The sequence below is a fragment of the Gavia stellata genome, chromosome 16 (genome assembly GCF_030936135.1).
Source record: "Gavia stellata isolate bGavSte3 chromosome 16, bGavSte3.hap2, whole genome shotgun sequence".
NCBI lineage: Eukaryota > Metazoa > Chordata > Aves > Gaviiformes > Gaviidae > Gavia > Gavia stellata.
This window is the reverse complement of record NC_082609.1, coordinates 12,592,761-12,662,905: the sequence shown is the minus strand read 5'-3', so window position 1 is coordinate 12,662,905 and position 70,145 is coordinate 12,592,761. Positions and strand designations below refer to the sequence as shown.

The window sequence follows — 70,145 nt, the reverse complement described above, 5'->3', positions numbered from 1 at the left end:
CATCCAAGATGAGGAAGTGGTTTGGGTTTGGTTTCTAACCCTGGTGCTGAGGTGGGGAGAGGCTCCCCGTAGCGCTCACAGTACCTCCAGCATCCACCAGCCATCTGCTCGTGTTCCCCTTAGTGTCCACACTTTGCAGCAGAGCTACAATCTGTCCCCTTTGCAAGGTCAGGTCCAAGTCTTTGCTGCCACTGATGTTGCTTGTCACTTGGTAAAGTTTGTCTGGGCCGTGCTTGCTCACAAGGGAAAGGACCTTCCGCTCCTCGGCAGGGTTCAGAGGCTGGTGGGGAGCAAGAGACACAGGAGCACTTGATGAGACAGGCAGGAGGCTGAGGCCCTCCATGTACGTGTGCTCTCCTTTCTGCAGGATCATATCCCAGTGAGAGGCTAGAGGAGAAACTCCTTCACACTGTCTGCTCTACCTCATGGTTTGGAGATGAGTGTCCGGAATCAGAAGAGCTGAGCCTGTTTCATCCCTGGTTATTCCCAGCCAGCTGCTGTTGGGGTCTTGGGGGAAATACTGTGGCTGTGGCAAGCCCCTGTGCCACTTTCTGAGCCAACCTCCCCCCAAGGAGATGTTCTGCACTGGGAAGCCACAGTCGTACCTCTTCACCCAGCTGGCCTGAGACACCCCATTCCCAGCTCCTACCTGTGTCACAGGGCTCGGCGTGACTGTCTCAAACGTCTGGCAGAAGGTACGGAGCTGAGCGCCAGAGTGCTGCAAGGTGTCTTCCACCATCTGCCAGAAACCAGGCAGAGGCATGTGGCCATGGGGCATCTGTGAAGACAGACCCTGAGATCAGAGAGGGCCTTGGGGAAGGGAAGAGCTGTGGGTAGGGTCAAAAGAAAAAGAGCAGGAAGAAAAGAGGTGAGAAAGCAAGAGAACAGACCTTGTCACTAAAGATGCACCTTGCATCTAGGATGTGGTTCCCTTTGGAAAGGAGAGCTGCTGCTCTCTGGCTTTGAGTCACCTGCCCTGGGCAGGGCAGTCACAGGTGGAGCTCTTGGGCTGTACCCCCCACCACCACAGCAGTCCCTGGGTCCTGCTGTCCTGCCCTAAGCCCACAGTCCATCCCACATGACTAAAAAGGCAGACAGGTGGATGTAGCTCCGGGGTAGATGTCTGCAGCGTAAGCATCCCAGACTGAGCAAGGGGAATCCACCCTCTTGACTAGGTAGGTATGAGCAGGATACCTCCACGTGGCTGCATCTTGTTCTCATCCTGGTCATAGGTCAGGCCAGGGCCAGGGCTCTGGACTGGCCTGACCCACCACATTTGCAAATGTCAGGCTCAGAGAGTGCTGTGCAATGAGGAGTCCTGGGAGATATCTCCCAGGGGATGGAGGTTCGAGGGATGCTCATTCCTCAGGCCAGGAGCTGTCCTCCTCCTTGCCTTCCCAGCTCTCAGGAGCTCAGAGTTAGCAGTGATCTTTCAGGCAGCACAATAAATTACCAGTGGTGTCCTCAAAGAGAGAGCAGGACAGTTTCTGGCAGCAAAGAGACAATTTGGCTTTCCCCAGCTAAAGGGGAGGAGAAATCACTTAGAAATGCTAGACAGGGAGCTGTGTGTCTGCAAGGGCGGGCTTGGGCTACAGCAAACCTCCAGTGCCCTGACACCCAAGTGCTGTCCCAAGCCTGGCTCAGCACGTGCACTGGTTTGGGCACACACACCAGGGATCACTCTCACCTGCTCTAGCTCCTCTTCGGCCCGGTGCAGGACCTGGGCAGCCAAGTCCCGCTGCAGGGCGCTGAGGGAGCACAGTATCTGCCGCAGGAGCTGCAGAGCCGCCTGGTTGAACCGCGGGAGCTCAGCCACGAGCAGGGCATTGATGGCAAGGTAGGTGTTCATGGCTGCCTCCTCATCATATGTCACGCTGCCCATCTCGCTCTTCCGCTCCTGGATCTCCTCATAGTCCAGCAGTTTGTCCAGGCGCTTCTTGACCAGCTGTTGTGGCCCCACCAGCATGTCTGAGAGGCTGCAGAGGGGCTGGCAGACCAGCCTGTCCAGCCGTCGCTTCTGTGGGGTGAGAGAACCCAAATCTCCATGTGAGCCCCCCAGACAGGCCCAGCTGTCTGTATGGGGCTCTGTCTTACACAGGAGAAAAGGCTTAGGGACCTGTTGAAGGGCTTGTGTGGAGTGGGGAGCATCTGAGCATCCCTGAAGGCACGTAGGATGCCAACCAAGGCAAACCCTTGGTAGAGAGCAGTCATGCATGCCACGATTCAAAACTTGTGCTCCATGAAGGTGATTGGGTAGGACCCTCACGTGCAGGGTCCCACAGGCCAAGGGGGTGTGCTGCAGTGACTGTCCCATGCAGGTCAGTGACCTGGTTTGACGGAGGCCCTCAGCCCAGGGTCGGTGTGGTTATCCCATGCAGCTACCCTCCCTCCCTGTACTGGCGCTCCCTGGGGATGCTGGCATCCAGGTGTGGGGTTCAGGCTGCCCTGCCACACTCTTCACTGCTCAGAAAACCTCCCTGACTGCATTCACAGTGGCAGCCACCACCCAAGAGGGAGTCCTGGAGAACCAAGCAGGGGTGGTGGAAGGAGACAGGTGGGGGGCTCTTGGGCTGCCAAAGGCGAGGATGCGTACCCACAAGGTGTGGGTAGGTTGGACTAAGGTTTGGTGGCAAACACCTTGTGTGAGTCAAATAAACAGTACTCCTGGTTTCCCACCATCCTGTGCTCCACTGCAGCCCTGCCTGCATGGCTGGCCCTGAACATGTCAGGGCCCTGAAGGCACAAATAGTCTTTAATGTCCCAGACCAGCCTCACCTGGAGCCTCCACCCACACCCCTGCCCACAGCCCATTTAAGGGCCTTCAGCTGCTGCTTGAGCATTGCTGCGGGTGAGCTGGTTTCTGTCTCCTGGGTGGACTTTGGATCTCTGCTCTAGGTAGCTCAGCTCCTGAATGGACCCTTCCGACGGACACTGCAGCTTGTCTCCAGCCCTGTCTCTTTTTGTTTCCTCAATGGACCCTGCAGCTGCTTCTTTACTTCATGTGTCTGGGACTGCTGATGGACCCTGTTACCTGCCCCTTCGTGTTCAGGCCCCGGGAACTGTGCCTGTTGGTGAGGACACTGCCTGCTCTGGGGTCCTCAGCTTGGCTGCCCTGCCCTGGGGCCAGCACCTGCTGTACCTTGGCAGAAGGTGTGAGAGCAATGCTTGGCTGTGACCCTGAAGGAGATATACAGGGAAGCAGCACTCACAAACTCTGGGAAAACAGTGCAATGGAGGTATTCTGCAAAGCGGTGGTACTGCTGGGCAGGTCCCTCATTGATCTGCAGCTCACACTTGTGTGGGGTGGGCAACAGGAACGCCTGAAAGGGAGAAAGTCATCAGACCTGACCTGCAGAAGCTGCCCAACACTGTAACCGATCCCTGCGTTCCCAAAGACATGCCAATGTCCCAGCCTGGGTGCTGTGTGCTAATGGGACTGATGCTCTGGGCTACTCCTGTCTGCAGGCCAGGGAGCTCACTTTGTTGTTAACAAACCTCTCCCCTTAAGCAGGGGTCGTACACTGGCTTGCAAAAGCAATCCTGCCCCAGCAAGGTGGCCAAGGCTGCCCTGTGGCCCCAGGCAGCCTGCCCCAGCTTGATGTTGCCTGATGCTTTGACACTTGGGTTTGGTGCTCCAGTAGCTCCATGGAGTTTCTTGTATTTGTGTACAAATTTTTCCCCCATCTCTGCATGGAGAGTGAGACTGGTGGGAAAGGAAAGCAGCTAGGGATGGTCTGGGTGGAGACCTTCCTCTGCTTTGAGAGGCTTTGCTCTAATGTTAACTCTGTGGGCAGCAGCCTCCTTCCTGCCTGGAGGCAGATTTTGACCCACAACCTCTAGACCCAAGGAAGGGACCACTGAGGTCCCAGAGCCCCAGCCTGCTCCTGGTGCTGAGGGAAGCCTGGCCTCCTGCTTGTCCTGGGCTTGGCTTCTCTGCCCCTGGGAGCACTGTTCCTGCAGTCAGTCCTGGAGCAGCAGGAGCAGATTTGTTTGATTCTTATCAACCATGGCTGCCGTGGTCCTCTCCAAGTGCCCTGATCTCTGTCCTAAATCCTGTCTTTTTGCCTGTGGTCATGTTTAGGAGACCCTTCCTTTGTAGTCCTCCTTACTACAGGAAGGACTGGAGGCAGAAATATAAAAGGGGAAAGGGATTGACTCTTTGAGCAGAAGGCTCTGAGACCTGTATGCTTTTCCTCAACCCTAAAGGAGCTCTTACACAAGCGAAGGTGCCTGTGATGATCTCGTATGCACCAAGATTTGCTTCTCCTTGTGGTGGGGGCGCTGGTACAGACAGATGCGCGAGAGGGAACTGCCAGCCGGCACAAAGAGAGGCCAGGCTGTCTCTGCCCTATGAGAACATGTCTTCATCCGTTCCTCAGGATGTCTTTGAGAAGCTTTCAGAGGGAGAGACAGGGCATGAATGCAGCCCCACCTTCCCCCACCAGCAGCTCCTCTGAAGCTGCGTCCAAGCTCCAGCATGACTCCTAACCACAGCTTATTATCTAGGCTGCCCAGCCTATTTGCAGACACTTGGTGTCCTGGCTGAAGCCAAGAAGCTGGCTTACAGACATGCAGCTCACTGAGGGGCAGTGCCAGGCAGGTTCCCCAGGAGCACTCAATGTCCCAAGGAATGGTCATACCCTGTCCCCCTACCTGATGCCACACCTCACTGTCATACAGCTTGCCATCCTCATGTTTTCTATTCTAATCCTATTTTACCCACTCTGGGCTAGAGGGATTCTTTCCATCCCTTTTCCTCCTTCCCAATCCTATATGGGGAGCCCTTGTCAATATTTCCATGATAAGGTCTTTCTAGCCCTTGGATTGCTGCTTTCTGAACCTTCTGCCATTTCCTGAGACTTCCCTGATAATACAGTGTCAGGGGATTTCAAGTTTTGCCATCGCTCATACTTCCATTTCCCTCAGATGCTACAAGGGATTTGCATGAGAAAACCACAGCAGCTACTCAGCCGGGTCACCTCAGAAGGGAAGTTTGTTGTTTCCCTGATTTGGGAACGCTTCTGCCTTATACCTGTTATGCAGGAATTCCCAGCCTGAACAACACAGCCTCCCCAGCTATTTAACACCTTGAAATAACGATCAGTTTAAGGACTGATTATTCTCAAATGACACCCAGCTCAGACTGTGTCAATGAAGCTTTGACTTTAAGTTCTGCTGGACCTGAGTGATCCTTGGATATTGTGCAAGTCCCTGGCACAACATCTTTAGCTGAGAGGTGCAAGTCACTGAACATCCCCAACCGACACTGGTTTCCATAGGGCTTGAAAGTCTTCTGCCACCCCAAGAAACAGGTCCTGAGCCCTGGATGGGGCCTGCGAGTTATCAGGGTTTTACCTCTAAATGGCCCAGGTAGGATGCCACGTTCTCCTTCAGCACAGCCACACTGGACACCACGCACTGGAACTTCTCTTCCAGGACATCATACTCCCTGTCTTCTGTCTGAAAGGCAAGGGGCAGCTTATCCCCAGCACAGGCAGGCCAGGCGATGCCTCGGGCAGGGCTGACCCTTACTGGGTGCTAATATAAAAAGCAGCCAGGCACCCGCCTGAAGCTCACAGTGCTGGCAACAGGCAGGAGAGACTCTGAGAGGCTCCAGGAATCTGAAAAGCGCCAAGATCTAGGGTGCCTGGGATGCAGGCAGGAATAGGGCTTTTGGTGTGGCTGTGATGCTGGGGAACACCAGGGTGCCCTTCCTTTTCCTGGGGTGCCTGTGGATCCCATGGGTCCTTTGGGGGCCAAAGCACTCTCCTGCAGCGCTCTGAGGCAGGGAGCGAGGTGTGTACCTGCATCCCTCCTACCCTGCTGGTCCTTGGGATTGGGGGCCAGGAGCCACCCTTAGGCTGCTTGAAAATGGGACTGCGGCTCATGTGACAGCACAGGCCACTGGGTGTCAGCATTGGCCATGCCACCTTGGCTCCACTCTCCCCATCCCGCTGGAGAGGCATCTCAGGAGGCAGCGGAAAGCCCCAGAAACGACCCAAGGGGAGGCAGTGGGCCCACAGGCGGTGGGGTGCGGGCTGCCCACCTTGGCCACGATGCCAGCCTCATGCATGAAGAGCCGGCTCAGCCGTGTGGTCTTCTTGGCGATGGAGTGCGTGTTGAGGCGTGCGAAGCGGTCCCGCAGCGTCAGGTGCTCGGCCTTGTTGTATTTGGTTGCTGCCTCGGGTGGGGGCACACGAGGTGGGAGTTAAAAAGATCAGAAAAGGAAACTTTAGGGCAGCATCCTCAGCAGCCTGAGCAGGCATTGCAGATGAGCAGCACCAAGGCCCAGAGCTGACAAGTCGTGATCAATAGGATAAGGACAACCCACATCAAAGAAGGGCAGCCCCGGGGGAAAGTACTACGAAAACCAAAAAGAAGATGAAGCTCCTGGTTTGTGGGGAGCCTGATTTCTCCTATCCCAAGGGCAGGACTGTTCCTCCCCGTTCCCCAGCTCCAGGAATGCAGACAGACTGGTTTTGTGCTCAGCCCCTCCATGCCACCCTGCTCCTGCAGCCTTTAGGTCTTGCCCAGAGTGGCATTTGCAGGACCAGAGCAGTGCTGGGAGCTGCCTGCACAGGTCTGCGGCTCCACCGGCAGGACGGGTGGAGGGCAGCAGAGCTTTGAACTGGTGTAAGTGGGAATTAGCGCAACACCAAGGGGAGATGACTGGGGTTGGGCTGGGGCTTCCCAGATGCCGTGCCCCCTGCCTGCACCGTGCCCTCTGCCCACTCACCTACTTCTCTGCGCCGTTTGTACTCGTTGATGTTGGCGTTGACCTGGGCCATGGCGCGGACGGCTGCCTGCAAGGCCGGGTAGGCGCTGGCACTGGTAGGGGTGTTCTCCAGGATCTTCCCCAGCAGCAGCGGGTATTTGGTGACCCTCTGCACTGGCATCACCAGGAAGAAGCTGAGGTCCGATGCGCCCGTGTGAGGCCTGATGGAGAGGGGAATCACTCGAGGTCGGTGTGGAGGGCTGCCCTCCTGCCCTACCGCTCCCCCCAGCTTCTCTGCAAGCATTTTGAGGAGAAAGCAGCACCCCTCCAGCTGCAGGGGAGCTTTGTTGCCTCGGACCCACAGGCAAGCTCTGCCCAGCAGCCATCGGGGGTTTCTGGCTGTGAACCCCTGCTCTCTGCCAGCTGCAGGGCCACCCCCCGGGAGCACTGGCAGGGGGATGTTGTCCCCACCAGCCCCGAAGGCAGTGCCAGCCTCGGGCAGGCGCCCTGCCTCCCTGAACAGTGCTGCGCTTGTCTAGCTAGGAGGCACGGGATCGGCACTTGCTCCGGGGGCAATAGGGAGGCGGGGTGTGGGCAAAGTGCAGGCAGGCTGCATGCAGGACTCCGCTTCTACCCACACGCAAGGCATCGCTCATTTGCGAGTCACATCGCCTGTGCCCTGAAACAGTCCCAGCAGCTTCTCCACTGCCACTCCTGCTTCTCCTGGCTCCAATGGTGTTTGTGATCCCCCTGAGAACTCAGGAGGGGTTCGGCAGGTCCCCCAGGGCCAGCCCATCTCTCTGGTCAAGCTGGGGAACATGCCCTCTTTGGCTTGTGAGTGATGTGAGGGTGTGGAGCCGGCAGGACCTATGGGTGCCACCCCATCCCTTGTTTTGGAGTCCACCATAGAAGACCACCAACCTGCAGTGCCCCTTTGGCAAGTGGCCCCAGGATGCAGGACAGGCTGCCAGGGACTATACCAGGCAGTGCCACGAAGGTGATGGCCATGATATTACACTCAGCCTGGTGACAAATACCTATGCCGGCAGCTTGTACAGAAAGGAGAAAGGCAAGGCCATTAGGTAAAACAGGGAGAGGGAGGTGGTGGCCTTAGCAGGAGGTACGTACACTGTTGTATTCAGAGTCTCCAAAATCTCCTCCTGCAGCCTGGGGTCCTTGCGGTAGCTCTCCACCAGCAGAAGAGCATGCTCGTAGCTGGCACAGTAGATCTTGTAAACGGTCTCCATCTCCTCCTTGAAATCCTGGAACAGGGCACCTGGGGAAGGAGAGCAAGGCTGGAAAGGATGGTCCTTTCCTATGGCCTCAGAGAAAGGCGGAGGTGTCTCCCCAGACTGCTGGAAGGATGAAGCTGGCAGAGCAGTGCCAGCCAAAAGTGCCGGGGCAGTGCTCTGCACCCTGGGCATGTCCACTAAGCTGGGCCTGATGCCACCCCCCCTCACTTTCTGCAGGCTGGGAAAGTCTGCCTTGCCCTTGTGGGGTGAGCATGGATGGCTGCCTGGGGATGGCAGTGTGTAGGGAGCAGCGTTTCCCGGAGCCAAGGGAGGTGCAGGAGGTGTCAGGGTAGGTGTGTTGGAGGCACGGGTGGACGTGGGTCAGCTCTCGGCTCTGCACCACTTACTGATGCAGAGCAGCTGCTCGTCCTTCTGGGTGGCCATGGCCTCAAGACCCTTCAGGAACCGTCTGGAGACATGGAGGATGTCATCAGTGTTAGAGAAGAGTCCTTCCAGGTCAAGATCAGGCAGCTGAAGGGAACAAAGATGCCCCAGGGTAAGCCAAATACATCAGACAGAGGTGGATCATGTGTTCTGGAGGTACTCATGCCCTCCTGAACACTTGTGTCCTTCCAGCTGCCCCACACTTCCAGCTCCCTAAGGAGCTGGAGCAATGCTCTGTTTCAGGAGGCATTGGGGATGCTGAGACCTGGCTGTGCTCCCGAGCGGGGCAATGAGGCCTTTTCATGTTACACATGCAGGCTTAAAGCCTTAGGACGGCTGTACTGGGTCAGACCCAATGTCCATCCAACCTGAGACCTCGGCTGATTGGGGGAGCCTAGGAAGGTAGAAGGTGAGCATGTGGTGACTTCCCTGCAGTGATATGGGCATCTCACAGCTCTCAACAGATTCACCCTACAGTCCCCAGCCCCTGGGTGGGGTGACATACCCCCTCTCACCTGCTTCTTCTGGAGGTGTGCCCGGATTTCCAACACGCAGAGCTGGATGTTGTGGACATAGCTGGCCTCAGTGGTGATGAGCTCCTCCACGGCCAGCCGCTGACTCAGCTCCATCCTGTCGCAGGGCATCACCTCCTCGTAGATGGCATCTTCAGTCTCGGCTGTGTCCTCGGCATCGGGCTCTGCCCCGCAGGTGTTTGCCATCTTGACGTGACACTCTGCAGGGGCTGGCAGAGGGTTAGGGTTAGGTTAGCTTGCCACAGCCTGCAGCCCCAGGACCGGTGCTCTGGTGCCCAACCCAGCTCAGCACCTGCGCTCCCTCCCCTGTGCTGGGGGCACCCCGCAGCACATCCCTGGGGACAGTCAAGTCATCTGCATTTATAAGCAAGGTGTGGATGATGCTCCAAAACCATAAAACCATAAAGCACTGCAAGCCAGGAGCAGGCTGGCAGCGTAGGGCAGACACTCACGTGTGGCAGGCAGGGACTTGCCACACACACGTGCCCAAACTGCAGCAACCATGTGCAGGGCCAGGGTGCAGGCAAGGGGGGCCCCAGGTGCAGGCAGGAGCCCAGCAGCACTCACCCAGCACTGGGACTGTGCAGGGGCTGGTCCCTAAGGGCAGAGTGGGGTTTGCTGCCTCCGCTCCCGCTCTGCACTGCCAGGGCTAGCTGTTCCCTCCCTGCCTTGGCTGTCGGCGCCTGGCGCGTTGCCTCGCGTTCAAGAGTCCTATTCAAAGTACAAAGAGTGTTTTTGCAGTGCTTGAACAAGAGACGTTTCTGTGGCAGGGAGAGATGGTTTAAAAGTGACAGGGATGGGGGAGAGAAGTGGGCGAAGCTGTGGGTACCTCAGTCAGAGGCACTTGCAGCCCCTGGTGTGCAATGCCCATGCCCTGCCCAGCACAGCCCGCTCCCCTCTCTTCTCTGCTTGTGGAGAGCGTGAAAAATTGGCACTGATTCATGCCATTTCCTTCTCAGGGAACATCCTCTGCTCTAACTGATGCCGAGCAGGATGGAGCAGCTCCCAAAGCATCACAGATGGTGCTCGGTCCCAGGCAGGAGGCCTTGAAAGAGAGACAGGGCACAGCCCACGCCAGCGCAGCGCACAGCTTGGCCAAATCCAGACCCCAGCCAGGGGGAGGGATGCTGCCAGGCAGCCTGCCCGCGGAGGCTGTGGAGGAGGTGAAGAGCGAAGGTAGGGCAGAGGTGGCTTGGCAGGATAAAAGCGAGACGGCACAAGCAGTGGCACAGGGAGGGCGGCTCTGCGTCTGTCCTCCGCTGCCTGCCCAGCCAGTGCCAACCTCCGTGCCCGACCATCAGCCAGACCATGACATGCCAGGTGCCCTTTTCAGAGACTGCAGCCCCGGGCATCTGCAGTGAGAGCGGGCAGAGGGGCTGGCAGGACAGCCCAAGCCTCTGCTGGGGAAAGGTCCAGCTCCTAAGTGGGTGATGCAGTTGTGAGCACTGGGCAGGGTGAATGTCCCCTCCTGGCACATGTCCACAGCTGCGCTGGAAGAGAGCTGGGCTTGGCACAGCAACCGAATGCCAGTGAGAAGGTATGGGACCTCTGCCTGCCTTACAGGGGCACATTACCCGGCCAGCTGTCATCCCTGCCCTCTGCGGATTTGGCTGCCACCCCTGCCTGTGGCATGGCATTGGCTGCTACGGGACACGGGGAGTGGGAGACACTTTCCTGAGCCCCTTTGGGTGCTTCTGAGGCATCCAGGCAGAAGGATGCCCATCAAGGACTGTTGGACAAGCCCAGCGTCCTCTGCGTGGGGGTGACAGCAAAACCCCTGCTCAGAGGAAGGGCAAGCGAAGGCAGGTGGAAAGCCGTGATCTGAGACACCCCCTGAGCTCTGGAGAGACGCCCTGCAGCTCAGGGGCATGCAGGCGCTGGGGTGTCACTGGTCCCTGTGCATCCCCCAGAGCACGCACCTGCTTTGGGGGGTTGTCCCCCAAGCTGGGGAGACCTCTTTTCCTCCCCTCACCTCCCAGGCCTGAAACATCAGAGGAGCAAGGAAATTGTGCAGAACCAAAAAGAAGCTGCTTATTTCTGGGCAGCATTGGACCAGGTGGAGGGAGCAGGAGCAGGCTTCATTCCCCCGCTCTGCTCCCAGGCAGCTGCCTGCCTTCGACACATCACTGCCGCCTCGGTGGCTCCGAGCATCCCTGTCCGTAAAGCGGGGACCCGGCAGCGTCCCCAGCCAGCACTGGGGGACCCACACACAGGGGATGCCGCGGCCGCGGGGCCCCCGGCGTGTCGCGGCGGTGCCGGCTGCAGGCCCGCAGCTCCCCGAGGGGTGGGCTCCGGCGCGGCCGTGCCACCCCCGGCTCCCCACCCACCCCCGTGCTCCCCACGCTGCGGCACCTCCGCGCCCCGAAACCAGCTGCCCCGGCCCCGGCTCTTACCTGCGGAGGAGGCAGGGGCTGGCGGCGGGGAGCCGTGCCCGGCTGCGGCCGCTCTCCTGCTGCCTGCGGGAAGTTAATGATAAACCCGCTGCGCCGCAGCCGGGGTGGCACGGCCGGCGTGGGCAGGACGGGCCAGCCCACGGCGCGGGGTGACGGCACGCGGGCGCCTGCGGCCGCTGAGCGCGGGCCTTGCCGTCCCCCCCGCCGCGGGGCTCAGCGCGGGGACGCAGGCCGGCAGCGCCGGTCAGATGAGCAGCGACGCGCCCCCTGCGCCCGCCCGGCCGCGGCGGGGAGGCGGGCAGCCGGCCAGGCCGGCAGCCGGGCTGGCAGCGGGGCTCCACCGCCTCCGCCGGCAGCCAAACGCGGCCGGGCGGGGAGCGGGGGAGAGCGAGCCGGGGGAGTCGCTGCAGCGGCGGGGGCCGGGGGGGGGCTCTCATCTGCAAAAGCAGCTGGCCCCCGAGCGCCCTACCTGCGTCTGCATCAGCCCCCGGCATGGCCGCCGCAGGCCCCCCTTGTCCCCTTGTCCCTCCGCAAACGGCGGTGCTGCGCAGCCAGGGGCACGGCGGCCCGCGGCGTCCTGGGGGCCTGTGCCGGGCAGCGGCTCCGGCTGGAGCGCAGGGGATGCACCGGCTCGCCTCTGCCATAAATAAACAGGGACAAGTCCTCTGTGTCTTTTTATGCTTTGCTACAGCTCCAGTGTGTGGCTGCCTCAGCACTAGCTAGGGGAGCCCGGTTGGTGCCCTGGTGCTCCCACCGCCCGTCCATGAATGCACAGGCTTCCCCCTGCATCATCCCGCAGGCAGGATAATATGGCCCCCGGCTACATGCCCCTCTGCTCTGACATCACTTCCCAGCTGCTCAGCCACGAAAAAGGGTTCGGAGCAAACAGGAACGAAAATATATAACCGAGGAAGTTGTTGCACAGATTGGGCCATTGGGAGCCAATGGCTATTTGGCGTGAAGTTGTTTTTTCACTCATGATGTGTTTGCATCCTTATAAACAAGCCATTGAGAAGAGAGAGGCTGATCTGCAGCCAGCTCCCGCAGCTGGGAGCTTGTCCTCGGCCTGGCCGCAGGGAGGGGACAGCAGCACCTGGGTTTTTCCAGGCTGACCTGCAGTGTCCAAAAAGTGTCACAGCAAAAAGGACTCTGAGTCTTTCAGGGACTCAGGCAGGTCACAGGCACTGCCTGTGTCTAGAGCCACACCTCCCCAGAGGCTAGGACGAGCTCTCTGGCACAGTCCTTCCCTCTGGGTTCATTTCTGAGGGTGTGAGCCAGCCCCCCCAGCTGAGGTCCAGGGGCCAATGTGGACTGGGCAGGACAGCATGGGGGCCTGCACACATCTGCCCCACTGGTTCCCACCCAGTGCTGGAGCCAGGAAACCCAGCCTGCCCCACTGCCTTTCCTGCCTGCATCCCATCCTGCCCACGGAGAGGCTGGGTGCAGCTTGTGGGGCTGTGCTGGGGGCCCCGAGCCAAGAGCATGAAACTGCCCTCCCTTGTCCCTGCACTGGAGGGATGCTGCAGCACACAGGAGCAGTTGCAGATGGATAAGCTGGGCAGCAACACGGCAGGTGGAGCCAGGGATGGGAAGAGGCAGAAGCAGCAACGCCCAGGCAGGTCTTTGGGGGACAAGCCAACGCACAGTGGTGTCCCCTGGCTGGGTGGGTGGCTGGGGTAAAGCCACCCCACGAGAATGGTTCCCAGGCTGGCCCACGCCGTATGGGCTTAGGGAGAAACATGTGGCCACAGGAGAGACCTGCACGTGGCTAGGCAGCGAGGGCTTTACCTGTCCGTGGCCTTGGGGACACAGATCTTGTCCTTCCTCCCTTGCAGGTGGCAGCAGGGATTCAGTCCTCGCCCAGGTGCTTTCTGAAGCAGCGAAACAGCTGGCCGGGCAGCTTTTGGGCTGGCATCGCAGTGATGTCAGGAGTTCCCCGGCTCCATCCTTGGGCAGGCACTCCTACCGCTGCATCCAGCAAAGCCATCGCCCCTTGAGACGCATCACTGCTGCTTTGCTCCCATCAGCATCTTGTGGCTGATCATGCCAGGGCAGGAACCACGCTTCTGCGGCTGCCGAGGGAGTCCCGGCAGGGACCTCTCAGATGATGTCCTCGCCCCTCTGGGACCGGCACAGCGGGACGGCATCCCCGGCCACTCGCTCCGCCCTGGCCAGCTCACGCCATGGGCGTTGCTCGGGCTTATTTCCCATTCCAGTCCGGTTTTTCAGATGCTGGGTAACCTGGCTCCGGCGAGTTCCTTGCAGGACAGCCTTGCCGTCGAGCCCTGCGGGGAGTGGCTGACACCTCCTTCCCCCTGGTGCAAGCCGTTTCCTTCCTGACGTGCCACTGGCCCCACACTCCTCCTGTCCAGCCCCAGGGCTGGGTCTGCTGCCGCTCCACTCAGCTCACCTGGGTGGCTCAGAGATGGGGAGCAGTGTCACAGTGCTGTGACCACTCCAGGGCTCCCCAGGGAGACATGAGAGCAGGCTGGCTGCCCTGGTTCTCCTTACAAGGGAAAAGCAAACAGGCGCTGGCTGGTCGAGCACAATAGATTGTGTCCCAGTGAGGTGTTGTGCTCAGGTTAGGCCAAGCTAAAAGGTCCCAGCGGGGTGGGCTGTCCCCTGGCACCCTTGGCATCAGCACCCTTGTGGGCAGCCAGCCCTCCCACTCTGCCAACATGAAACCTGGCAAGCGGTGGCAGGGCATGGGACCATGAATGGGACCGTGCGTGGGACCCCACAGCCGCTGCGGAGGACGGCAGGGAGGCAGGACTGCCTTCTCCCACAACAGAGCCAGGTTTGTGTAACCTCATTGCAAAACTGTTTTTACAGAATGCTTCTCGCAGAGCAAGGGTGAGCCACCTCCACAGCACAGCACCTCTTCATACCCACTGCCACAGCAGGAGTGCTCTGCCAGCATACTCTGGCAGTATCTTAAAAAAAACCAAGCCCCAAGCTGCTGGAGGGACAAGGTTCCCCCGTGATACTCCGTGTGTGATGACCACAGGCCCAGTCCAGAGGCTGGAGAAACTTCTGCTTGATCAGCTCCAGCTCAAAATCACCATCATGGTAAAAGCGTTGGCAAAAGGGAGGCAGGTTTGCAGGGCAGGAGGCTGCCAGCTCTCTGCAGCGAGAGCCAAGCTTAGGCAAAAGCATGCAGCTGCCCAGTGTGTATGCAGCAGTGTCCAGGGAGAAGATGCCATCTCAGCCAAGAAGGTTGTTATTGTCCCCCTACATCTCACCCCAAACTTCTACTGGCTCCTGGAAACCCATTTGCTGTCGACAAGAATTTTCCCAGCTACTCAAAACCTGAAAGCACAGACTATTCGAATGAAAGCTAAAGCCATCGGGGGCTCTTTGGAAACACACCAGATAAGCTTTCAGTTAGACAGGGCTTGCTCAGAAAATAAACACAACTTCCAGCCATGCGAAGCACGACAGTTCAGGCTATGCCTAATAACAGCAGGCAGGGGTTCCTCTCCGAGCAGCAGGTTTGCCCAGGGAAGTTGCATTTCCTCTATTTAATCTTTTCCATTATTACTGTTCTTTGGATTTCTTTCCCATCTTGAAAGGACTTCATGACCACATGCCGCTATCAGCCATTCATGGTGGAAATGAAAACATGGGGAAAAAAATAGCAGCTCAAGTACGTGCTTGCAGGTGCATCCTAATCACAAAACTTCCTCCCACGCTGCAGGTCTAGGAAGTGGACTGTACCTCCAACACCACTGCTTGTGCGTGCTGTGCAAAGCAGAGGAAATCAAGCTAAGGTGCTAGGGAAAGGAGGAAAAAGCCCGTGAAATGAAAGGTCTTCAGTCTGCTGAGCTGGCCATCAGCATGAGCAGCTCCTGAAAAACAACATAGGTGTCATTCCTTTCTCTTCCTTCTTCCCTTCCCAGCTAACGTAACCTGTGTTTAAATCCTCCGTGGGAGGGAAGGAGGGCTGTGAGTACCTGCTCAGGATAATCCCATCCACATACTGGGCCAGGGCTGTGCCGAGGGCCTGCTCCTAAGCAGGTAGAAATTGTGTTAGCTCCAGCGGTCTGGAAGGAGCTGCAGGCTCCAGCCTCATGGCTGCGGGGCCCCACTGCCTGCACCACGAGGCAGAGCACAGCCTAAAAATAAGCAGATAGAATTTGATCCAAGCAGAATAAATTAAGAGTCAGCTCTTTATTTCTAAGAGGGTTATTTATGGGCCTTAGGCAGACCTCCTTTGTGGAGGAGGCTTCACCCCCTCTCGGCCTCTCTGAGGCTATAGCAGCTCAAGTCTCCGGTATCCACATTTTAGTGCTTGAAGCTTCATGTCCACCAGCCTCTGTGGTCCTTCCCTCTCCCCACCGAGTCCCTGCTGCCTTGCATTGCTTTTCCTACCCCAGGATCTCCATTTCTCTCCCAGGGCTGGTGACTCTGAGCCTTTCACCCATCTGTCCCACGTCCCTGCTCTCAGCTGAGCCAGCTGATGGTGAGGACAGCTCGAGGAGAAAGCCAGACGCTGGTTTGAGGCACTGAATGCCAAGGCATCTGCTTTCTGCCCGGACAGTGGTGCCTGCTCTCTCGGGACCAGTGTGGAGCACTGCTCTGCTGGGAGCCCTCTGCCTTCTCTTGCTCAGCGAACCAAGCAGTACTGATATTTATTCTTTTCTTCCTCCCATTAATTCAGCGATGCTGGTGGCTGCTTTTCTTGCTGGTATCTATGCTGGTGAAGGATAACAGTTTGCTGGAGAGCACAATTACCCAGTTAGCAAACAGGTTATTTTGTAAGGGCTGTGGTCCGCAGGGTCTCCCGCCCCTGCCCATCAAGGACGCATGCACCGGGCCCTTCCCGGGGGCTGGTGTCTCCAAACCTCTGAACAGGGCACGCACTTAGTCCCTGCCTCTGCCCTAGCATGGCCTGGAAAGCCATGGCATAGAAGCAGGCAGAGGGGTGCACAGTCCATGGGCATGTGGGCAGGGGCACCAGGGAGGGATGGAGGTATCTGCAGCACCTGGCAGCTCTGGGAGGAAGGACAAATGTCTCCAGGCCAGTCCAGCCCCAGCTGGGGCCACCAACACCCCATCATGGGGCAGTGTCAGTGGCAACACTCCTGGCCCAAAGCATCCCACAGGGCGGGCACGCCATCCCACCGAGCACCTTCTGCCTGGAGTGAGGAGGTAATGAGACTTGAGAAAGGTAAGAAGAGTTTAGAAAATTCTGGTGGCTTATGCTGATTTCCACTGATCAAACCAACATCTTCTCCCTGCCTGACTTTGTACAGTTTCTGCTCCAGCCGAGTCATTACAACCACCCACCCGCAGAGCTGGAGCTCCACGTAACCACCACCTCCTCCCAGCGGCACACCACGCTTTCGCCCTGGGCCACGCACATGTCGGGGCACCCAGGCACCCCTCTGCCGGCACCGCACTCCAGGGTGCAGTTGCTCTCCTGTGCAAGGTGAGGGCGCGAGAAGATAAGCAGAGGTGTGTCCCCTTGAGATTCACCTTCTCCTTTGGGATTAGGTACCTCTGGAGTCCCACCAGCACTGGCTCCTCCAGGCAAATTCCTGCAAGAGTGGTTATTCTGGAGTCACCACAGCAACTGCTGCCTGTGCGGGAAATGTTGCAGGAGCTAACTTCTCTTGCTCGAGAGAGAAATTAAGGGTGGGAGGGAGGCAAGAGCAGCCCTTTGAAGCTGCCAAGCCAGTCCGTGTGCAAGCTCTCCATCCTTTGTTCCACTGACGCAACTGGGAGTGCCTCTGCCTTGACTGGACTTGTGTCTCTGCCACAGGCAAGCGTAACAGCTGCCCCCTTGGAGGGATCATCATGTACTTGTTTCACTCTGAAGGCAGAAACCCAGCCCAGGAATCTCAGCCGATGTGCTGTGTCTCACAATAGAGTAAGGATGTCCGAAGCAAAGACCTTGCAGTAGGCCACCAGCTCCGTCCACTGCCAGGAAGGAGGGCAGGGGTGGGCAGCCCCCAAGCTTTGTGCAATGGGCTGGGGAAGCCCATGGCCAAGAGCCTTTTCAGGGGAGCAGCCTAATGCCTGGATTCCCCCTTAATTTCGTGAGCAGATAAACAACCAAGCAGGGAGAATTGGGCATCTCCACGGGAGGCTGCAGAGAGCTGGGGGTGGGCAGCTGCCTGGCATTAATGGAGGTCTGACTGCAGATCTCTGGCAGGAGAGTGCTGGTGGGGCTGAGAGGACAGAGAGATGTGGCCGAAAGAACCCAGAAGGGGTGAAAAGAGGCTGAGGTGGACAAAGAGGTCCAGGGGTCCCTGGAGCCCCAGCAGCTGCGAGTCTCCAGGACCAGCTCACAGTACTGCCCACGTGTCCTCCTCCACCTACCTCCTCTCATCTTAGCAAGGAGGATGTTTTAACTGGGGAGGAACTTGCTGTGGAAAAAAAACAGCAGCTAATACCATGGAATACAAAACAATGGCCAGGAGTCCTGTGTGCTGGTGGCACTGAGGTCTGGCAGCTGAGAGGAGAGTCCTGGTCAGACTGGGCACCACCTGCCCCAGGGCCCTGTACAGCTCAACTTCCCCCGTAGCTGCCGGGTTATCCCGGCTCCGGCAACGCGGGGCTTCCTGCCAAAGCGGCAGTGCCTGGCTGGGTGTGCTCTGCCCGTCAATCGCTTCGGCTGAAAGCAGAGCTCCCCTGTGCGTCAGCAGCCATTACTTCATCTCCTTCCCTCCAGCCACAAGATGACTGCAGCGTCAGAAGGACATCTCCATTATTAATGTGTGTAGATGAGGTGCCAGCTCCAGCTCTTCCACTCACCTTGACTCATCAGCCTACGCCCCAGCTGCAGGTCTCTTCCCCAGGCCATGTTGGTGGAGAACCACCAGCCTCGACACCTTCCAGTTAGAGACCTCTCTGTCAAGCCTTGGGTCCTGCTCTCGGCCAAGGGGGATCACAGGGCCATCCAGCAAGGATACGGGGAAGGACACCTGGTTCACGTGGTCTGCTGGGGTGTCCAGCAAGATGTCCGTCCAGGCAACCCACCACAAGCCCTCGGGGACACGGTGCTGTACGGGAGGGAGAGGAAAGACCTGCTAGGCAGATCAGTCGTTACAGGCAGGAAAGGAAGGACTGCAGTAAAGGATCTGTTTTCACAGCAGAGGGATGTTACCCATGGAGAACCACTGACTGTGTCCAGAAATGATCTGAAAAAGTGCAGGGATAGCAAAGCGACCACGTTTGCCACCAGCACTGAGCTTTTCAGAGCAGAGCAGAGAAGGGCAGGCTGCGAGGAGCTGCCGGGTCCCTCTCACCGAGCAGTGGGATGGTAAGGCGGCCAAGGGAACTCCACACAGGCAAAGGCAGAGCAAACACACAGAAACCAGTCCTAACGTTGGTAGCCCAGTGACAGGCTCTGACCAGTGCATCTCCTTCCAGGAAGGAGATCTTAGGAGTAGTGCTAAATGATGTTTGCAAAATGTCTGGAGCAGAGAAAGCAGAAAATTGAATGTTGGAAGTGAGTAGGAAAGAAACAGGACAAGAAAGGAAACACTGTCACTGTGTAAGTCAGTGACGTGCCCATGCTCAGGAGGCTGCGTGCAGGTCTGGCTCTCCCCATTGCCTCCATCTCAAGAGGGATATGGAAGAGGCTCAGAGAAGGAAAGCAGGAATGACCCAAGCTCTGGAGCAGCCTCTGGTGAGGAATGGCTCCATGGCCAGGAAAAGGATGACGGAGAGGGGTGTGATACAGATCTGCACCATCTTGGGAGGCATGTGAGGTTATGGAGGGGTGATTACTCACCATCTCTTCCAGTATGGGAGTACAAGCTCCAAACGAAACTACCTGGAGGGAAGTTTAAAACAAGGAAAAGGAAGTGGTTCTTGGTGCAACATATAGTTAAACCGTAGAGCTCCTCACCACAGGATGTGACAGATGCAAAGCATTGAAACAGGAACTGGATGAATTCATGGAAGAAAAATCCTTTGGGTTATTAAATACAAAGAACCACCATCTCTTTCTTAAGGCTGGAGCACTGGTGGGAGCTGGGGGACTATTCTCAGGAAGTCTTGCTGCGCCCTTGCTCTGTTCCTCTGTAAACATCTGCCGTGGGCCACAGCTGGAGCCAGGATGTTGGCCTAGATGAGCTGTCACATGGCTCTTACGTTTTGTCAAACCACTGCCCTGAGATGAAGCCACAGACTGGGCAGCTCCTTGGGAACATCGCACACTGCGTCCTCACCTGAGGGGAGCCTGGGCTGCTCCGGTCACAGGCTCTGCAGGCAGGGTGCCCCACATGGGCTGCTCATCCCTACCTGTGCCACATGCCAGACCAGCAGTGCCCCCACGAGATGGTCCCATTCCCTTTGGTTTTAAGAGAATAGCCGATAACTGAAGTTCACTATTTTTCTCGAAGCGCTTTTTGGAACGCCTCACCATGGGGAATATCCCTCTGCCCAGTCTCCTTTGGATTTTCAGGCAGCATACAGCCTAATGAAAGCAAATACTTTGCTGCTAACAGCCATCTGGTGATGTCCTTGAGACAGAGGGGAAAAGTGTCTGGGAATTCATGGAAAACACAATACATGTTCTGGTCACAAAAAGTCGTTTTAAAAAAGTTCTTTTGCTAGAACTCAGTCCTGCCTCTGTCACCAGCCGGCACCTCTGCATGCATGTCTCCCCTCTGCTGCTTAATGCTTGCAAGAGTTTTAATCGGCTCAGAGGTGGCAGGAGCTGGCTATTCGGACACGGCAGCTGACTCCAGTGTCTTCTGTTTGTCTGCTGCCACATCGTCTGATGATATGATCTGATCATTGTGATCCTCAGGCAGCCCTACTGAATTCAGTCTGAGTTTGGAGATTTCAGAACATCATCTCCAGTTCCCCAGGGTGATAAAGCAAACATCACGGCAAGGGCACACAGAGAGACACTGTCATGTGCCTGGTGTCCCCTGCAATGCACCAGTTCTCAGCAGCTGGGTACCAGCTGGGTACGGAGATGTGATTCCACCAGCTTTAACAGGAAGATCTGATTCTGGTCTGTCTCCTCTGTGGTTTGGGAGAGGGTCCAGCAGAGGTGAAACGAGGAGAAATTTCTATTTTTAGAAACATTTGTTTTCAGGATAATTTTTCAAAGAGGTGACTGACAGGATGTCATGTGCTCCAGAGACTGAACATACCAGTCGCAGTGTGGGCCACTCTGGCAGCTACCTGAACCTTGGGAAGTGAACAGGACACTTTGCAGGGGAATAATCATTGTAGTTCCTGCCCCAGCCTGCCATGGGAAACCATCCTGGTACAGCAGCACAGAGATGCTGGGGCTATCCAGCACCATGGCTGGCAGAGAGCTCCCAGCCAGGACCTGGTGCCTGTTTTGACTTAGTGCATTGGTGCTGCAGTTCGTGCTGCAGCATCCAAGGGATGCTCTGGATGCATTGCCCACCTTTTGGCCAGCGGTGACACAGAACAGAGGAACGCTGTCACCTGCTGCACCCCACAGATGCGGCAGGTCCACCCTTGGGTGAACGTCAAACACTCATTTCTCTCCCTTTGGTCTCGGAGCTTTCTTTTTCTCCCTGCAGAGGAAGGCAGGTCCCACACATCTGAATTTTCCTAAGAAGCTTCAGAGTGATGTAAATCGCCTGTCTCAGATGGCAGGTTGGGTGCCAGTCCTGGAAGCCTGGCTCCATCAGCCCGGGTAGCATGGACTTGCCATCGGGAGCCATGGCTCAGCCACCGCGCACCTTCCCCTCCTCCGGAGACCCTCTGTGTCCCGCTGGAACAGGATCACAAGAGACCTGGGGACAGCAGGGGAACCGCCTCACTTAAGAGAGAGGTGATGAGTCTTGAGCCTGAGTCACACGAGATTTCAATCTGCTCCCCAGGTAGTAGTGGGCTTTGGACCACGTCAGCAGCACCTGTAATCAGGGCAAGCCATCCTTGCTGTGTGACATTCCTGTGCCAGGTGTCGGTTGCCACCGCACAGACGTGTCCTCGCAGACCCAAAGGAGATGGCTGCAGAAAGGACTGTGGGTATGAGAACTCGGCACCTGGAGCCTCACGCATAAAAATGCCTGTATTTTCATTCGGTCTCAGTGCCGCCAAGACCAGGCGCACAGCAGCAATTAGCAGAGCTGTGTTCCCATCGTGAAGCCACTCTGAAGCTGAAGCTGCTTTCAGGCTGTCAGAGGTGCCCTCCTGCTCTGTAGCAGGGACCAGTCCCCGCCAGCACCCGCTCCCCCTCGGTGGAGGATGATGCAGAGGGAGCTTGTGCTGCTCATGCTGGAGCTGCAGTTGGTGCAGCGCAGAAGAGAGGTTCACCCCTAGCTGGTACTGCTCCCAAATTTGCATCATGGGTGTCAGCGAAGCGCCCTGCTCTTCAAAGCACCCAGCTGCTTCCCAGGGCACACATATAACTGGCCCTGTGCCTCTGAGCAGCAGGCAGCAATTCAGTCTACTGCCAGAAAACACGGTGGCCCAAAGCTGCCTTGCTGTGTCACAGAGCCCGGGCTAAGCTGTCCCCACAGGGTCTCGCTGCTACCCAGCTCTGGGACTGAAGCTGGTGTGTCCCCAGCTGGTTTGGAGCATGGGCATGGCAAGCTCAGGGCTGCCCGCGAGATCCCACAGAGCCATTTCTGTGGCTGCCCACGTGTTGGCTGAAGCATCTAACATGGACACCTGCTTTTGCAAATCACAGCCCCTGCTCCCCTTGAGCTGTGCTGAGCTGCTGTTCATTGGTGCTAAAATTAGCTGAAAGCCCATCAATAAAGGAGCTGTTGAAAGAGCTCGCTCTCAAGAGCATCAAAGCGGGACAGCCTGCACCCTTTTCATCTGCTCATTCTGCTCCTCAGATGATAAGGCGGGACCCACATGGCATGACTGCTGCTCTGGAAGAGATGTGGAGCAGGGCCTTGCGCATCAAGGGGCTGATTGATTTGTTAGTGATATTTCCAGTGCTGCGGCTATGATAACATGTGATGAGCCTTTCCCCTTATCTGGCACTTTCCACCCTGCACTTTTCACAAACACTAATGCACCGGAGCTCATGATGCTCTTTGGAAGAGGGGAGAGACAAAATTCAGGCATAATCAAACAACATCTCTCAGCCCATCGGGTTTTTTTATCTCAACAAGAATCAGCTTTTGAATTACATGAAAAGTTGCTCCATTGAGTAGAGAAGGCGTTCAGGCCTGCAGGTGACTGTTGGAAGGGACAAGACACAAGTGGATCCCTGGGAGGACAGGCTCACGAAGGGGCTGGAGCCCTAGGTTTCCAGCTACAATTTGTCTGGAATCAGGTGCTCCAGCCTGAGTCCAAATCCTGGGATACTTTGCCCAGTAGCGTCCCAGTGCCATGCCCTTGTGCATGGCTTCTGGGAGATGAGCCAGCACTCAGCATCCATCAGAGCTAGTCTCCTTCGAATCTCCCCCAGGATTCAGAAATCAGGAGGGTGGCCTAGGAAATACCATGTTTAAAAATCACAGAGACATTTACAAACAAGTCCCCAGAGGGATGGGGCTCCTTTCTGCTGTGCCATGCTCTCCAGGCTCTCTGGGGTGCTCTCAAACATGTTTTTCTTTCCAATCTTGGGAGGAAGCAGCTTGCTTTAAAAAAAAATGGAAGGAACTGTAATGCCCTGACTCCACAGGACTAACTCCATGACCCCTGAGGAGGTGCTGATAAAAGACACTGCATGATGTGCTGTTAGTGATAAAATCACCAGACTCAGAAGCCCTTGATTGGGCCCCTCATCTGCAATATGCTTGAGTGCTGATCCTCATCCCAAGACAGCCTCTAATTGTTTTAAGATTCAGGAGGTGGGAGACAGAGGGAGCATCCCTGCTGCGGAGGGGCCTGGGGGACCGGGGGACATGGCCTCTGCTCACAGCTCCATGTCATTTCTCCCCCAATATGTAAAGAGATCCAGAGCACCCCAAGAAGAGGGTGATGGGGAGCCCGCTGGGACGGACTGTGCTCAGCTGGCCCCTGCCACTGGAGAGCAGCAATGTCCACCCAGCACAGCCAAAGCCTGCACTGAGCAGACAGGACGGAGCTGGCCACATCCTGCACTCCAGGCTCTTGCTCTGCTGCTGCAGCAGACAGTCTGCACCACCTGCTTTTGTTCCTTTCATCCTCCCTGGCATCCTAAACCACAGCACATGGCATGTATAAAACCCATGTTCCCTAAAACGGTTCAAGAAATTATACTTAGGGGGAAGATTTACTCCCGGGTGTATCAGCTGTGATCTACAAGCTGAATTATTTTGTGTTAGAGGAGACTCACCTCAGTGATTTGAACCTGACTGATTTAAGCAGTCTCACAGAGGAAATGTGCCTTGGATGCCAAATACCAGTACTCTGCACCAGCAGGGTAATTAATTCAAAAGCACTGGAGACCCTGCTGCTGAAGACTTATCCACAGCACTTGACATGCAGTGAATCAGCTGTGCTGCCATTTACATCTTTTTTGGCCCATGACTTCTTCAGAGTCTCTCACCTCATCTCCCAGTGCATCCGCTCAAGTACCCAAAGCAACTTCAAGTCTGACATCAGTGGAAAGTTTGGACCTCAGCTTCACCCTTGTTCAGCAAAGTGTCCCTTCCGATTATGCCAAAGGAAAGGAGATGCAGTTCCTCCATCTACCTACAAACACTTGTGGAGCTGCACAGCCTCTTGGCACTGGTTTAGGGAGGGAACATGCGTTTGGAAATCTTGTGGCCTTTCAGAGAGTTAAGGCAAGGTAAAACAAGGTAACCCAAAGGAAATCAGATGAGCTCCATCAAGAAAGAAACTTTTAGAGATCTCATGTCTCTGAACCTTTTTGCCTGGGTAGATAGTCCGAGCTCTGCAGCAGAGCGAGGGCAATCCAAGCAGCCTGCAGACACTGCTGCTTGGCACTAATATGTTCACTAGATAAACTCCACAGGAAGAGTCTTCCAGGGAACAAGTTCATTGGTAGAGCTTCAGCTGTGCACTAACGGCATTTCCTATGAATCATCAAAATTACTTAAAAATCCCCCTTTTCCTGCAGTACTTAGAAAAACAACTCTCTCCAAACAGCCAAGAATGTCCCAGACTGCAGAATTCCCCTCTAACTTCTTGCAAGGCTTGGAAATGGCACTGTTAGCTCATGGACACCTCCTCCCCGGACCCAAATACCTTTGGTTCAATTCAAGCACTGCAAGAATGAGATTTGTCCCTCTGTCCCAGCCCTGCTTCAGGCTCTGCCCAGGCAGCCAGAGCCGTGCCCCAGCTCCAGGGCCCCTCATGTCCCTTCCCTGCCGGAGGACAAACAAGGCACGATGCTACATCCATGCTGTTGTGGCTGCAGATGATGGGGTCTGTCTGGAGACATGATGTGGTCAAATGCAAGGGTTTTGACACCTCTTTGGTGCCTGTTGATGCCCTTGGCATGGGTGGGTGTCAGGCAGGACATTGCCCAAGGAATATGGAGGTGCTGGATCCCTCCCACCCCACTGCAATGCCCTGGTGAGCCCCACATCACCCTGCTCTGACAGAGGCACCTGTGGGGGAGCAGGGTTTCGCCAGATGGGTGGCAAAGCCACCCCATGAGGTGTCCTCGGGCACACAGACAGGGCCATCCAAAGGTGAGCTACCTCATGTGGGGTCCCAGCACACGCCTGGTTTGGTTCCTACTGGCACAAGCTGCTCCTCTCCAGCCATTTTCCCAAATGCCGTAAGCTCTGGTAAAAATAGCTGGACAGAGAATCAGCTAAGGTCAGTGCAAAGCCAAAGCCCAGGGGCTCAGGAGGGAGGGCAAAGAAGGGCACGCTGCTGGTGTAATGGCGTGGGCAGGGGGAGCGCGAGGAGATGCTAGAGCAGAACGGGTGTCCCCAGACAAGCAACCTGCTGTGTCTACAAACCTGCAACCCAAATCTAATTTAAAACACAAATCCCTCAGCCGTGCCAGAAGCTCACTTGCCCCTCCTGCTAAAGAGCGAAGAAATACTGAGATGACTTTGGCTGCCCAGGACTCAGTAAAACCCATGGGTGGTGTCTTGCTGTGTTCACCTGCACGCGGGTTTTGTCCACTTACAGGGAAAATTGGGGGGAAAACTGCCTTGGGTTCTCCATCTGTCTGAGACAATAAACACTTCAGAGAGCAGACCGGACCTCGGGTTGAAGATATGGACCTTGCTTTTTCTTGGCTACACAGGGTACATAGGATGAACGTGCCCCTCTGGAGAGGGACTGATGCTAGGTGGCTGGAGGGACGAGTCAAAAGACAGAAGACAGCAGTTTTATTTCTGATGATCTTGGGCTTCTGCTGATCCCACTCTTCTTTTTCCTTTGCATCAGCTCCAGCTTTGTTGGACATTGCCATGAGACAATTTGATTCCCTAAACCATGAGAAAACTAGCCTGGCAAAAAAAGGGAATCGTCTCCTGCCAGGTTAGGAGGTGCATTGGCTCAGTGAAGAGCTGGACTGCTGGAGCAGCTGGCCAGGAGTGAGCAGGACTCTGCTGATGGGCAGGGGATGGGATCTGTCAGCTCAGCTCAGCTCTGGGATGTAACTTCGCCCTTTGCGGTCTTTAACTTTGCCCTTTGCAGTCCATATTGCAGAAGCACTCAGGATGTGCATCCCTGGTGCTCCTAGGTCCTACCTGCAGCAGCAAGAGGAAAGCCTCGGAAGATGGCAACTCCACTCCAGAGAGGCTCTGAAATTGTAACTTGACCTGAACATGAGCTGACTGCTCTGGAGCAGAGGCGCTGCATACCCTTTGACTTTTTCAATCGTGATCAGCTTCTGGACATCTAGGATCCATCAGGCTATGAGTCTCCTCCAGCCTCATGCTCTGAATAGTGCTGTTCATTCACTGAGTTAAATTCTGCCTACCCAGAAACACACATGCACCTTTCCTCTTCTCTGAAACTGAACAAAGCTCTCCTTGCTACTGTGGAGACGTAAACAGAGACCCGGAGTGGCTGAGATGTAAATCTGAAAGGTAGGATCCAACATGGTGTCCCCAGCCCACAAAGAGATGTGGTCTGCAACCACGGGAGTGAAGAAAAGGGAAACAGGTTGAGGTCATCTCAGCGTGGCACACGGTGGGACGCTGGCGCATGGGGCTCTCCAGCTCTTCCTTCACGGAGCAGCCCGAGCTGGAGATATGGTGGAAGTTTTCCCCACACTCCTGTCCCAGTGCAGGGGGGTGTTAACAGGTATCCTCACTGCTCCTGGCCAGGGGTGATGGAGCTGCAGCTGTGCTGGTAGGTCTTTCTTCTCTTCCGTGTCCTTTTTTTAGCCCGGTTTATGCTGGCTGACTTCTGCCATCTCTCTGCTATTCTCCAGCCTGTCCTGCAGCCCTTCCCACATTGCCTAGACTGATCCTCCTTTGAATCCCCCATTCCCATCCTTTCTGCAGGACCCATTAGTGAATGCATGTTAAAAATAACCGAGACAAAAAATACCAAATGCTGATTATCTTTTTTGCACAACACCCAACTAGACTGCAGAGGTTTTGGGGAAGATGTGTGCCTGGGTACATTTGCACCGGGCTCGACTCAGCCAGTCCCTGTCCTGTGTGGTGTCCCCTGGCCCCAGGCACCGGCAGTGTCCCCTGGACACAGAGATGTCCCCCAACAGGCAGGAGGTGGCAGCATTGCATAGCCCAGGAGATCCTGCTCCCCTGCATACCCCGGCATGGTCTATTTACTGGCCAGGAGCTGCAGACCTGTTTTTCCAGCTCCTCCAAGGATACGTGACTCAAGCCAAACGCCTCCAAACCGCTCAAATCCCATCCAGAGCAACCATTTAAAACAACTAAACCCCAAAGGCCACTAAGTGCGCATCAGTCCTAAGCTGTCTGCAAATCACCATTAACAGCAATGTGAGGGCAACTGAGGACGCAGGGGCTCTGCATTTAGAAATGAGTGTGATGTTTAAAGATACCTCATTTGCCCTTGAAACTCCAGCCCCCTTAACTAGTGTGTGATGTATCTGAGCTCCTCCGCACAAGATCCACATTCCCTTTGAGTGACAAGAGTGCAGATATTCTTGCTTGCGCAAATGCTCCTTGACAGAACCGAGGTGGGAATGAGTTGGAGGCTAGCTTGCTCTCAGAGCACCGTTTTCATTCTGGTGCATCTGGCACAGTCCAGGCTGATTTTGAACCTTTTGCATTTTATTTTTATTAGAGATGCGGAGAGACCTGTAGTAAAAACTTGGATCCAAGCTCCCTGAAACACATGGGGAACTTGGAGGTGATATTTGCAGTTCAGGGCATTGCTGGCTGCCAATCTTCCTTCCCCATTCCTCCTGGTCTCTCGCTATGGAGTCATCCTGTAGCTGACTGAGTCCACCACAGGAAGAAACACAGGCAAATCACAGACTTCCCTCGCTTCCTAACAGCCAGATGGGCACAAGCCAGGACTTTTTTGCACTTGTGCAGACAGAAAGCATTTGTACCACAGTGCCTTTACTGAGCTAGAAAGCACCATGGTGAGTACAATAAAAGCCTCTATCACCATGTGGATGCTGGTCTGTCAAGAGGACTCCTCTACCTTTATATGAACAACTTCCTACCTATATAGCAGTGTCCTAACCTGGACCTCTTAATCTCACTTTTGTCCAAAATAGTCAGCAATTCAAAAAAAACTGTGCATAGACCAGTCTTAAAATCAAACTTTTTATTATTCTCATGGCTTTGGGTGCACCAGGCAAGCTGGAAAGCAGTTCCTCTGACTGCCCCCCTTAAAAGCAGACACCCTGAGTAGGCTTTCCTTCTGCATACATGAGCTGCATTACTGTAGGAGCTTTCTTTCTCCTGCAGACTGAATCATTTCCCAAATGTAGGCTTGCACAGCAGAAGATGCTGCTCTGACAGGGAGTGATGATGAGTCACCGGGATTTCACAGTTTTGTGTTCCTGCAAAGGAAAAACTCACAGCGATGAGTGAGGGGGCAACAGAGGAGATCTCAGTTTTGACAGACAGCAAGAAACAGCTCCTGGAGCATGAGCTGCTGGCTCAAAGCAATCAGGGGAAGGAGAAGAGCCAAGTGTAACGGCCATGTGAAGGTGGGGGCCGCAGGGCCAAGAGAGGTGGCCATGACAAGTGGCTCTGCCTGTGGTGTGGTCCTTGTGAGGGGGCCACAGCCTCCTCAGGCTCCTCTTGAATCCTCACCTGGGTTGAGAAACTCCAGGCAGAAATGCATGCAGGCCATCCCGGCTCTGCAGTACTGTGCACTGCAGTCGGAGCAGGCCAAGGCTGAAGGTCGGAGGGATAAATTGCATGTGGCTGGCCAAGCAGGGAAGGGTAATGAAGCAGATATTGTGTGTGCACAGGAGCGGGGAAGGTGCCATGGGTTTCTCAGCTCAGCCCTACAGCCTGCCAGGCTGCAGATACCACGGGGCCTTGGCGCTGCAGGAGGACAGGAGGCAGGTTGTTGTGGATTCATTTATATACAAAACCAGACCATTAGATGGGGGTTTGGGATTTGATAAGAACCTTGAAACAGTGCCAACAGCCCAGCGTCAACCCCACATAAAAGAGGCGTGAAGCGTGTGTCACGGCGGTGGCTGACGCGGCCTTATCTCCTGTTCCCCAGCCCCAACGGCCACCTCACAGCCAGCGAGGGCGGATGCCCGGCTGCCCAGGCTAGCGAGGAGTTCCACACCACCTAAGGCATGCAGAGGCCGGTGGGCAGAGCAGACACTCAGCAGGACCCTCGCAGCTTTGAAGTCTCCCTGCTCCCAGTCCCAAGTGGGGCAGCGCCCGGGACAGGCCCAGTCGAGGCCAGCAAGGCAGGGGGCTAGGACAACTGTCCCTTTAAGAAGCGGGTGAGGGCACGCATGCCTTTCTCCTGCCTCTTCCGCCCGGGCTCGGTTTCGAGTGGTGCGCATGCGTCCAGCTAGCACGCGATGAGCCGGTGGGCCGGGGGCGGGTGAAGAGCGACGCCGGTCATTGGCTTTGAGGGCGGGAGGTGCGTACGCGTGCGCAGAGGGCGCATTGCCACCTTCTCCCCGCCCTTTTCCCCGCCCGCACAGCCCCGCGCGCAGGCGCGCTGCGGGAAGGAGGCGGTCTTCCCCTGGTGCATGCGCGCTGGCTGCCCCGCCCCATTCCCAGCGTGCCCCGCGCGGTGAAGAAGCGGCGGCTGCAGGCTGGGGGCATTTTGTGTCCGCGATAGGAGCGGTTGAGAGACAAGATGGCGGCGGCGGCTGAGTGAGGGACCGGCGGCGGCCGGGACCCGGCGGAGCCAGCGGGCTTCGCGTTTCCCTCCCCCTCCCCCCTCTCCCTTTCCCTACCTTCACAGCACCTCGGTGGCCGCCTCTCGTCTTTCTGGAGGGCGCCGAGAGCCGAGCGCTGCCCGGCCGGGGAGCGGGACAGAGCCGCGGAGGGGGGCGCCCGCCGGAGGGGCCCGGCTGGAGCTGACCAGCGGGAACTAGCCTTCCTTGTTCTGCCCCCCCCTCCCCTTTTCCCTCCCCTGCCCCTTTCCCCTCCTCTGGGGCGGTGGCAGACCCCTCTTTCTTCCCCCGAGTCTCTCAGCGCCGGGAGGGCCCCTTAGCCGCCTCTCGCCATGGCGAGTAGCAGCGGCTCCAAGGCCGAGTTCATTGTCGGAGGCAAATACAAGCTGGTGCGGAAGATCGGGTCGGGCTCCTTCGGGGACATCTATTTGGCGATCAACATCACCAACGGGGAGGTAAGGGCGGCTCGCACTCCCTCACCTCCTTGGGCCCGTCGGCGCGGTCCCTTCCGCACTACGGGGGAATCGGAGACCAGCGATAACTTTCCCGAGGCCGACCTGAAGCCTGGTTTTGGCCCCCTTGCCCCCGCTATCGCTGCCTGTGGCCCCATCTCGCCAGGGTGGCTAAGCCGCCCTCCGCGGGTGGGGGGTGAAGGTGTGTACCCCGGGGTTGAGGGGCTTCCCCTGCCTGAGGGCCTTCATCGCCCTGGGGGGGTGGCACTGCCCCTTCCGACAGCAGGGGCGTGCGGTCGTGGTCTCCCCCACCCAGCAGTTGCACAGCTCGCTTGCGAGTAGTCGGGAGAGGAGACCACCATTGTGGGAAAACGCTCTTTTATGAGCGGCCAAAGTCGTCCCTCTCCCGCCAATCATCAATCCCCCTCTCTCTCAGCTGGGGAACACTTTGTGTCATTTTCATCAACAGTAACAGAAACAAAGAAGATCCCGTGTTTCTTCAGCTTTTTTTTTTTTCTTTTCTTCCTCCCCCTCACGGCTCTGAGCTGTAAAGAAGAAACACCCACGTATGTTCTTCCTCACTTATATGGATCTGAAGACTTTACATTTCCAGCTCAATTTCATGACCTGGGATGGATATTTTATGTACAAAACATCACGATATGGATTTTATTTGAAGACACAACAAAATACAGAATGTTGAGCACGGAGAGCTTAAAAAAAAAAAATTACACCTCAAAGCATTTGCAGCAAGGGTGTGTGGGGGATATTGAAGTGCTGTGCCCCTTAAACCTCAGTGGCAAGGCTGTGCTTGGTGGACGCTCTGCTCTGACTCCTTGTTCCCTCTCACTGTAGGAAGTTGCTGTAAAGTTGGAGTCTCAGAAGGCTAGACATCCTCAGCTGCTGTATGAAAGCAAACTATACAAGATTCTGCAGGGAGGAGTTGGCATCCCGCATATACGGTAGGAATCATTCCTGTATGCTAGTACAGTGACTTTTCTTTAATGTTAGCATGAGGCAGGACACCACCATTAAAAACAGATGTATCTGGGAGGGATTGAGCTGTTGGGGGAAAAATGCTCCATTTCAAGCTCTACAACTAGTTGGGTATGCTCCCCACCGGCCTGCTGTCTTTTCTTATCTGTGCATACTGTGCTTTGAAAGTGAGATCTTCAGCAGTTCCTGAGCTGTGAGAAATTCTTGTGATTAGAACAAAGTGTGAGACTGTTTCAGTGAGAGCCGATGTTTTTGATGAGGCTGAGAGTTTGGAGCCGGTACTGGAAATGGCTGCTTTCTTTTGTTGCTTGCTTGCTTTTTTTTTTTTTGTTCCAACATGTCTTCCTCCTCCGCTCAGAAAATGGCGGATGGACGTGATTAACCCTCCCCCTTCTCGTGTTGGGACAAGGGACGGGCTCAGGCATGTATCTTTTCCTTTCATAGTTATGTGCTGCGAGGCTTGAGACTACAGAGAACCTCAACCAGGAATGAAATGGCAGCCCCTTTCTGTTACCCGCAACAGATGCGTCACTAGGATTTCCGTACAGTTAAAGTGCCAAGATTAATCCCTCCCAGTTGCTTGTTGTGGGGCTTCCTTGTTTCATATTCTGTCTGAAACTTTAAATAGTGTTTAGTAATTTCCTGATCTGAAAGAAAATCACTGGTGCGGGGGACTCTAGGCGGAGTTACTTTCTTGAGATTATTGAGGTGTTAAGCTGGTGTAGTTCCCAATTACTGAATCTATGCATCAGAATAGATTAAATGAAACTTCAGTTTTCTCCGGAAAGACTTAGTACAAGAAATTGTTCTCTTTTTTTAAACTTCGTTAATAATTGTTTTTAAAGTTAGTATTTCTTATGTTTGCACTATGGCATAAAGGAATTCTGTTCCTTGAGCTGCAGAAACAATTTCAATTTAGATATTGTGTCCAACTGTGGATTCCATTTAATCTGTTAACCCTTCCCCGACTTTGTTGTATGCGCACCTGTATGAACAGTGGCTTGTAGGGTCTATTATAAGGTCATAATGATGACATATTCTAGATTGTGTATTAATTTTAACAAAACCTAAAGCAAGGAACCAAGTCTGCATTTCTGAGGTTTATAGCTCCCCTCCTCCCTTCCCTCCCCGTCCGCCCCCCAGCTGGCTGTAGTCCGGAATGTAAGCTGGAGCTGTATAGCAGAGGAGACAGTGTTGTCTTGGCCATCTGTCCTCATTCACTACAACCTTTTGCAGGAATAGGATAAACATACCTGAATTAAGCAGAATACTTGTAGCTTAAACAGAGTTGCTTATGTGAAAACAGATTTAGTCTTTATTTTAGACTACAGTTCCCTTCTTTTCTTCAAATGAGTGCCTTTATTTCACAACTGAAAGAATAGAAATTGCATTTTGGAAAGCTGTCACAGTATAGTTACATGCTAAAAGAGGGATAACAGCCAAAGCAGGCGGATATCGGATGTTTCATCGCAAAACTGGAAAAGCAGGCATTCTTAAACAATTTTTTTGAAAAAGTAAACGAACATTTGGTGCTATAATGAGGCCTAAGTTGCAAATTTTTTCAACTTTTCCATGTAACAGAAGTGAACTACTGTTTAAGTTACTGAATTTGGTTAAAATGCCCTGTGAGAGTGTTTTATTTAAAGCTGACATACTGGAAGTAATCTTTCATATTGAGAAACTTGCATCTAGATTCAATTACAGCAGTCATCTTTAAGTTTTCTTTCTGCTGTATTTGATGTTCTTGTATCTGACTTTGTTTTCTGTATAACCAGTGACTGTGGTTTAGAAGTCTCACCACCACAGGGGGATTACAACCTTTCTTTAACAGACACTTCCCCCCCCAATAATACAAGATTACAAGAATCTGAACGAGAATGGACAATTGACGCAATACTCAACTCAAATTGATTCATAGACTCATTGTGCTAAAGGTGTGTGATCTATTTGACAATGTCAGTGAGTCTTAAAGTTTTTCACTTTCAGGTTCTCACAGTGTTAATATTTGTAATATTTTTCTAGAAAACTGTCTTTCAGAAAATTTTTGGAAATACCTTTTCTGTCTTCAGAAGCAGCATTAATTTTAAACCTGTTTGCATGTACCAGATGCTGCTTGACAGGTTCTTTGACTAGGCTTCTGTTACTAGTTGTCATCTTGCTGTATGACATCTGGTGATGCTTAAAGAAATCTAAAATAGTATTTTAATGTTTATCTTCTTTAGGAGGAAGCTGAGCAGGGTACTCAGCACAGTTTTTGTGACAAACGTTAAAACGTGATGTGTTCAGTAGAATTAGAATCCATGGTACTTTGAATCTAAGGGGGAGGACTTGGCCTACCAAATGAGATGTATCACTGAGGTGCTTCACAAGGATATGTCTTTGAATAGGTGATTACTGAGAGTAAGACCAAAGTTAAATTAATGTGCATATTGTTTCAGACAATTCAAGCTTTTCTGACATGCGTTTTTAGCAGCAGCTAAGCTGGGAGAATGTATGACTTTGTACTTAGGTCACTTTGCATGTGTAATTGGTAATACATGTTCCACTATTGTTTTATAATGGTATGCTGTCAAGTAGGAATAAGCTGTTCTTGGCTCAGTATGCTGAGAAGGATGAATCAAGTTGAAGGGAAATCTTTCAATACATTTATTAAAATTTCTGTAATGGGACACCTTTAAACAACAACAGCACGAACAGAACATTTGATGGAAAAGCTTAGAATGAGTCTTTAATTTTCTTATTGCCGTGCTGTATAAGCTGGGTTCAGCACCATTTTTATCTCAGTGCTACATATCTGGGAAACAGAGGCACATAATCTTGCATTCCTCATTTAAGAATGAGGGACTTGTTTTCTATTTTTCATCTACTTAAGTAATGCAGTGGCCAAGATAAACTAACTACAAGTTGCATTATGTGGCTTTGCCTTACTGAAGTGGTCTGCTGTGGTTCATTGACTCACAAAGCTGAAATAATAGGTAAAGTATGGATTGCTCATGCATTTTTGGGCACCTGTTCTTAAAACCGAGTTCTGCGCTTTAGATGTGATTGCAAACTCAGTAATGGTAAGATAGTGCATCTGGAGTGTCACTTAAATTATCTAGAACCAAGCAATTTGGTTTTTTATAGCCTTTAAGGTTGATTTGATGGCCTTTCTGGCTGATTGCAAGAAAGCTAGTGAGCAAAATCTCAGTTTTGGAGTTAAAAGTTTTTTTTAATATGGCTTCTGTGGGATGAACTGTGAGCCTTTACTTGTCATGGAGGGTGAACAAGGGGCCTTGGTACTCCCACTATAACAGAACATGTTGTTTGCATGTAAAACAGCAAAAATTGAGATTGGGATGTCTTTATTCTCTGAATATTCTAAACCCTTTCAGACTTGCAAATATTTGACTTCACTGCTTATTGTTTCCAGGAAGAGTAGCGAAGTTTCTGAACTTGTCTCCGGAGTTTCACAAAACCTTATATGAATGCTGTACAGATTTTTAAGCTGTGGTTTGTTCTTGATGTACAAATTTTGGTTAATTATTACCTTCATTTTTCACAAAAGGCTCTTGGACCAAGTTTGACATTCTAACAATGTGATTTGCCCTTAGGACATAATGCAAAGTCCGCAGTATTCTGTTGGGCTTATTCTCATTGTTCTCAGCCATCAGCTGTCTTTTTCTTTTTTTTTCTTCTCTTTTTCAGTGGCAAAGCATTTTCAGCTGTAATCTTGTTAACTGGGCACTGATCCTATTAGTTTGGACTATCTACCTTTATTCCCAAATTCTTGGTTCTGGCTTGGAGGAATGCAGCAGAGTGTGTTGGTGACTTTGTTTTGTGTGTAACTGTGTTAAAGCAGTCTTCACAAAAGCAATTGTTTGAATTATCTGTGATAGCCATTCCTGATTTTGGCCATTTATCAGCTATGTTCATATCCTTTATGAAGATTACCTTTAGGTACTCTTTCAGATGTACTTTTGAAAGAAAAGTGGGCTTCAGATTTTTCTCCTACAGTATCATGGGATAACTTGTTTTTGTTACCATTAGTTTCAAATGGAAAACAGCTATGCTGGAACCAGCTGTAGCTATTGGTGACGTATTGGAAGTGTTGCACTTGAGAGCAGGAAGAGAGCCTAGTGAATGTGAAACAGATACTGCATGTATTCTTGTGTGTGCAAGGCCGAAGAGATACTGTACAGCATGTGAGGCTAATCAAGGTGATATTTAAGTTTAGTCATTTGTATGTTTAAAAAACGAAAGCTACTTAGTGATTTTTTTGCAACATTCTTGTGCAAACTGAACAAGTAAATCCCTACATGTCTGAACTTTTCAATGCTGTAAGTTCTTGCAAAATATTTTGATGTTAAGAAATTCAGTGTTGCCATCCCTGTATCACTATGCAATCTTCTAAATAGTGAAGCGTATTGTGAAGTTTATGGCAAAAAAGAAGTATAAAAGCATCTACAATTTTTATTCTTCTGGTTGCTTACTGCCATGTTGTTGGATAATCTATTAATAACAGACTCTGCCCATATTCATCTTCTCTAAGTAATATATGTAATGGAAAAACGTGGTCAGGTTTGGTAATCTTAGGGTTGTTATCACAACGGATTTTTCCTTGAGCACCTCAAATTTTGATCTCTTTTAAGCAGTGCTTGAAAATCTGTAAACACACCTCTCCAACACCTTCATTTTAAACTGTTTTCCCAATAACTTCCTGCAGCATAAAAAAAAACCCAACCCACACACACAAAAACCCCACAAACCCAAAAATACAACAGAACTAGTAGTCAGATAAAGTCTGTCGTCTTTTCATTGGTAAGACTGATAACTTGCATCTAGGTCTGCAAGTAATGAGGAAGAAGGTTCTAGCAGTAGAGGCTCCTATTAATTAACCTTCTGTTATTACTTAAGGCTGCATACTGAAGGGCAGAACCACTCTAGTAGATAAGAGAAAGCCTCTTGTTCTGGTAGCTCAAAGTAAAATTGAAAGCTAGTCTTTTAAGTTAATACCTACTTTTTTTCTACTGAGAGAATGAGTGTCTTCAAACAAAATCTATTTCATGTTTTATAACAGTCTAAATTTCTGTCTTAATTGGTCGTTGTAAACTCCTTAGAAGCATTCAAGAGACACCACAGTTTGAACACAAATTAAGCTGTCCTTTTTTGGTTTTGTGTTTTTCTTTTTTCCCCTTGCCTTAGCGCAGCCTTTCCAGAAACAGCAGCAAAAGTATGCCATTTCAGTTCAGTGTTCTTCTTGTTTGGAGCAGGTGATCAGCAGAAGTACTACTGAATCACTCTTTTCCTCAGCGATGTTTTCTGTACCTACTGGATTAATGGCTTACCTTCTCAACTGAACCTTCTGACTTTTATAGAAGAAACTTGACTTAGGTTCTCCTTGCTTCCTACCAGGTGTTAATGTACCTCATTAAACAGCTAGCACGACAGCAAGTCAACTACAGCGAAGTATGTATGCAGCATAATGCTAGGCAGATGAAATTACCTTATTGGTTAGGAGAGGAGTTGCACGGGCATACTTCACGTATTCGTATTTCTCCTGTAACCATACAAAAAATTATACAGAATTTTATTTATAGTCTCTCTAACTTCATAGCGTAGGGTGTTCATTGCTGTTTCTTTATTTAGTACTTGGGTGGCCTAATTCATACTCACCATGGCAACTAATGTTAGATGACATCTGCTAAATGTTCCACTTCAGTATTTCAGTCATGCCATATTATGTTAAGTTCATTTGTATTACTCCTAGCTGGGTAACAGTTAAGAAGTGCTTTTCCAGCTTCAAGGGAGATAAACTAAAAGTATAAAATGTGTCAACTTAGACATGAATCTTATGATGATAGATGACCTTTCTTACATGTGTTGCTTCAGTATCTGTTAAGACTCAAATTAGTATATTTTTACAGGCAGAATATACTTTCCAATTTGTCTGAAACATCATTATTTGTCAGGAGATGTCTCTCCTGAGAAGTCTAGAACATGGGACCAGAAGGAACCACTTTGGTCCAAATCCAGCACCTGTTTTGGACAACGTGCTATTCTTTCTGTCAATTAGTCAGGTGCAATGTTAAAACTTTATAGGCTAGCACGGCAGTGCTCATGATTCTGTTGTCAGACAGAGAGCGCTTCTGTGCCTGAAGATAAATGCTTGTACCAATCCATAGGCAGTCAGCTCCTATTTATTTCTTCCCTGATTTTTTTTGTTAATAACCTTCTCCCTATTGCAGTCCTCCTGTATCTATAAAGAATAGTTGCATAACTCCGTACCTGCCTTGCTGAACTGTTTAAATACATGATTACAGAGGTCACCACCTTCTCATCTTTCTTGAGGTCTCTTCTGTGCCTGTTCTGATTTGGATTTCCTTTCCTGAATGTTGGTGACAGGGCTTGCACGTCAGTGCCTTAAGCATTGATACTGATTGCTTCATGGTTTCTGTGTAGAATACCTGTACTTTTACTGGTTAGGATTACCTATTATTCAGTGATGCCTGATATTAGAGCTATATGATTATAGGGAGGTCTGTGTTTTCTCTTTAGTCACATCATCTGACTAATGCCTAGTTCAGAGACTTTTGTACAAATGACTTAGTGCTTGCAAAAATGGAATACAGTTCCAGAGTGTTCATCAGTTCAGTGTCTCTTGGCTTTCTGTAGGGTGTCTGAATCCTTTGTGTTCATGAGGCCTTCCAGACTTGCATATTCATCCTCACGTGCCTGCTGACTTGTCAAACTTACTAATAATGTGATCTCGGGTAATTCTAGTAGTAAGTTCTTTCCAGCTTGGTTGTTCACTGTACACTTTTTGTTTTAATAGCTCTTTTTATCCACCTTAGTTCTTCTGACAATCTCCATTTTTGTCATGTGAACTCTTCCACTCGGTGTTTGAAAACACTCGGTGCTGGGAAACTAATTGCATAGGACTACAAAGAGTAATCTATAGGGTCACATACTATGAATTATGAAAGTGGTAAAAGTTTATGTAATATCAAAGAAGTCCAAATCGGACTTTTTTTAATGTGACTATAAAGGTTTCTGGAAGTCTAAAGGTTTAACTATGAAAGTCTTGTCACAGAAGCATTGTACTTCCTTGCAGTGAGGCACCAGGACATACTTTGTTGTCTCACAAAAGCATGACCTTCTGCAGTTCTGTTTGTAATTCCAGGTTGCCACAGGCTCTGCTGGAATAGCCAGTGATCGAATTGACAGAAGCCTTTAGTGGAGGATAGGGTATCTGGCAAAGCAGGTGTTGATTGAGGAGAGCTCTTACTAAGCTGGAACAAAATAGTCTTGTTATAGTTGCTCTGGTAGTAGGAATGCTTTCTTGTGACACTGAGCTGATGTTCTGGTTTTGTATGTAATAAGCTGTACAGAAAATGACATGCCATTATGCTAAAGGTGACAATGCTTTTACTGCCTTCATGGTTTCAGAATGTGTGGGATTTGGGGTTTCTTTACCAGTGATTAACAGCTGTACAGTTATTCAGTAATTCAGTTCCTCTTGATCTGAAATTGAGTTTTTTTCCTGTGAATCTTTTGAATCCTTTTCTTTTATTCATCATGTGATCAGCTCACACAGCTTTGATAATTGTGCTGGTTTTGTTACCTTGTTGTAATTACAAGTGCCAATGTAATGGTCAAAACTGATGGTTATCTGCTAATATTGTGTAAGTGGTCAATAGCCTGAACCTGGGACTATAATTTCGTGGCCTGTGTCTGAATTCTGTTAGCCCTTCACCCACCTCTCTTTGCTAGTTGGCTTACCTCAATTTGACTCCTTCAAAGGAAGATACACTAGATGTGAAGAGAATATAATAACCAAATGTTTTTGCAGTTAAAAAAAAACAAAACAAACTATTAACAAACATTTTGTCAAACATCTTTTGTCATTGGCATTATTTACAAAATATGCAGTTGCTGAAATAAACATCATACAATTTTTGAAGGATGCAGCTCTGAAAACAGAAAAGGATTTTAAGTTTGGGTAGACCTGACTACAGTATTTGCTACTAAGTGCTAGATGTGCATCAGTACTTCATTTGCTTGTCTCAAGGTTAGTCAAGGGAATTAAAATAAACACCCCACATGAGTTGAAGTAAACATCCACTTGTCATGTGATCTGGCATCATACACTTTACTGTATGGTATTTAGAAACCCAATACTTTCAAACCACTGTGTCATGTGACTTAGTTGTTCTGCATAGAGCTACAAATATTGAAATTCAAGATGTTACAGAATTTCAGCTGTGTATGTATACTGGGGCAATATATCAGGCTGCTAAACCACATGATTTGGAAACTTGTTGACGTGATGAGTCTTGGTCTTTCAAATAGACAAGTCACTGAAGTCAAATTAAGGTCGCTGTGTTCAATCTTTAACCATGCTTTGACGGAAAGCTTCATAAATGATATTTGCTGTATTCTGACTGATCTGTAGTAATTTGATCTGTAGCTTTAAACAGATGAGGCAAGGGAGAGTGACGAAGCATATTCCTGCATGTGTGGGCTTGGGCATGCCTTACAGCCTGAATCTGGACTAGGGTTCTTAACAGCTCTATGAGATGATACAGTGTTACACTGCCAGTTCAAGGATAAATCTTAGCTCTTCATAATATTGTGTGTTAATGTTTTGTGTAGTCTTCAATAAGATAAGTTACTGCTGTTCTTCAGGAAAGCTGATAATAATCTGTACTTGGTGTGGTTTTTTGGCATAAGTAGGTATAAATGGACCTGTGCTACATAATCAAAATTCTCTCTTTAGGATATATGTCCTAATGGGACATACAGCTCTGTGGGAATGAATGAGAGAAATAATGAGTTTTCCTCATCTAGTAATTTAACTTTTCTTTTTGAAATAACATATTTTATGTAACTATATGCAGAGTCATTACCCGCCCCAAATGAACTGATAAGTAGTTATATCTCTTGCTCCCACTTTCCACTCCCCTCCAAAACTCTTCCTGTTTAAAATGTATTGCTGCTGTTGCTTCCTCAACTTTAGTATGAGAGAGAGTACTTCCAAGTGTGCTGAAAAAAAAAAAAAGCCCATGGAGCTCTAACAGACATGTGGAACACTTGTGTTCTGAGATGCTAATGTCATCTAATAGTTGCCCAGGGCTTTGTATGGATCATTCTTTCATATTAGTAGCATGTTCCAAGTTTCATTGCTGATGCAGTATTAGAACTTCTGAAGGTTTCTCTTTGAGACTTTAGCTTTTTTTAGCGTTGTGCTCAGTTTGGTGCCATATTGGCATGCAAGTTTTAACACTACTGGGCTAAAGTGCAAAACAAAGTGCTCTGAATTTGTGCTAATCCAAAATGTGTGCTTATATGCCATCTTACATTGATTATGCAAATATGGGAGTAAGGAGTGCTTGGCAGGCTCTTACGTATCATAATATCCAAGGTTTCCGAAGAAGAGCCAAGACGTCTAACGTTTTTAGTCAGAGCTGCCAGTAGTAGCAGCTACTAGACTTTGAATGGACATGATGTAGCCTTACTACTTAATCCCATTTTCCCTGGAAATGTTCCAAGGGAAATGAAAACTTAGTTGCAGTGTTAGCAAAGTAAATAAAGTGCAAATTACTCCAATACCCTAGCAGAAGTTTCAGTTGCCAGTAGTGAAATGAATAGATGCAGCAGTCTTGTGTGAGGAATTATAGGCAGGTAAACATGTAAATGAAATGTCAAGAGGTCCTGTCTTACTTGTTTGTGTTGCAGAGTTGATTCTGTTTTCCACCACTGCAAAAATGGTCAGGAGATTAAAATTTTCTTGTGCATATGTAGAAGTAGGCCAAATGGACGGTGTGCAATCAACCTGAATTACTGCACTTACTAAGCAGAGAGATCCCTATAGAGGAACCAAGTGCTTTTTTAAATGTAGCTCCCAGGGTAGGCTTCCTTTTCATTAGCTTCACTTTTCTGTGATGCTGTAACTAAATTTTCTTAGTTCAGTTGAAGACTGATCTTTGATCCTTTTCCCTTATACTGCAGTCTCTTGGGCACTGAACCATTACTGTCCTGAACAATTACACTCAGCATCTGAATTGGAATTCCATTTCTTGAAGAAAATCATATTTTATCTAGATCTCGATTTACTCCTTAGAATGCCTCAATTCAGCTCATTATTCTTTAGACTTTTTCACAAAAAACCTAAATGTCATATGACAGAATAACAAGGCAGATCATTTGGCCCAGTTTTCATTACTCTAGATGACCATAATATTTCATTGTCAACCACGATGTATGGAGTTGTTTATAGAGCATTGTCAAAACTACTCAGCCGTTTGTACAGGTGACTTTGATAGAAACCAAGAAGTAGATTTACAGGCATAGTCAGTAATTCTTGAACCGAAGCTGGTTTGTAGTTGACTAAACTTTTCTCAACAGCATCTCATTTTGACTCTTTCTCCATCTCTACATTGCATTTTTTAAATACTCGATTGCTCTTGCATTTGAGCATTTCTGATTGCTCCTTAAAAGGGCGTTGCCAGGCAGGTCTTTTCAAAATGCCTACGTTTCATGGCTCGGTGTCAGGTTACAGTGTGAATATTAACCTTTTCATAATTACAAACTTTATCAAATAATACCATCAGCATGCTTTCCTAGTTGAGTCACTTGTAAGTTGGGTTTTTCTACATCATAGTACATTCAATGAATTTTTAGAAGGTAAAAACTGATAAATAGTACTTACAGTATTGGCATGATTGTTGACATGTTGGAGGAAAACGTTTTGTTGACGTATCATTTGAATGACTGTTTTCAAAATACTTACTGTCTGCATCCCTTCTTGATGTAGGGAATGAATAAAGGTCCTAGACCAACCTGTAAAACAATGACTATGATCCACAGCTCATACATAAGTTTTATCAAATTTATAACTATGCGTTACAAAGTGCATGGTTTCTACTAGAGTCCCAACAGTGGGAAGGTACAGGCCAGTAGTTCCTGAAACAAATCCAAATATAGAATCTTTTCTCTGCGGTTTTGTATACGTTTTACTTTACTGCCGTGGCTAAGCTTGGAATCCTGTGAGTACCATGGAATTTGTCTGCTTTATCAGTGGTAACTATTTTCCAGACAGCTATGCATTAGTCTCCTGGAGTCATTGCCTAAAGTGGAAATAAAATGTCTGTACAGGTCTTTAAGCCCCAGCTACTACTGTGTTTGAGCTGAATCTTTTTATTTTTGTTTTTTTATCTGCATCCTCTTATTATGGGGTATATTCTTGGTGTCTCTTGTCTGCACTACTGTTGTTGGAAACTTCAAGACTCTACCAGGAGAGAGCTGGTCAGTGCCTTATCCATTGATGGCTGGTACTAGGTCTTTGTCCTAAGGACTTAGATGCCTAGCAAAGGCAAAATGCAGCCTTCTGATCAATAAGGTGTTGAATCTTTACAGTGATGTACTAGTACTCAGCACAGCTTCATAAACAGTTTTTCACACTCATCTCTTGCTTAACTGTAGGTATCTGGATGTGCAGAAGGACTGTAGAGAAGAATATTCAGGTTCTCTCTTCTAGTGTCCGTTTAAAGTACGGAAACTCACAGCTGAGATCTGCAGAAGTGAAGGGCGTGACTCCAGGCCTTCTCAGGCAGCTTAGGTGGTGTGAAATACTTTCCCCCAGTTGCAGATAATATAAAGCAATACTATGACAGAAATGTTGGACATGGATTGGAAGGAAAAATATGCATGGGAGGCCTTCTGCTTGTCCTCACAGCATTGACAACATTTCATTTTTTGCCTCGAATTGATATATCAGACAACTTGAGGGTGGTTATCACAGTCTGTTTGGCTGCAGTTGGTCTATTGCTACATCTGTATTTTTGCTTTTATGACAAAAAAGTGGGTTTTTTTGACGAAAAAGTGGGGTTTTGTGATGTTGAAAACTGGTAAAGAGCCTTTATCTTCTACTTGGTAGGACAGTAGAACTTGATTGTCATTTGTTAAATTTGGGTGAATGAACGAAGAGGTAGTATGTGAGTTAATGAGCATGAGCTGATTTGGTCTGTTGCAGAGAAGTCATAGCTGAAAACAAAGCCTAAAGCATTTAAAGATGTTTCTGTGAAGTTAAATAACGCAGGAAATGATGATAGGAGTGTAAGGTGTGCTGCAGATGAGTTTCAGTTCAGACTTTGTACACACACCTCAGTATATTGACATCTAATGGCTTCTGCTTTGATTGCATTTTGATTTTAGTGTTTGGTATTTCAGTTGCTGCTAAAGTGTAGTAGTGTTTCCTCTTAAGGGAAAACTAAATGTGTGCGCACGCGCTTGCCAACTTGTGTACTCTGTGTCGCTCTCAAGACTTTTTTTCCAAGAAAAATAAGACACTACTAGCCCTAGTTTTTAGTTAGCTTTCAAGATTGAACGTTAGCCAGCAATGTGCCCTTGGCAGCCAAGAGGGCTAATGGTATCCTGGGCTGCATTAGTATTCCTGCTAATGCTGAGTAATGTTCTTTGTTGCAGGTGGTATGGTCAAGAAAAGGACTACAATGTTCTAGTTATGGATCTTCTTGGTCCCAGCCTCGAAGACCTATTCAACTTCTGTTCTCGCAGGTTTACGATGAAAACAGTACTTATGTTAGCAGACCAGGTACGTACAAATCTTACTGTGAGGAAATTTAAAACCCTAAAGTATTTTGTGCAACGTGGTTCTCTAAGTAGGTTAAATAATGGGTTATGCAGTGTTGTATATAACTAAGTGAAAACTTGACCTATATAGGAACGAAGTAATGGTGGCTTCTGTGTGCTGTGGCATACAAAATGAACGTAGGCCTGTAGTGGGAGGGCAGCGCAGATACCAACTCCTTGACACTGCAGATCTGACAAGTGCAACTTAAAGTACCAAGACTAATACAGGTGGATTAACTCCTGATACCAGCCTTGAGGGTGGTATTAGAAGGTCTGAAGCAGTCTCCAGTTATGGCTGATCTGATTCAATGGAAACCTGTTATGTTCTGGCCAGCTGCAGTGACAGGTGGGCAGCATGCAAGTCTGTGGGTCTGTTCTTACTGAATGTCACTATGCATTCACAACCTCCTGTAACTTCTAGTACCAGACCATGAGCTAATAAATACTGTTTTGGTTGTTGTGGTGCTTAAAGACAGTTCTTAAAGCTGTTAGTGGAGATGCCACTCTACCTCAAACTTAATCAAGGCCTCTAAAACTGAGGTCTGTTAAGTCTTTTTCTAGCAATTGATATTTTTTCAACTTGGTCATGAGAGTACAGCATTTGAAATGGCCAGGCTTATTTATTTCTTGCTATTTAATAAATAGCTTGATTGTGCTGTCTTCAGCTACTTGAAAGGCAGTAAGTGTTTCTCGAGTTGAATTTTCAATGGTAGTTTAAATTTCATCTAATGTTACGTAATTGATGTTGGTACCAAACTGTCGCTTAGCCAGATGCTCGTAGAATCCCAGGCTCTTGGCCAAGGAAGCTCACGGCATTTGTATGGAGACAAGGTCAGCTGTCCCTATTCTCAGCTGCCTTAAGTGAGTGGTACGCTTGCTTTAGAGAGCCATTTGCCTGCTCAGTTAGCTAGAGTCTGGGTGTTAGAGCATCTCCAGGGAACCTGTATGGTTTTTGTGCAGTATTCCTTTGAATGATACACACTAACTAGTTGTCATCTGGGAAACATAGGTGGGATTTATGACATCAGGGCACAGAACTGGCTTTTAGGGCATAGTCCAGTAGAACAGCTGTCAAGTGTATGATGTTGTAACAATTCGACTCACTAAAGACTGCATGAAGAATGTTTTAGTAGCTGAAAAGCTGTACCACATAAATACATGTGCTGTGATCTCATGCACAGGAAATCACATGACCCTAATGACGATACAGCTGTGCCAGAATTTCTCTGCGTCTTCATTGCTGACTGTTATTCCTGGGTCACGGTAGCCTAGATATGACAGTATGGGCTACAGTCAAGTTGTTACTTGCTCTGTTACCTGGAAAAGTGACGCTTGATGATGAATGAATAACCAGATGAATGAATAACTGGGACAGGGGGAGGGAATGAGCTTTAAAATTGTCTTCCAGTAGGTATAGAAAACCTTTATTTGAAGTAAGAAAAAAAAATTACTCTTTAATGGGACACTGTAGTTAGAACATGAACTTGAATGTCTGGGACATAGTTTCAGTTATTTAATCTGTCATTTCCTGACCAAGATTATGGTATTTTAACATAAGTTGCAGAGGAAGGTAACGCTAAAAATTCATGCTTTCATTGAAGGTGTAAGTAAATTGTATTGCTGTCATTGAAGTCTTACCTGTTTTGTTGTTGCTTCTTGTTGTTGTTTTTTTTACAGATGATCAGTAGAATTGAATATGTGCACACAAAGAATTTTATACACAGAGACATTAAACCAGATAACTTCCTAATGGGTATTGGGCGTCACTGTAATAAGGTTAGTCTAATGCTCTTTGTTTAAAAGATGCAAAGGGAATGGCTATGTTACTTGATTCAAGCTGCACAACCTTTTTAAAACTTATTGCTAAAACTGATGTTTTGGATGTTAAACCATGTTCTTTGATATGAGAACTTGGATTTCTCAGTGTCAGCTTCTAAATGCAGTGGCATACACATGTGGGTCTCTGACCCACCCTGTGAGATGCACTTGATTGCAAGATGATTTCTAGGCTTGCAACAAGATTATAAACTAACCCCAGAAAATACTTAGCTACTTTTCTTAGTGATGGAGTTTCATTATCAAGATGACTGTTGTAATAGCATTTTTTCCCTCAATCATAAAGTCAAATCTTAGCTTTGGCTTTGGGGCTGACTTCCTGGGATGAAAAGAATTTGTGCCAGTGTGGGAGCTCCTGACCTACCAGTCATCAGGGCATTAAATCTTGCAGTGACAGACTGGTAAAGAGAACTTTTCAGCCATCAGAATTGTGGATATGACTAATAGCCAATATGTTGATCAATTGCCTTGATAAATAAATTATGCAAATATGTTGTTGGAAAACTTAAGTTGTAGAGTACCTGAATATGTTGTACAACAAAAACTGCTCTCAATTTACTTTGGGGGGAAAAAAAAAAAGCAGGGTGGGCTGAGGCTGTTGCACTTGTTTGGATGGGAAAATGTAGTCAGAAGTGCATGTTTCCTATTGAAAACCTTATATAGAAGAAAACTTTATTATTTTATTTTTAGTTCTCTTGAGTGAAATATGCTTAATCCTGCAATTTGTATGTTGAGCTCGGGCAGACAGGCAGCATTGGCAATGCATTAAGCATGCTACTTAATAGAAATTAACTTCAGGACAAATGTACGTGATCAAGCTGTTTATTGGAAGCAAGATTCCCACTTATCTTCTCTATATGCCATCCGAGAATGTCTCATCTTAAGGCACTACTAGTATTTAAAATGTTTACCTTTGTTTGCCTGTATGAATGCCAACTTCAGGGCCATGAACATTAGAAGGGGAAAGCTTGATTAACATGAGATAACAGCTCTTGTCTGAAGAGGTGCAGTGCACTGAATGTTTAGATACAACCATTGTTGGAAAAACTTGTAAGTCCCGCTGAAAGGCAGTCTTTATGTAATCCTGTTGCTGTTAAACTTTGCTTGTTCCCAAGTTTCATACTTTCACTCTGTAGAGCTCTATTTTCCTCTGCTGTGTCAAGCAGTTAGGCTCCTTAATTTTCTGGCATGACTTAGAGTATAACTTGAAAACTTTAATTTTTTTTTTCCTAGTTTTAGTTCCTGATTTCGAATTGTTCTTTTTGGGCCATTTTTCTATACTTTTGCACAGTCATGCTAGGTTGGCATTGCTGTACTTTGTTTCATCTTGATGTGGATTAATGGCCTAGAAATTGCTGCTGTGCTTACTTTAGTGGAGGAACACATTAGATTTGCATCAGCTGAAATGAAAAAACAAAATTGCCTCTAAACCATTATATTTTTTCCCATTAGTAGACTAGGTTGGGAGCCACGCAATGATACCGTGGTAAACACTGTGGGCATGGGCTTCATTACTGTTGCAGGGTTTTAAAGATTAGGGAGGTAGTTCTTGGCGGAAGTGCAAATTGATAGGTTTACATGAGCAAAATGAGGAATGGGTTGCTTCAGTTTGGAACCAATTGCTTTATCTAGGGAACACTTGCCACCATATAATATTTACTTTGTTTCTTTTTGTAACTAAGTGTAGTTTTGGGGGTTTTAGAGGTAACTATACACAGTTTAAAGAAAATCAGCCACGAAGACTAGAATAGCATGGTAATCTTGTTCCAGTAGCTTCCTGTCAGTTACATTTTTTAAAAAAATTAAATTGATTTTTTCAAATTTTAATTTGGTGATTGGGAGAAATTTTGCTCCCACCTTAAAAGATGCATTTTCAGCTCTGCTAGAAATAAGCCCTGCATGCTTATGAAAGTAAACTTTAAGGTGACTAAATGCCTTCTACCTCTTCCTTACTGAAGATTTACTTTTTCTAAATGTCTTTTGGGGGAAGGGCAGTTTGTGGAACTGAAGGATGCTTTTGTAAACAAAATTTCAATTTCCTTTTTTAATAGAGCCAAATGTCACCATTGCTATCCCTGGTCAAGGCAGTGCCGTTTTGGAGTGGCTCGCAGTTGAAATTTCCTTTGTCACATCTTTCAAATTTTCTGCTTAAAAAAAAAATAAATTTAAAAAATAATAATACAAACATACATAGTTTTTTGAAAACTACAGTGCTTGGTGGAAGAAGGATGGCATTTGGCTACCCTGTTCTTTCTCGAACGCCTCGGTGTTGCCTGTCTGCGCCGGCCATTGTTGCAATGTAAGCAATACTGTTTGATGCACTGCCACCCTCTATTGTTTGTTCAGTGTTTAGAATCTCCAGTGGGGAAGAGGAAAAGAAGCATGACTGTTAGTACTTCTCAGGACCCATCTTTCTCAGGATTAAACCAGGTCTGAACTGTCTCCTATTCCAACCTCAACCCCAAATTCATGTGCTTTATTTTTGTTTTGTTTTTGGTTTTGTTTTTGTTTTTCTGGAGAATGTAGACCTTGCAAAAGCACCTCTTATGTTGGCATTATTCAGACATACTTGGCAAACATGTAACATTACTAAGATGTTTCTCTGTGGCGCTTGTTTAAATTGTGGAATTATTTCTACAGTTGATATTAAAAAGGGCTAAATATACGTGCTTGATTTCAGATGCAGAAGCAGGGGGTTTTTTTGTCCTTTAAAACTCGAAGGTAATCTATTGAATGTGTTGAAGGATAGACATGCCACCCTAGTGAAAGAGCAGGGCTGCTGCACAGGGCTGTCAGCTTGCCTTCCCATAGGGTTCCTGCAGTGTCTTTGAACGCAGTGAAGTTCTGTTATCGTTTCAGCCAGACTCCTTCCCTTGCAGTTTTTGTTCAAAATCTTTCCAAATGTGTAATGAGGACTCTCGTATTTTCTTCCATTGTGCTTATAAAATGAAATTACTCCAGCAATCTGTGTCTTGGAGAAGCACAAGCTTATCTTGTAGTGTTAAATGTAGTACTCCTGACTCTGAAGATGAATCGGAGAGAAATGAAGACGTGTGCCAGTTCGTAGCAGGACAGCTGGAAATTGCTGAATATGAATCATAGCTCAGAAGTTTGGCCATAGAATCAGTCCGTAGCTTTCCACAGTGATAGTCGTCACTTATTAAATCCCAGGCAGCTAGCTGCTGAACGCAAGCTGACAGGCTTCTGTTTTCTGCTTCTGAAACTTTCTTATCAGTTGAGGCAGAGACTTTGATCTACTTCTCTAGTTGCTCTTGGCAAAAATCTTGCCCTACTTCTCCAATTTCCTGCTGATTGTGCAACAAACAGAATTAAGGTGGTATGAGGTTATCTGTGGGAATATGTCTGTGGTCCTGCTAGCTGGCATCGGTACATTCTGTGTTCATCCTAATCAGGTTGTGTCTTCCAGCTTGACTCTTCGCAAGATTGACTTACTCCTTTGCTTTCCACCCATCTAGAATGGGAAATACAGAATGAGCCTAAGCTAGGGAACAGTAAACTTCCCCAGAGGAATCAGTGCTCTAAAATAATACCCGGTTACTTGTCTGTGTTGCTGAATTGATTTCTTTTTTTTTTTAAGAGGTTCTATCCATATGACTTGAGAGAATGCAGAATTACCTTATTCAGGTCTAATTGAGAGCTTGTAGCAGCTGTGGAAGAGGCAGAGCATCATTTACTTTTATAACTCTTTTGAAGAAAGTAGTCTTACTATGTCTGTGCTAAACAGGGCTAGACACCAGCTATTTATGTATTAGGGGCACACTTCCAGTGTTAACTATTTTGATTTCATGAACTGTGACTTTGTCCCTTCATACCATTGATTAACGGCAAGATCCCCAGGATTACAGAAAGCACATGAAGACTTTGAATTATTTAAAGTGTTTGTAACTAAACATGCAGTGAAAATATTCTGACTGTGTATAGTGTTTGGTTTTCCCTCCTTCTCAAGGCATAGTATTTTGCGTAAACTAACGGGCAGCGGCCCTGCAAAAGTAGCTATTGCAAACCATATATCAGAGGCTGCCATCAGATCAGAAAGCTTTAATCAGAAAATAAGGGATTGCATTTGAGCTCGGGCTTTGCTTCTAGGAAAGTTGCATTTGCAGTATAGTAATCCCACAGAAGCTTTATACCATCTTCTTTAGGAGTTTAGTATCAAAATCGCTAATTTCCTGGTAACTGAAGAACATGTCCATGCTCACTAAGTGAATAACTACCTCTAGTGGTAGCTGTGACGGGCGCAACAAAGACAAGACTCCGACTTCCCTGAACTGTCTGACCAGTGTAGTTGATTTAAAAAGCTTGGTTTTACGTCCTCTTGCTCAAAGCATTCTGGGCTTTCAGGGTGACTTTCACTAGAACAGCAAAGGTAGAACTGCTGTGCTTTGTGGTTGCATATAAATCATGAGAAGACTTCAGCTTAAGGTTTTCTGCTCCAACATCAGTAGTTTAAGAGGGTTTTAGCTTTCTTTTTTCCTGTCTAGACTATTATAGTTAGAAAATCTTCAACGAGAATTCTAAAACATGCCTACCATGCAATTCAGAAACTTTCAGTCTTTTAGTATGTTTGATACTTCCATGTCGAGTGTTGCTTTATGATTCACAGCGCTTCAGTGTGCCAGAGTGACCCTTTGTTTCAGTCTTGGATGCAGGTATACCTGCATATCAATCTCCAGTACTTGTTTGCATTTAAAGCTGCATCTTCTGTTTTGGAATCACCTTTAAGGTGATACTGAAAAGGTTTTTTACTGAGAATTTCTTGAACCTTATGTCTTCTTTCCATCATCTCTTTCCCCCACCCAAGTTACTTTTGCAGTATTCATTAATCTGTAGGGGTTGTAGTCCCTGATCCTGTAGCATTAATCCAGCGCTGGAATCGGGAGCTCAGCCTGATGATTTGTAGCTTGAAGACTGATTGCTAGAATTTGAAATGTTCCTTACGTACTCTGCCTCAGCTTTTTTGGCTAGTCCTGAAATCTTGTCACAGGAAGGTACAGTCTGTATTAACCTTTGTAGATAGGCTGGCTGTTAGCACACTAATTAGCACACACTCAGTTGTTGCTGAATACCAAATCACTGGGCAAGCTTGGTTATTAGAAACCTAAATTGGATTCAATGTACTAGGCTCTAGCTTCCTGGCTGTATTAATAGTGTGTCATGCTGCTGTGGTAGTGTTCTGGTAGTCTTAAAATGAGCATATGATTGAAAGCAAGATGTCTTGTTTGCTGTTGAAGGTTTTGGCCTTATGCTCTGCAGAATGGCCAGTGCTCTTTGAGACACAGAGAAGAATACAGAATGTGCATCATTTGCATTAAGCTGCTGAGCTGCCATTAACTATGTGTATGTGTAAACTGCTCTAGTGTGAGTGGGTTTTTGTGAAGTGTGCTTTCGCACATATTAGTTGCCTTCCTAAATTGTGCACTGTAGTTACCGAGCTAATGTGATACAAACTACAATAGTAACATAAAATAGTTGTAGAACTAAGCTACAGATGCTGAGTAGCACAATCTAATCTATTCCACTGGATTGAGAAAAGGCTTGAACTAATTCACTATTAAGTTTTTGAACTGGCTAGTTAAAGCTAGTTGTGACCGCACTGTTACTTTGCTTCCTCTTAACTGTAGGCTGTTACATTGCGTGGATGTCTTAAACGGTAGCTAATGCCTAGTGAAAGAGGTTGGGGGTTCCTTGCATTGTATAGGAATATAATCTATTTTCATTTTTCTTTAAGTTATTCCTTATTGACTTTGGTTTGGCCAAAAAGTACCGGGACAACAGGACAAGGCAACACATACCATACAGAGAAGACAAAAATCTCACTGGCACAGCTCGATATGCCAGTATCAATGCACATCTTGGCATTGAGCAGAGGTGAGTTCAAGGAGATTACTGCTGTGCTTTTGGAGGCTGCAAGATGACCTTGTTTGTAAGCTTCTGAAGTATCTGAACTAATTTTATATGAGTAAGTGTATATATCCCTTTACAAGTGCTTTTCTTTTTGACTTCCTATGCAAGGATAGGGGAAAAAAATCCAAGCACATAATTTGCTTCTTGAAGAGAGTCTCAGTCTTGCAGGCATGAAGTGGGTGTTTTGCATACTGGTGGTTTTTTTAAAGGATAAGCTGTACTTTCATGTGGATCTGTCAGAGGACCTTCACAAGTAAAACAGTGCACTTTCCTGGTTGAGTTGGTACCTGTTGATGCCACTGCTGACTGGCTTGAGATGCAGTTCTGTAGCCAGAAAGGGTATTCTAAAGCTAGTGTCTGTGTCCTGTTTTCTCACTCTCCCTTCAAGTTAGTAAACTATTGTTTATCCTTTTGCCTGCAAGCAAGACTTAAAGATCTTCTACTTCACTCACACTGTATTTTGGTTTCTGGTATACACAACCATAGTTGTGGCTCTGTATGTATATATGTATGTGTGTGTGTGCATATATATTTATATGTTTGAGCTTTGCTTAATCAACAAACACATTTTTATCATCTGGATCAAACGCATATTGCTACTACAGTATCCTAGCAGTGGTCCAGTGGAGATAACACTTTAGGTTTTTTGGAAGTGTATGTTAGGTACTCATGAGATAAGAACTGATGCCTCTCTTCTCTTCCTTACCTGTATGTATCTATATTGTAATGTATGAGTGTAATAGTGTGCTTTATCATATGATGCTGAGGTTGCTTAGACATAGTTCAAACTTTCATGAATGTCTGTGCCTCTGATCTTCAATTTAATCAAGATGGGAATGACAGATTTTCTAGTGGTCAACTTCAACAGAACATGTAACTTAGATATTTGTGCTTTAAAATGCTCCATGTTTCCTCTTTGCTTTAATTGCCTTAAGGTTCCTTAAGTGTATTTCATTGTCAGTGTTATTATTTAAGCCTACTTGACATGTGGGTCAAGTAGGGTAAATGACAGGTGTCATTTGTGAAGTAAGTACATTTCATAGAACCCAAGCCATTCTTGTAAGGGAATACCTGTGCTAGCACCTTACAGTGAAGGGAGGGAACTGCAAAGGACTATTGCTTTTGAATTTAGTTGGAGGTCTTGTACCATCTCTGCTGGTACTGGGAATTCTAATACAATTAGAAATGTAGCTTGGTGCATGCTAAAAGCTATTAAACTGTCTAGATCAAGCCAACAGTGAGGCAAACAAATAATATATTCCTGTAATTAAGAGAAACCAGTCCTAAAGCATATGGCAGAATATTTCAACTGTTAGTGCTGTACTTTAACTGTTGCAGAACATGTTTTTCTATATGTAATGACAGCTATTCTTGAGGAGCTGTTCACAATGTTATCCATTTCTTCTTTTAGTAATGGAGAGTATTGTCCTGTTTTCCAAATCCTGAAAATAACTTTTATCAGTATATGCTCAAATGTAATATATCCATTACAGATTTACAGAACTAAATGTTTCCTACTACACAGTCATGAAATTAAACATTAAAACAACTAACTGTATGGGGGATGGAAACTATTAATACCTTTATTGCTTCTGAATTTACCACTCCCTTCTCAGAAAATGTTATTTTGTGACATGGTCCCATACCAGTTCACTGATTCTGTTGATGATTAAATTCTGCAATTGTAATAGAATTAGCAAGTTTTGCAGGCTGGAGTTTGTGGTCTTCGCATCAGTTTTCATCCCTCTGTCTTTGGCTGTGGTTTCATGTCACAGCTGAAATCACCTCAGAGCTAGCTGCTGTCAAGAGGAGTGAACCGATCTTCTCTTCCCTGACCCCTGGGCACAGCTAGTGCTTTTTTGGCCTTGTGGTGAAATGGTTTAGGGAGCCAAGCTGACTTTCTTCTGGGATAGCTCCCTGAACTGGTTCCCCAAAGGGTCAGAGAGCTGGAACATGAGTTGAGGGGGGGTGACAGGCAGGCCATTCTGGTGATTATTAGTGGTTATATTGGGTTGGCTATAATATAAATCATCACCTACAACTTTTCCTCTCATACCAAGATCTGGAGGTAGATCTGTCCAGGTTCTTACCTGGATTGTTTTCACTTTAAAGGAGCTGTTATATCCTCACCCATACATATAATCCTGTTTGCAATACCATTCTCAGCTTTTTGCTCCTTTATAGGGGTAGTAGGTGCATAGTCTTTCCTGCCACCATTTAAATGCTTTTCTTGCACATCTGTCTGGGTGGCAAAGCAGTAGCAATACCTGTCAGGTTTTCTTGATAAGGGAGCTGGGAGGAGAAAAATAAGTTATTTTTCTGTCTCATGTTAAATAGATGTCAGCTGCAGAGGGGCAGTCAGGAAAAATCTGGTTCTACTACAGCTCGGAAGAAGCAGCTTTGCCAAGAGGAAAAAAATCATGGAGCATTTTTTCCACTTCAGTGAACTGCACTAGCCTTAGTAATTGTGAAAGCTGTGTAGCCAAGTATGATGCTGGTGTTCGTGTGGCTGAAGTGTGGATCTGCAGCATATGCAGCACAGAAAACATTTGAAGGCTTTTAGATGAGAGTTGGTGTGCAAATTCTCAGTGAAATCTATGGATGGATAACCTTGGAGTTCTCTAGCTGCCTTGAAACAAACTTCTTGTGGGAAGAAAGCAGAGGCACCTCTCATTCATGCATGCACCTTTCTGAATATTGCTTCGCTTTTAAACATCATGGAAACAATTCACGTGTTTTAAAAGAAGTTAAGAAAGAAAGGAGTTATGCCCTTTTGGGGCTAGTTGTTTACTGTTGGTCCCAGACTGAGGCAATGTTCAGGGAAAAATCTTCATTAAGAAAGTTAAGGCTAACGTCATGTATCTCTCTTACAATGCATTCCATGGTTCCTACAGGTAAAACTTTAGTGTCTATCCAAGCTACTTAATTAAATGGGAAAGACATGTTTCATTTTTCATTTTCCAAAGTTTTTATATTTCCCAAATTATTCTAATGTAACTGCAGATGGAAACTTACCAAACACAATACCTACTGACTATTCCTTGCTTGAAAAATGAATAGGATCTCCTTCCTGCTGGTGAAGACTTGTTACATGCCTGCCAGTGGAATCCTGAACACCTAGATGCCTTAGCTGTATTAAAGAGACCTTCCTTTGCACCGAAGCTTAGGTTTTATTACTTTTTTTTTAATTTTGGAATGCTTGCACTATTTGGAATTAAGCATGAAATGCCAAAATTTGTAATTCATTGCATTCTTCCTCTTTCTCCAGTCGTCGGGATGACATGGAGTCTCTAGGCTATGTATTGATGTACTTTAACAGAACTAGTCTGCCTTGGCAAGGATTAAAGGTAGGTTATGTTGCCTTCTGGGGGATTTTTTCACACCCTGCCTTTTTTTTCATGTTTGGGTATCATGTTCCTTCCTGCTGGTCTGGATAGGCGGTTGTATGTAATGTTTAGCTTGAGTTACACAAAGTGGCTTTTCCCAAGGCATGGTATTTATAGAACGTAGAAGAAAGGTTCTTTCTGCTTCTCGTGCAGCAGGCAAAATGTGTATTGTTCAAGTGTCTTAAATTTTATGCTAAACAATAGCTTACGTCATCTGTGCAAATTATTATTGTCCTGTTGTAGGCTGAGGCCCTTTTTGGGAAGTAGAAAATAACATTGTTAGTGGCTTTTTGGATTGCTTTAGAGAGCATGGAAACAATATCTCGCCTATCAAGTTCGGCTCTAGTGATACCTTAGTCCAGTTTATGGCACGTCTGAATAATTATTAGCTGCAACAGATTTGTTTCAAGTATTTTCATGTATGGTAGAGAAGTACAAGCATGGCGAATATTTCTTACTTCTGTTATATAGAATTCAGTGATTTGTTTTCATATTTTAATTGTTTTTCGTCCTCCATGAGAGAGTTGTGTAACTCAAATGGTGTTGCAGCTGCAAGTTTTCTAAAAAGGCAAGCGGCTTGTGAAACACTAGAACTCTTCAGCTGCAAATGAATGCAATGGCTGCTTACTGAAACACACAGGCAGCCCTTGAATGGGGTACTGAGTGGGAATTAATAGAACTTTGGCAAATGTAAATGCAAGTCTGGTCTGTTTAATGGACAAAAGCAGCAGCTAGAACTACACGAGCTGTGCCATGTGATGGAAGCATTAGACTGCAACAAATGGTATTAAACTGTGTCCAGATCTTAATACCAGATTGACCTTCATTCTCTTTGCAGTAAGTGTGTGGGACTTGGAGATTTCACATAAAATACTTATGGTTGACCAAAGGATTTTTGTCATTTTTTTTGCTACTGTCTTTGTTAATCCAGTGTTGCGCAATATCTCTCATATTGTGACCTACATGTTCCACAGGCTGCAACAAAGAAGCAAAAGTATGAAAAGATTAGTGAAAAGAAAATGTCCACTCCCGTTGAGGTTTTGTGTAAGGTAAGAGTTTACAAATGATGTCGTACTGTGAAATGGAAGTTCTTTTCTTATTTTTTTTTTAAAACTAGAGCCAATATATTAGATAATCTCACATGGCATTTGCTGCTGAATAATACTTCTCTGGCAGTGATGGGCGCCCTGTGTTTGGCTGCCCAGCAAGGCTGTGAGTGTGTGTAACAGGGCAGACATTCGCTGCTGTTTCTTGGCATGGTTCATGCCACCATCATTCCAGTTCTTGGTGACTGTCGGCTGTGTAAGCTCTCCAGCTCAATTAGGTGAGAGATTTCTTCAGCTTCTACAGTGAAAAGTTCCACATGTGCCCTCTTGGATAAAAAAAACCAAGGTAGAGCTGTATAGCTTGCCCGTATATACTTGTTTCTGCCTCTTCAAGATTGTTCTTGTTGTCTTCTGTATCTCAAATAAAGGCTGTAGTGGAATTGGATGTCAAGTGATCTTTAAAGCCGTATCGCAGAATGACATGTTTTTCCAATGCTACCCTTTGGGTCTTAAAATTTCTCTTGAACTGTGGCAGCCACGTGCTTGTTAACAAAGGTCCTTGAGAACACGTGGTAGTTTTTGCACATCAAACAGCAGCACCAAGGACTGCACTTTCTAGTCATGCACACTTGTATACCCTTACAGTCTGACAGCATCTTCCAAACTGCTGAACTGTTAAACCTTGTGTTTTCTTTCTTGTAGTACAGCACTATGCTGTATGCTATTACCTATTTACAAGTAGGCTTTAATATAGCATTAAATGTATAAATATGTAAAGCAGGGAATCTTTGAAAGAGGTTTTCATGGTTTGAGTCTTCACACTTAATAGTGGTAACTGACCTTGCCTTTAGTATGCTTAAGTAGATTATCAAGGAAACATGAGTGAAATCTTTTAAGAGACAATTATGACTTATTTCAAGACACCTAGTTAATAAGAACTGGGTTTAATTTGGATGAATGAAGTGCTTGAAATATGTTGTATGTTGAAGGCTTTGGTAGCAGAGGACTTCTGATGCATGTTTTGCAATCACGTAACAATTCTGGGGGAGGAATGTGTACCTAGTAACTTGCTGATCAAATCCTCCTTCTGAAATACAGAATAAATGAATAACTAGAGGCAAAGCAGAATTTACACTTAAGAATCTTCAGCCAGTTTTCCTCTGCCGTTTTAGACAGAAATACAGCCTTTTGCCTTCTTACATGGTTGTTAGAAGCTTTTTGCTGCAAGCCATGGCTTGATTAACACTGTTGATTTACAGGGATTCCCTGCAGAATTTGCCATGTATCTGAACTACTGTCGTGGCCTGCGCTTTGAAGAGGCACCAGATTACATGTATCTGAGGCAATTATTCCGTATTCTTTTCAGGTCAGTCTCAAAGTGGAAAAGTACAGAAATTTGTCAGTGCTTTGCCAGTTGGTAACTGCTCTGTGGGACTTGCACTGCAGAAAGCTCCTCCAGATGTGTGTTATGTAGGGAGTTGTTCTGGGACTTCCTTTCATTTCAGAGTTTGAAAAGCTGTTTAAAGGACCTGAAAAATACTGTACAATGTTAAACATGAAAGAAAAGATTCTCTTGTTTTTGTGTTGCATGATCTGACCACTAATGCTAGAGGATTGAGCCCATGCTTCAAGTTCTCTTGCAAGTAGCTTAAGAAATTGACCCCTTGGTAGAAGTGTTTGAGGCTTTTTATGTTTGGAGATTGGTGATGGGACTAGCAGTGGTGCCCAGGAGAATGGATTTCAATGGAGGGGAATAGTGCTGTTTCATTGAGCTTGTTAGAGAAACCAGAACATAAACTCAACCTTGTGAAGTGAACAGCATCTGTCAAAAGAAGAGCTGGTAATGATCTCTCAAGAGTCTCCCTCCAGGTTTCTGGAACCCAAAGCAATTTTTATTCGATGATCTACAGTACTGCAGTCTTTCCTTAAAACTATATATATTAAAAAAAAAAACCCAAACAAAACTGAGAACCTCAGTGCAAAGAAGTGGGTAAGCTGGGTTGTGAGGAAGTGCTGCTTCTACAAATGGAGACTTTTGCATAAACAGTGAAGAAAACTGCTTGATGGTATTTGGGCTTGCTTCAAGAATCCCTTTAAGTTAGTAATACTTAGCTTTCATAATCTCCAAAGGAGCTTATAAAGAGTTAACCTCTAGTTCTGGCTTTCAGCAAAGGCTTGGTATTAGCAATAAGGAAGTTATGATGTGTTAGTAAAGTATTTCACTCTTTTTTCTAGGACCTTGAACCACCAATATGACTACACATTCGACTGGACAATGTTAAAGCAGAAAGCAGCACAACAGGCAGCCTCTTCCAGTGGGCAGGGGCAGCAGGCCCAAACCCCCACAGGCAAGCAAACTGACAAATCCAAGAGTAACATGAAAGGTTAGTAGCCAAGAACCAAGTGACGTTACAGGAAAAAAAATTACACTAATTTGGACAATGTCGGCAATTTAAGTGTTAGATCAAGGAGGTGGTTTAAAAAATATATTTGGCTGTTAAATTAAAAAGCAAAACCAAAAGACGTCCTTGGAGAATTTGACTACTAACTTTATACCAAAATGTCCTTGTTCTTCATATCATTTCTTCTGGGGATTTTGGGTCATTTTAACCACTGCATCTTTTGCTCCCGCATTAACCACTTTCCAAAAACAAGAAACTGACTTGGTGTTGGGAATGTGACATTTTTATTTATTTTTATTTATATATATACATATATATATATTTTTATATATATATAAATATGTAATACAATCCAAAATCCTAGACCTAACACTTCTTAAGGGATAATTCTCATTAACTAGGCAAGGATCTAGAGACTTTGGGTTCTATTCTGTTCCAGCTGGTATAGTGCTGTGGGTTTGCTTCTGTTCTGTATGCCTCAAACGTTGGAAACAGAAAATTGTGAATGATCTGGCTTCCTCCAGTGGGTTTACATTGAGACATTTGGTCCAGAGTTAAGGGAAAGGACCAGCGAGCTCAAAATGTCATGCCTAAATCAAGGAGTAGCCCTGAACTGCTGTGGACTGCCAAGTCACAATTTTCTGAAGTATCTGGATGCTCTGGGGTGGGGCTTCAGGTTTCTTGACTATTTTTAATATTTGTAGGTTATGGTTTCAAAGGAAAATGTTGTGAAATGTTCAAGATGTAACTGTGTAAAAACTGAAAACGGAGTTCTGAAAAGGCACATATGATTTTTTTTACACATTCTAGAAGCTTTTTAAACTTTTTTGTGATCTAAATCTGTCAGTGTTAGTCTAGTAAGTCACTAGAATGAAACTGCTACAGCTAGTGACTATTACAGCCGGTCTTGTAATGAAACTAATTCCTCAAGATGAGCTGTGGATAAAATTGAAGTTAATGAGGTTGTTCAAGTGAGAATAGAGAAGCTAGGTTTAAGTTATGTACTGAGGTATTGCTAGTACTTGCTACTCTTCAGTACATTCTTGTCTTGACTCTATTTTTATATGTATAAAAATTAAGTTAACATGGCAGACTTGGAAATCAAAGAAATACAGAAGTGTTTATTGTAAATGTATCAAAACATTGTTTTCCATGTATTGTGGCAGCATTCAAACATTACCAGGTGGCTTTAGTAAAAAGAGCTATCCAAAAATACAACAATTCTTTCAGAAAAATGAAGTAAAATACCAGCCAGTCTTCCCAAGACTTGAAGAAAAAAAATTTCCATAGGATACCATTAAATATCAGATTCTTTGTGGCATAAAGTGTCCAACTTGTTTTGCTGGAGCCAACTGGTGTTAGCAACACTGAAGACTGTAAACCAGTTCCTTCATCTGAAACACCGGTACGTAGCAGACTCAGTGATAAAGCGCCCAGATTCAGATTGCTTCCTGAAATACAGAAGCTCTGACTGGAGTTCAGAACCCACTACTGAACCCAGCCCAATGCCAGAGTGTGGACAGGTTGGCTGTTAGAGCAGGAGGAAATAATCTGAGAAAAAAATGCGGATTCTTCATAATGGCTCGTGCTTAAAGTGAAGGTCTTACAGGAGGTGATGATCCGTAAATGGATGCTGCCCTGAAAATCAAGTTGTGTGTACTTGAAATACTGTTTTGCTGGTGAAGTATTCTGAGGTTTAATGCGCTACTCTCCTGGCTCAGGCAGCCTCTGACCAAGTGCTATACCATAAGTGAAGAAAAGGTCATTACAATGATTATCTGCCTCCACCTTCTAGTGATGATTTAGTGACAGAGTGCAAAGCCGCAGCTGATTGACAAGCATGAGTAACAGGGAAGCTGTCTTGCAGTTGAACCTTATAGACCATTTCTGTTTCTTGATGGGCATTCCTTATCGCACTGTCCTTTGATAACGAGGCCCATCACTGTAGCTATGGAGAAGTTGCTGTTTTTCTAGCAGAATTTCATTGGCTCTTGCACGGAGTAACAGCCTTTTGGGAGAATGACTCCCTCCTCTCCTCTCCCCATCATGAAGAAAAGGCTTGTGACCTTTGGATCGATCGAGCTGTAAAGTCAGCAAAGCATTAAAGTAGTGCTTGTCAAACATCTGAAGGCTTCCCCAGCTTCCTAAAATAGTTAGCTTAGTCTCTTCATCAAAGTAAAGATTCCAGATTTCTAAAATCCTACATGCCTTTTTGTGGGGAATATTGCCTGTTCATGAAGATTTTCTGAAACAGCTAAGCTCAAGCAGGAGGCTGTATGGGTTATATGTTGCTGTCACACTGAAGATTAATGAAATACCTGGTTATTTTTCCAGAGTTCAGTTAAATTCTCATGTAGTTGCTGTAGCAAAGTCTATGCTGAAGTGGCTTAAAAGGCTTCATGGTATCAAATTACACCCCTCTGGTAACCATATCCAGTTTAACAAATGTACTGGAAATAGCAGTTTACAGGTGCATTTATTGGTTAAAATCTTACAGTATACTGTATAAAGTGCAAGTGCTATTGAAGATCTGCATCTGGGGAGGGTCATGAAATCTTAATTCTTTCAAACAATGTCCAGAGATTTACATAACTTAGCTTGTTTGGACAGTGTGCTAGTTTATAGATATTCCTGGCTACCTTAACTCAATCCGTATTAAACCATCTCACTGAGTCCTGTAAGTTACTCAGTCTGAATATTCTGTTTGATTCCAGGGTAGCCTCTTCTGTCAATGGCCTTTTTTTCTCTCTTTTTTTTTTTTTTTTTCCTCCCCCATCCCTCTCTGGAACCGTGTGCAGTGTCTGTTGTAACAGCAAGATCAGCTGGTTTTGAACTTGGGAGCAGTGAACTGTTTCAACAGACAGAGCTTCTCTGCTGACTCTGGGAAGTTTAGCTCTCGATCTCTTGGCAGTGCAACAGTTGTTCAGGTGTGATTTGTAACAATGCTTACAGTCAGCTTCCCTCAGTCATAAAACTGACTCAAGCAGTCAATCTCCAGGATAAAGTCTATCAGTTCCATTTATGAGATGTGTTTAATTCACTTCAGTGTAGTTTTGTAAGCCTGTCAGCAGTCCCATTAGCATTCACTGGACGCCTATGGTTGTGGCAATATTTCTCAGAACAGACTATTTGTTCGCTACTTGAGATTTAGCCAATTGACAACTAAATATTTTTCATCGCTTGTCTCTGCAGCTACTTAATAGAGAAAAAGTTTGAACACTTCTCAAGTAGAGGAGCTTCTTAGAGTACGACAGTACAGTTAGTCTTCCCCCATTGATCAGATCTGCAGCTATAGTAATAGTAAAGCAATTTGAGTATCCCTCACATAGCATAGAGATTATCAAAGTTTGGGTAACACCCCGGAGGGACAAGGAGTGATGAATGTGCAGATTTGAGCTGGCCTTGTATATAGTGAAGATTTGTTAGAGATGCCGGCATAAACTCTTCAGCATGTTCTTTATACTGGCAAAGTCTTGTGTGTTACATGAATGTCGCAATATCTCATTTGACAGCTGTGGTTGGACTGTGTTTGGGAACACTTCTGTATAGTCTTGATAGGACTTGCAAGGCATGTTCTGAGTTGCATCCAGTTCCCTGTTGCTCTCCATAGAGTTGGGCATTCTCTTGCGCATGATACCTTGGTTTTGAGGTATTCTAACAAATAGCAGCATATGATTGGTTAGCATATCCTTTGTCCTCGGGTTCAGGATCCCATTTTATTTGAATTGTCCAGGCTTCTAAAGCAATGAGTTGATCTGTTTCTTTCCACACTGGGAGCACACTCCTCCTTTGTTGACTAGCTTTGGCTGCTTTGATGGAGAAAGTGGTTCAAATGATGAATCAGTGTTTACTGCTGAACGCACTAAATGGAAAAACAGTGTAACTTTCGTATGCATCAAGTAAGGGTTATGGACAACTTTATGCCAGTGGAACTAAGAAATCACTAGGATTTCTGTGAGAATTTGCCCTCAAGTGGGAATGACTGTCTTAATTCTGGTGCAGGATTTTTTTTTTTAGAATTGCTAGTGCTGGATTAAGAGAATTGTCCTTCAGTGCATTAAGATTGGGTTCAAACAAAGCTATTGAATTTCTTCTGAATTCCCTGTAGCCTGTTCTGGAAGAGTTAAAGCTGTCTTCTGGGTACTATTCAGATACATTTTTTGATTGAATGTCAGGCTATGTTTAAGACTTGTTTGCACTTGCTTCTCTCTGGATGACAGCACAAGCTATATCTGAGGTCAGCTTTGTCTGTATTTCACTGAGAAGAGTTTTCTGTTGCAAAAACTCAGAGCTGTTGCTCAGATGAATTCATACATTGACAGAATACCATGCTATTTGGAGGGCATCCAGAACGGAAACTTGCTTGGCAAAGTAGTCTTTGGTTGAGACTCCTGTTACCTCTTTAAAGCACAGTGCTACTACCTGAGTCACCAGAAATGAGTATATAAGCAGTCACATGAAGAGAAGGCTGGCTTAGCTTGCAGTAACTGGTTCTTTGAGATTTGTGTATGTATTCCTTTACTCTCCCTTTTCCACAATGTCTTGAACTTGTCATTTGGAGTACTGAACTTTAAAAGAGTTGTTCTTGGCGCCCTGCCTCCGCTGTCACATGAGTTGTTTCACTTGTCCTTCCAAGGACAGAAGTTATGCTAGTCACTGCCAAAGGTTCTCACTTCTGTTCTGGTTGCCCAGAGCGTTGTACATGTGAGCATGTAGGGAACACCAGTTACTGTAAGGTAAGTTATTCCTGTTCCTTTTCCTTCTGTCTGTGTGACACTGCTGTAGTGCATCTCTGAAGAGCACCGCTGCAATCAGATGACAGTTTGACATTCAAGGATATAAACACGAGACATTGCAGACAAGTAGAAAACAATCCTATGAAATTACATCCTGCTTCCTAGTGGCAGTAACACATCTTGTTTTCAAACTGTTGGTCTGAATTCCTATTTGAGGAATGTGGTGTCCAGCTGGTGCATAAGCCTGTTTTCCAATGCAGCAGTAGGTGTGAGAGGTGTGTGTTTGAGCTAAAGGGTGGGGTGGCAAATGCTGATTAGCTTTGGAAATGGACACCAGGAACTCTGCAGTTCTGAGGCGGAGCAGCATTTTCCCCTTTGAATGACCATAACTGATGTTTAATTCTCCTATTGTGAAGGCTGTTTCTCATTTTCATCCCGTATCAGTAAGTTGCCCTTGTGTTTATCTTGCAGGTTTCTGAGCATGGCGAGGATGGGACAAAGCAGAGCAGATCGGAGCAGGACTTGTCACTCCCCAAATCCTAGAAATTTTAGTTCATACGTACACTTGCCAGTGGCTGTGAGCAACCATTTACTTGGTGTAAAGAACTTAATATCAGTATAAACTGGCTCTGGGCAGTGTCAATGATGCTGCACTTTGAGTTGTAGCAGCTGTAATTGTGAATATTACTGAGATAGTGAAACATGGTGTCCAGTTTTCTATTGCATTTTTTTCAAGTGGAAAAGTTAACTAATGGTTGACACACAAGTGGAGAAAATTGTGCATATGCCAATTTTTGTTACCTTTTTACTTTGAACTACACTGCTTATGAGATCTCATTGTTTTGGAAGAATGGCATGAACAGTCTTCGGCAACAGTTGTGATAATTGTAAATGCTCACAATTGTGCACTCTTTTCTGGTTATTCCTCCCTGGGTTTTGAAAGTTGTACACTTAAAACATTCTTAAAAGTTGTTGGCTTCTATGTGCAACATACTAAGCCAGCTGACATGGTAGTAACCAAAGATTCCAGTTTTTAAGCATATGAAAGACTCTGCCTGCTTACCTGTGCTAGAAATAACAGCATCTAAAGTGAAGACTTAAGAGAAACTTAGCGACTACTAGATAATCTTTAGGACTCTGCATTAACTCTATAATGTTCTTGGTATAAAAGGAAAAACAGCATATTTGTCACGAAATTTAGTTAACATCTTACAACTGAACCTGTATGTAAGTTGCTTAGATAAATGTAATCACTGTAAACATCTATATGATCTGGGATTTTGTTTTTATTTTGAAGCGGGAGCTTTTTTGTTTACAAGTTCATTAAAAACTAAAAACTGTTTCTGTAAGGAAATGAGATTTTTTTTTTAATTTGCCTTGTTAATTCAGTTTAAGAAATCTACATTACCCTGTTTTTAAACCAAGTTTCAAGGCCATTTGTTAAGCAAAAGAAGTCATATTTCTTTCTAAATCATTTTAGATTTAGTGTTGTAACTCTTCCTCATTTTGTTTTTAAATAAATTTTGTATTTTTTCCTTGAGGGAAGGGGCAGTCTTGCATTTTTATAACTTGTTGTTTGAGACCAGCCCTCTATACTAAGATTGGATTTTTTTAAAACGAAATGGCATCTTTTGCAGACCCAGTACTGGCAGCCTCCGAGCGTTGCCATGTCATGCATTGGCTGGACTGACTTGTGATTGCTAGTTTTGAGAAAAATTTGAATGGAGTATTTGGATGGTTTTAAACCAAGGCATTTTCTTTCAAGTTCTTGTGAAGTGGATATGACCAGACTTACTCTTGTTCTTGGGGACAGCCTTGCGCCATGCAGAGTTCACATTGGTTACTCACCCAGGCTGTCTTCCTTCTCACTCCTATTCTAGCCCAGCTGAAAGAAAGAAATACTTTTATTGCTGGTAATTCTTTAACAGTGTAATTTATTCCTTTATAGCATGTCAGAATAAATTAAAAAAATGTCTGAAAATGCTGCCAGATGCCTATTGTGTAAATGTTGTTTGTATGTTAGCTTTTTAGACAGTTTCCATGCATGTAGCAGAGTTCCTGCTCACAGTTCATATTTTTACTGTTTGAAAAGGTCTTTCATTTTGAAAACCATTTCTTCACAATCTTAATACTTACACTGTGCACTCTGTCATCGCGGAGTGGTAATCTGGATCAAGGCCGCACTCTTGTGCGGTCACTATGCATACTCCCTTTATGAGAAGGATCTGCCCTGAGAAGATGTTAAACTTGAGCTGGAGAACGTTGTGTGCTAATAAACATTTGTATAGATCATTTGGGAGTGCAGGGAGGCAAAAAGTCTGCCAGGCTTCAGAAGTATCAGTGCACATTTGGAAACTTCTCTTCTGAGTCAGAGCGGTCTCTCTCCGTTACCTGGAAGGTGGAGGAAGAAATGTAGCTCATTCTTCTGACTAGAGTGTTTTTCTAGGCTCTGAGTATTGCCCCATCTGAATAAGGATGCTTTACAAGCAATGTCTCATGAAAACTGGTATGTTTCTAAGAACTGGTATTTAAAATACTATGTTATGTCCTTACATGTAATTTCTACTGTCTGGGCAATGCATCTGACAACATGCATTGGCAGAAGGGGAAGATGCATCAATGAAATGCCTTCTTGGCAGCTGTTTTCAGTGTGGCTGCTTGGAATTGTTTTGGCACCACTTTTCTTGCTTTAACATGACAAAATAATTTGTTTTCAGGAGAAGAAATCATTTCCTCTGTCCTTTAAATTTACTCATGTCTTTGAGGAGGGTTGTCAAATTTTGGAAACAAAACTGCCCTTGATAAGGACTGGAAGCAAGAAAGTTCATATATTTGGAGTGTCAAAATGCATTGGTTTGTAGTTCTTACAACTGCAAGCCTTGTCCTATGGAGGAGCACGGAGTCCAGTTAGTGTTTCAGACATGGTGTGTTAATAGAGATTACTTCTGCACAGAAATGTGAGCTTAGCCTGTCAGCTGTGTCATGCTGCTGCAGAAAACCAGCCTGCACCAGACATGCTGAACAATGAACAAGATGGCAGCCTTCCTTAAAGAGATGCTGTGATACTGAACACTCATTTGCTGTATAATCTATTTGGTTTGTAACAAAGACTTAAAACTGAAAGCATTAAAAACTATGTGGATCTTGACTTCTGGTTGCAGCTCTGCAAAGGTTTTGTGTTGGGAGGTTTATCTGCTGTCCTGATGCAAAGTCAAAAATCTCTGCAAGTAATTATCATTATAACAGAGGCCATAAAGCACAAAACTACAACCTCGTCCTCCCTGGAAAGTGCTAGAGTTCAGGTAATGACATTAGGTTCTGACAACAGGTTCTTAGTCGTCTTACTAAGCTGTGTACGGGGTTTCAAAGCAATTTATTAACCTCCTTATAAGAACTCTGAGAGGTGTCCTAAGGCCACCTTTTTTAAGGATTGCTTAATTTGGAGTGCTCATGTGCAGCATACTGGTTCATTATTTTTAACCTATTTAAGCCATTTCTTGTGAGAAGCAATTGAGAGCTTTTTTCTCTTCTCCCATAAAAGGCTCTGGAAGAAGGACAGACTGCTCTGGTCTCGGTTATTAGTAACGTTAGTAATGTTGCTCTCACTGCCTTGCTTACCGTTCTGCGTGGTGGTTGGGTATTGGTAATGAGTAATGGATTCAAGCCCTGGCTGTGTTGAAAACACTGTCACTCTCTGAAAACTAGCTATGTTTCTGGTAGGTGTGTCAAGCCTGCCCAGTGTGTACCATCCTAATTTTTTTTGCTGATTTCTATTGAATTCTATCTGTATGGGTGTTATTTTTCAAGTTTACGTGTTGACTTGCTCTGCTGTTACATTGATCTGCCTGTTCTCTCAGCTGGCTTTTTCAGGTGCTTTGCTTACAACTTGCAGGAACTTGTAGGTGCTTTGTGTGCTGTGCTTTTCCTAAAGCGGACTGCAGTAGAAGTGAAGACGCCTAAGTCATAGCTGTGCTGCTTTGAGCAGGAGGCTGGGCTAGATGCCTCCCTGCAGTCCCTTCCAGCTGGAATTTTTCTTTGATCCCAAGTTGGCTTTTTGCACAAGGCTTTAATTTCTCTTGACAGCATTCTCCAATTTAGAAGATTTGTTGCTTAGCCAGCTCTGTCAGTGCCATCTGCTCCTTACTTAATTGCAGTGAAATCATCATGATTTCATATCAGCTTGATGTCATAATACAAGTTTATGAGCACGGCAGGCTCCAGACAAAAAGGAAGAGTGGGCTGGAAGGAAGAGCTGTCTGCTCCGAGCACTAATGCCTCTGGAAACGTGAGGCAAGGGACGACGCAGAGGAAGTACCCTCCCTCCTAATAGGGCCTGAGTGGAAGGACTGCATTCATGGCGTGTTCTAATGTGGAAATGGCTCTTAAATGTCATCCTTGTTATCCAGAGCTAAACAGGAAGGGGGGAGGGTGGTGCCAGGTCTGTGTGCAAAGAATTGAGATTGGCTGTTGTGCTCGGACACAAGGATGTTCACAGTTCTCAGCTGCATTAATGAAGTTTTTCAAAATAGATCCCGGACTGTGTTGTCCTTAGCCATGAAGGAAAGGTGGTGTGTTAAGGGAAGGCTGTGTCCAAAACACAGGACTGGGTCCTTGTTTTTAAAGGAAACACAGCAGGCTCAGCTGCTTTGCAAAGCTCAGTACTAAAGGTGTGAAATCTTTTAATTTAAGACACTAACTTGACTTGTTGCATCATGTGAGATGTTCTTGGGTGTGACTATTGCTAGTGCTGAATTCAGGTAGCTGGAAATCGGGAGGAGCTAGGGAGTATTCTCACACCACGCTCAAGTGATTAGGTTTCCAAGTATTTTTGTCCATAAAATAACTGCAAAGGTGATATAGCTCCTTTTTCAGAGAACAGCTTGACACTTTGGTATGGGGCTGCTTCTGGAAGTACCTGAGCACACTCAGTCCTAACTGTTCGGTTTTCCTTCCCCTCCCCTGGAGCTTTTTGTTCCTGTTGATAATGCGGAGTGTTTTTTTGTAAACACAGCTGGTCTTAACTTCATTTCTTTCCCTCTCAGAGTTTGAAGGATAGCATCAATATGCGTAGCTGGCGGAGAAGCTTGCTCAGAGCTGCTGTGTGCTCTGCTTGTGTCCCAAAGAGCAGGCTCCTGGCTACCTGTGCTGCTCCCAGTTCTTCACCACCCTTGAGATAATAGTGAGCCTGAGCCTTGAGCTACTTTGCAGGTGATGGACTTTGAACTTTTTTTTAATTAAAGCAATTTGAGATCATTGGAAGGCCTTGAAGGAGTGTGCGTGCTGTCTTACAGGGTAGACTGGCTTTTGAGCTTTCCTTGTTGCAGTCAAAGCTCCTGCGTGTAAGGAGTCTGGGCCTTATCCTTTACAGCCCCATAAGTACGCAGGGCAGGTGCTTGAGTCGGCACAATTCCGATATCTGGCAGAGGTGGGGCGGTGGTACTTGCGTTAGTCAGCTGTGCTTTGTGTGACCTCATGGTCCCAGGACAGGGACACGATGAAGAAACCTTCCCTTTCTGTTCCTCATGCCTTGGATGAGTTGCTCGTGTGTTGCTGTGGCACATACTGAAGCCAAAGAAGCGCAATGGGACTTTTTCAAATGAGACCATCAAATGTGTTTAACTGAGAACCCCCAGGGTTTAAGGCTGCTCTCATCGGCATAGCTTACCCTGGTGTCTGTCTGGCTCGCCCTCACTGCTGCACATGCTTCTCTCGTGGTTTTTGTACACCAACTGGTAACTCCACTTCTCGGCGCCATGCGTAATTTTAAAGATCCTCGAGCCCATCTTTATATGACTGCAAGGACTGATGTTTCGCAAATCCTGCTGTCTCCAAGTAGGTGCGGTGGGCTGATCCCAGGACCAGCTTGAGGCCTGCAGCTGGTTCCAGTGTTCAAAAGCAGTTTCTCATTGCTGGCCTGCAGCTGGACCAAGCTGGCTGGCCTCTGCTGATAGGGTTTGCCAGATCTTCATCTGCTGGCAACTGTAGGCAGGGCTTTGCCCAGGCCAGGCAGAAAGGAGCAAGGAAGCGTTTTACCTGCCTTGGCGTGCAGGCAGGTACAGTCAGGCAGTGGGGGAGGAGAGCAGAGAGGTAAAGCTAGAAATGGGTGTAAGTCCTTTGAGCTGAGAAAAATCACTTAGGCAGCAAACAGATTTGTTCTTGCATGCTGAAGGCTTCCCCCCGGCACAGCTCTGACTGGTGCTGAGCTCGTTCCTCCTCCTCAGTGGCTGTCAGCGTGGCAGCAGCTGGTGTTGGGCCAGGACTATTTGCAGCAGGCGTGTCTGGGTCAGGGTTACCTGGTGGGGCAAAGCCTGCAAACAGCATCAGGAGTGTTTGCATGGTGGAGCGTGTGTTCATCGTGTTCCTTCGGGGCTGGCACTTACATTACAGGAGTCAGACCTCGGGTAACTCCTGCTGCATGGCACTGTTTGAACAGCAGCCATGGCCAGAAATTCCTGCTGACTCACATCCTGGAAGTGCTCACCTTCCTTCCTGAGACCTCTTTCTTCTGGGGGAGGAAAGGCGAGGAACCCAGCTGTGGCCATTCTTCCCTTGGGCTGCCCAGGAAGTATTAATTGATGGCTTTTATTAGATGGGCTTGTGCTACAATGGCCCTGCTGTGCTGCTTGTGTTTGGGTAACCAAGGAGCATCAATAAACCTTGTTTGCGTTGCACCCCCAGCGTGGGAAGGTGTTGCTGCACTAAAGCTGAGCTGATGTGGCAGTAGTGATTTCCCAGCTGGCTAGCCTGAATCCCTTAAATCCCGTAAACTGATTATGGGCATAAGTCACTGCTCAGTGACCTTTCTCCCTCTCACTGACAGCTTTTTACATTGCACCTCTTGACCTTCCTTGTACCTGCTGGCGGGGGGCTTCCAGCCACAGGGCAGCGCAGGTGGGATGTGAGCTGGGCAAGGAGCTGTGCTCTGCCCACCAGTGGCCAGGGCTGGCTCGGGTGCCAGCCACCGGCATGCTCTGCCAGAGTCTGGCAGCGTGTTCCCAGGAGGCAAAGCATGGGCTTGGGAACTTGATGCTGATTGGAAGTGGCTTGTTTTTGCTTCCTGACATGCAAACAGCTCACAGGGTCTGGTCTGTGCAGTGCTCAGGGCTTGTCAGCTCGCTGCTCCCACCCCAGTCCTGTGTCTCTCACAACCCCAGCTGCAGGCAGGGGTAGGTAGGTAGCTGCGTGGGCAGGATCCCTTCAGTGGCCAAGGAGAGGTGGGATTGGGGCACTGAACAGACTGGCTCAGTTGTGCCTGGGAAGCTCTTCCTGGCTTGGCT

At 47.2% G+C, this 70,145-nt stretch overlaps 2 protein-coding genes across 5 annotated transcripts in view; one reads left to right on the top strand and one right to left on the bottom strand.

Annotated features, from left to right (window-relative positions):
* ARHGEF37 (Rho guanine nucleotide exchange factor 37) overlaps positions 1-9,122 on the bottom strand; it is a 10,258-nt gene extending 1,136 nt beyond the window's left edge. The window contains exons 1-10 of the mRNA XM_059825521.1: positions 8,907-9,122; positions 8,355-8,478; positions 7,844-7,991; positions 6,737-6,936; positions 6,047-6,177; positions 5,356-5,460; positions 3,210-3,320; positions 1,688-2,017; positions 650-778; positions 85-280 (exon numbers count right to left, since the gene is read on the bottom strand). Of these exons, the coding sequence (XP_059681504.1) occupies positions 85-280; positions 650-778; positions 1,688-2,017; positions 3,210-3,320; positions 5,356-5,460; positions 6,047-6,177; positions 6,737-6,936; positions 7,844-7,991; positions 8,355-8,478; positions 8,907-9,110 (1,678 nt within the window). The 5' untranslated portion in view covers positions 9,111-9,122. The remainder of the gene's footprint in view (positions 1-84; positions 281-649; positions 779-1,687; positions 2,018-3,209; positions 3,321-5,355; positions 5,461-6,046; positions 6,178-6,736; positions 6,937-7,843; positions 7,992-8,354; positions 8,479-8,906) is intronic.
* A 20,553-nt stretch (positions 9,123-29,675) lies between these two features.
* On the top strand, positions 29,676-65,158 carry CSNK1A1 (casein kinase 1 alpha 1). Of its 4 annotated transcripts, none has more exons than XM_059825528.1 (11): positions 29,676-29,914; positions 30,767-30,873; positions 43,373-43,499; positions 45,215-45,313; positions 47,720-47,803; positions 51,123-51,262; positions 54,567-54,645; positions 55,659-55,733; positions 56,990-57,096; positions 57,966-58,078; positions 63,340-65,158. In XM_059825528.1, the coding sequence occupies exons 1-11, from the start codon at positions 29,792-29,794 to the stop codon at positions 63,345-63,347; spliced, it is 1,062 nt and encodes a 353-aa protein (XP_059681511.1). In that variant the 5' UTR covers positions 29,676-29,791; the 3' UTR covers positions 63,348-65,158. The 4 variants fall into 4 exon arrangements, with proteins under 4 accessions (XP_059681511.1, XP_059681509.1, XP_059681512.1 ...); XM_059825526.1 differs by having other exon boundaries at positions 57,966-58,114; XM_059825529.1 differs by lacking the exon at positions 47,720-47,803 and having other exon boundaries at positions 57,966-58,114.
* The last annotated feature ends 4,987 nt before the right edge of the window (positions 65,159-70,145 follow it).

Bases quoted from the DNA above. Each gene is read 5' to 3' on its own strand.
- CSNK1A1 (XM_059825526.1), top strand. From the start codon at position 29,792: ATGGCGAGTAGCAGCGGCTCCAAGGCCGAGTTCATTGTCGGAGGCAAA. The intron at 43,500-45,214 runs GTACGTACAAAT...TTTTTTTTACAG, and splicing joins TACTTATGTTAGCAGACCAG to ATGATCAGTAGAATTGAATA. The intron at 54,646-55,658 runs GTAGGTTATGTT...CATGTTCCACAG, and splicing joins TGCCTTGGCAAGGATTAAAG to GCTGCAACAAAGAAGCAAAA.